This window comes from Eubalaena glacialis, chromosome 9, assembly GCF_028564815.1.
Source record: "Eubalaena glacialis isolate mEubGla1 chromosome 9, mEubGla1.1.hap2.+ XY, whole genome shotgun sequence".
NCBI lineage: Eukaryota > Metazoa > Chordata > Mammalia > Artiodactyla > Balaenidae > Eubalaena > Eubalaena glacialis.
This window is the reverse complement of record NC_083724.1, coordinates 1,820,735-1,886,824: the sequence shown is the minus strand read 5'-3', so window position 1 is coordinate 1,886,824 and position 66,090 is coordinate 1,820,735. Positions and strand designations below refer to the sequence as shown.

At 60.9% G+C, this 66,090-nt stretch overlaps 5 protein-coding genes, 1 long non-coding RNA gene, 2 other non-coding genes and 1 pseudogene across 11 annotated transcripts in view; 1 reads left to right on the top strand and 8 right to left on the bottom strand.

Moving 5' to 3' along the window:
* AGPAT2 (1-acylglycerol-3-phosphate O-acyltransferase 2) overlaps positions 1-3,397 on the bottom strand; it is a 12,976-nt gene extending 9,579 nt beyond the window's left edge. The window contains exon 1 of the mRNA XM_061200873.1: positions 3,130-3,397. Coding sequence (XP_061056856.1) covers positions 3,130-3,311 — 182 coding nt within the window. The 5' untranslated portion in view covers positions 3,312-3,397. The remainder of the gene's footprint in view (positions 1-3,129) is intronic.
* Positions 3,398-18,423: 15,026 nt separating this feature from the next.
* Positions 18,424-18,492, bottom strand: LOC133098458 (U4 spliceosomal RNA; annotated as a pseudogene).
* A 3,735-nt stretch (positions 18,493-22,227) lies between these two features.
* On the top strand, positions 22,228-30,340 carry DIPK1B (divergent protein kinase domain 1B). Of its 2 annotated transcripts, XM_061199597.1 has the most exons (5): positions 22,228-22,343; positions 25,806-25,940; positions 28,422-28,529; positions 28,633-28,809; positions 29,267-30,340. In XM_061199597.1, the coding sequence occupies exons 1-5, from the start codon at positions 22,281-22,283 to the stop codon at positions 30,077-30,079; spliced, it is 1,296 nt and encodes a 431-aa protein (XP_061055580.1). In that variant the 5' UTR covers positions 22,228-22,280; the 3' UTR covers positions 30,080-30,340. The 2 variants fall into 2 exon arrangements, with proteins under 2 accessions (XP_061055580.1, XP_061055579.1); XM_061199596.1 differs by lacking the exons at positions 22,228-22,343; positions 25,806-25,940 and adding an exon at positions 27,909-28,216.
* A 487-nt stretch (positions 30,341-30,827) lies between these two features.
* On the bottom strand, positions 30,828-35,886 carry LOC133097618 (uncharacterized). Of its 3 annotated transcripts, none has more exons than XR_009702036.1 (6): positions 35,558-35,886; positions 35,049-35,090; positions 34,602-34,689; positions 33,681-33,751; positions 32,517-32,607; positions 30,828-31,548 (listed from the first exon to the last, which is right to left on the bottom strand). It is a non-coding gene; the product is annotated as an uncharacterized LOC133097618 (long non-coding RNA). The 3 variants fall into 3 exon arrangements; XR_009702037.1 differs by having other exon boundaries at positions 30,828-31,534; XR_009702038.1 differs by lacking the exon at positions 30,828-31,548 and adding an exon at positions 31,571-31,634.
* On the bottom strand, positions 33,477-33,610 carry LOC133098455 (small nucleolar RNA SNORA43). Its single transcript, XR_009702159.1, has one exon. It is a non-coding gene; the product is annotated as a small nucleolar RNA SNORA43 (small nucleolar RNA).
* On the bottom strand, positions 34,770-34,900 carry LOC133098457 (small nucleolar RNA SNORA17). The gene has a single exon (XR_009702161.1). It is a non-coding gene; the product is annotated as a small nucleolar RNA SNORA17 (small nucleolar RNA).
* A 9,983-nt stretch (positions 35,887-45,869) lies between the features above and the next one.
* LCN6 (lipocalin 6) lies at positions 45,870-53,462 on the bottom strand. The gene is made up of 10 exons (XM_061200825.1): positions 53,373-53,462; positions 53,054-53,193; positions 48,610-48,680; positions 47,982-48,092; positions 47,530-47,631; positions 47,196-47,221; positions 46,554-46,683; positions 46,355-46,422; positions 45,996-46,143; positions 45,870-45,931 (listed from the first exon to the last, which is right to left on the bottom strand). The coding sequence occupies exons 1-10, from the start codon at positions 53,460-53,462 to the stop codon at positions 45,870-45,872; spliced, it is 948 nt and encodes a 315-aa protein (XP_061056808.1).
* Positions 53,463-58,406: 4,944 nt separating this feature from the next.
* On the bottom strand, positions 58,407-61,391 carry LOC133098125 (epididymal-specific lipocalin-5-like). The gene is made up of 7 exons (XM_061200824.1): positions 61,296-61,391; positions 60,944-61,077; positions 60,300-60,379; positions 59,692-59,796; positions 59,288-59,463; positions 58,981-59,213; positions 58,407-58,563 (listed from the first exon to the last, which is right to left on the bottom strand). Exons 1-7 carry the CDS (start codon positions 61,389-61,391, stop codon positions 58,407-58,409), a joined length of 981 nt encoding a protein of 326 aa, XP_061056807.1.
* A 1,342-nt stretch (positions 61,392-62,733) lies between these two features.
* On the bottom strand, positions 62,734-65,800 carry LCN8 (lipocalin 8). Its single transcript, XM_061200823.1, has 7 exons — positions 65,676-65,800; positions 64,542-64,672; positions 64,028-64,098; positions 63,590-63,694; positions 63,421-63,510; positions 63,282-63,323; positions 62,734-62,840 (listed from the first exon to the last, which is right to left on the bottom strand). Exons 1-7 carry the CDS (start codon positions 65,757-65,759, stop codon positions 62,734-62,736), a joined length of 630 nt encoding a protein of 209 aa, XP_061056806.1. The 5' UTR covers positions 65,760-65,800.
* Between the last annotated feature and the right edge of the window lie 290 nt (positions 65,801-66,090).

Genomic DNA, 66,090 nt, shown 5'->3' with positions numbered 1-66,090 from the left:
GTCCCCAGAGGTCCTGCCGTAACAGTGGCATGCTGGACGCCGAGAATGGGGGGGGCGACAGGCCAGAGGAGCCGGCAGCTTTCTGTGGCCCCAGGCTGCCCGCCCTGGTCGCCTGTGATGCATGAAAAAGTAAACTCTCCGGGTTAAGCCGCTGTTGTTAGGTTTCCTGATCCTGCAGGGAACCCAATTCTAACACACACCGCTTCCCTGGGCCTCGCTCTCTTCTCTGTCGAATGGGTGTAATAAGGGCATGTGCCCCTGGGACGAGGAAACAGGACCTGCTACTCCAGCCTCACCCTGAATGCGGGACCCTGCCACTCTGGGAGGGGTCTCTGGCCTCAGCCCACAGCCTGGTCAGAACACGGTCTGCCTCTGCTTCTCAGTTCCCAGCACCGCCCTGCACACTCAGAGCTCGCAACTAAATGGCAAAGGCCTCCTTGGGTGCTCACCCAGAGCCCCATCATGGGGAGGGGCGGCTGCTCACGGGGAACACGGGAAAGGGAGGGGGGTGGGCGGAGTGGGGCTGCCCCTCCTGGAACTCAGGGATTCCCCCGAGCCTGGTCTCCAGCCCCAAAGCAGCCATGGCGCTGCCCCCAGCCCCTAATGCTGTGAGAGACAGAGGAAAAATGAAAAGCGTGCACTTTGGAGTCACTCTCAGTGGGTCTGCAGCCCGGGGCCCCCATGTCCTAGCTCTGGGATCCCGCCAGCCATCTCCCCACTCCCCGCCTTGGAGGCCTGAGTTTCAAGCTGCTTCTCTGCAGACTCATCTGTAAAATGGAACACGTAATAATCCCTGTCTCCAAGCTTGAGGCATCCGCGGCGCATGGTGCGTGCTCAGGAGATGGAAGCAGAGGCTGGTGTCGAGGATGGTGGGCAGAGTCCTTCTGGAAGTTAAGGTGGGACCGGAGCGGGGAGCCAGCCAGGCACCCACGGTGCTCAGTGGTCCCAGCTCAGGAGGGGCCTGAAGCCTGTCCACACAGCACCCCAACCTCCACTTCCGTCCTCCTGGGCCCTGTCCCTGGACCGGCTACCTAGAGGTACAGGGCACCTCCTCATCCTCTGCATTTCTCAGTCCCCCACAGATGCACGCCTTGGGGAACTCGTGTTCACAAGGCACCCTGTCTCTACCCCCTCTCTTGGCCATCACTGGGGAGCCTTGGGGGTCATCACTGTGACCCACCCCGTGGGACCTGGGGGTGCAGGGGAAGGAGGCTGTGGGCTCCCGGACCCCCAGGCCCGCCCCTCTCTGGGGAGGACACAGCACCTCTGTTATGTCCTGGACTGGTCCCTCTGCAGAACCTGAGTCGGGGGCTGCCCTGGGGAGGGAAGGGCAGCAGGAAGCTCCCTCCATCGGGGCCTCCAGGGTCCTGAAGAGGATGCCCCAGTTGGCCAGAATCTTGGGGGAGGCTGGGGGCCAAGCCCGGCTCTGGGCTGAGGGGAGCGGGCCAGCAGAGGCTGGAGGGCCGGGCTGGGCAGGGTGGGGCCGGAGCGCCAAGTGCTGGTCAGGCTGGCCTGCCAATCCAGCCACTGCGTCACAAAGGGCAGCTGGTGACTTCTGATCTGACGCCAGGAAGCAGCTTTGAAGCCCAGGCCTGGAAGAGCGAGTTGGGCCTTTGAAAGACAAGGAAGCGCCTGTGAAGAGGCCACCTGATAATACGGAGCCAGGGAGGGGGAGGGTCACCTCCAGGAACGCCTGTCACCTGCTGAAAACCTGCTCCAGCCTTGCTTCCCACCCGAACCCAGGACAGCACCCCTCCAAGGAGCCCACCGGCCCTTGCTACCTGAAGCCACCCCCTCCCCCTGCCCCTCCAGGACGGTGCCCAGCAGGTGCTGAATGGAGACTCTGGCTGTGAGCCCACTGCCTGCAGGGGATCCTCAATCTCAGGTCAGGCCCTCAGAGATATATTTCTGGAAACAGGCCCTCCCCACCCCAGAGGGTTGGCTGCTTGAGAAGACAGCTGGAAGGGCAACAAGTGGGCCGCCCCTGGGATCTGGGCTCCCTGGGACGCTGGCCTGGGCCATTTTGGGGGGGTACTAGAGACCCATGGCCCACCCACCAGGCTCCCCCGCTCTTACTCCACACTCCCACTCCTGGTGCCACAGGAGCCACAAACCCCTGAAAACAGGGCCCGGAGGACCCACTGAGTGTGGGCCAGTCCCGGCAGGATCAGCCCGCCCAGATGAACAAGGACAGGGACGGCAGAAAGCCAGGAACCCTCACCCACTGCCCTGTAAGCACGTGGGTGGCGAGGGCCTCGGGGACCACAGTATGCCCACACCAGGCCACAGCCAAGGGCCATCATTGCAAAAGCCGGTGAGGAACGCCAGCAACAGCCTCTCCCAATCGGAAACTGGGGGAAAGGGCAAGGAGCCCCCTCTCAGGCCACCGTGCCCCCGCCCAGCCTCTGACCCAGAGAGGCCCCCCGACTCTTCTGCTCAGCCCAGCCTGACCCCTCACCCCAGCAACTCCAAGTTCCCCAGCTCTGGAGGGCGTCCCAGCCGCCACCCGTTCTTCCCGCCCAGAAGCCGGACCCCAAGGACTCCCCGCCCACCCTCCCCCACGGAGCCACCACACCTTCCTAAGCGGAAGGAAAGGGAAGGGGAACCGGCCTGGTGCGCGAGCACCGGTGCGCTCATCGCCCGCGGCAGGTGGGCGCGAGGGGGTGGCGGAGAGAAGACGAGGAACGCCCCAGGCCCCGAGCGGAGGCGGGTCCGGGCGGGGCGGGGCACGGCGGGCGGCCCACCCTCCCCGCGGGGAAGCAGGACCGAGCCTCTGCCCGCTTGGCCCGGCCGCGTTCCTCTCGGGGCCGCCCGCACCCCGCACTCCCTGCGCGGCGCCGAGGGCGAGACCTGTTTAAACCCCTCCGTGCCTGCCCCTGGCCGGGGCCCCGGGGCAAGGGCGCGGGGACACTGTGACGCCGGCTCCGGGGACCCCGGCCCACCCTCGGCCGCCTCCCCAGCCGCGCTCTCCGACCCGCTCTCCCCTCGGCCGCTCCGAGAGCCCGGGAGAGGCGCGGGCAGGGCAGGAAGGAGGGAAAGGACACGGGAAAGTTAGGGAAGCGGAAGCGGGCGGCGGCGCGGCGCTGCCCCCGCCTCGGTGTCTCTCCCCACCCCGCCCGGCCCCCTTGCCTCATGTTCTCCACCGTCCGGCCGCCGTGGCGCAGCAGGCAGACGACCACGGCCACCGCGGAGACCGTGAAGCAAAGCACGCAGTACAGGCCGATCTTGGCGTAGAACTTGGCGGAGCGGCTCAGCTGCAGCAGCAGCAGCGCCAGCAGCAGCGCCGCGGTCAGCCACGGCCAGAGCTCCATGGCCGCGCCCCGAGCCCCGACGGCGCGGGCCTCCGGCTCCCTGCCCGGGCTCCGGCCGCGTGCTGGCGGCGGCGGCCCCTCCCCCTCGCCCTGACCCGCCCGCGCCCCTTATTGCGAGGGCGGCGCGGGGGGGGGGCGAGGGGGCGGGGCGGCCGGGGTGGCGAGCGGAGCTCGAGCGAGGAAGAGGCTAGGTGCGCCCCGCCCGCGACGTCCACACCCGCCGCTCGGTCACCGGCCCGGCGCCGCTCCCGCCCCGCCCCGCCCCGCCCCACCCCGCGAAACTGCCCGTGCCCTGACGCCAGGCCTCCGGCCTCTGGCCCTGCGCCCCTCCCCAGTCCCCGCATCCCCGCAGCGAGTCGCCTGGGCCGTGGCACCCCGCAGGTCCCCACCGCCGGGCCGCCTTCCCCCCACTCGCGAGCACCGCCCCCGAGCCCTAGACCGCGGCTCCAAAGGCGGCCGAGGACGCGGCTGCCCTTGCCAGCCCGGTTGCCACACAAAGGGCCCTTGAACCGCGCCCGGTGACCGACGGGTAGCCTGCCGCTTCGGGTCCGCTCCAGCAATTGAGGGGAGACCCAGCCTTGTGCGGCCCAGTGGGCGCAAGGACTGAGGGGAGGGGGCTCTGAGTAGGCATGAGGCGTGTTTCTGGGCGGGGCTGGGAGCAACGGCTTTGGGTGCCAGGGCCCGCGTGTTACCTCCAGCGCTCCCGGTGCCAGGCCAGGGCCGGTATCAGGCGACTGTTCACCACATCAGCGGATGGGCCTGCGCTGGCCTTGGGGAGGAGCAGGGACCCTGCCCGGTGCTCCAGGTCACCCCCTGTGGGCGCAGCCAACAGGCCTCAGAGCAGATCGAGGCTGTAAAACCAAGTTTCCTTTCTGCGCAAGTGCCCTCCACCTGTGGCCTGGGTCCCGGGTTTGCTGCAATTCACCAATGGCCGCACGTGTGGAGCCCCAGGGGCCTTAAGAATGCTATTATTGGCCTCTTCCCTTTTTCAGATGCTGAGGTGATCTGTTACTGAAATACTTCACTGAAGTCTCCCCCCTCCCCAAACTGCTATTTTGGCTGACAAGTACAAAAGCTTCCATCATGGAGTGAATGGGGGTCTCAGGCCCAAAGGGAGGAGTGGTTTCCCTGCTGTGGGTGGAGTAGCCCATTCACAGGTGTTCTTAGCTTTTCACAAAAGTGGAGCGTCATTTCCTCTGCATTACACCTGTGGGCGATTTACAGTGAAACCTATGAGAGCATCTCTAGTTCAATCTTGCTCCAAATCCGTCTGGCCATCATTCTGCATCAGATAGAACAGCTTGTCTCTTTTTCCACTCTTGGAACAGGATACTGCTGCCCCCTCTAGAGGAGGCCTGAGAGCCCCCCGGGGAGGGGGTGCTCCTCCTCCCCCGGGGAGGGGGTGCTGTGCCAGGGCTGGCTGCAGGATTTGGGGCTCCCTAGACAGACCACAGCGAGACTCCAGAAAAGGCTCGTGGTTCAGGAGGGTGCACGACAGCCAGCAGTGCTGCAAGCAGCTGGGCATTGGGGCAGGAGGCCGGGTCCCAGGAGGGCTTCTCGGAGGGGGTGTAGAAATACACTGAGCTGGAGGCCCCAGAGGGTCCTTACAGAGGAGCGGAATCCCACGCTCACAAGCACCACGGGCAGACAGAGCTGCTTTACCCAAGGGCTCCTTCTGGTCCTTTAGCTCCCAGCCCACCACCCTTGCCAAGGCAGCCCCACCCACCGCTCACATCCCTTCCCGGGCTTCACTCTTCCGAGCGCTTCCCATGACTCAGTTACGCGTTCGTGGGTTTTCGTGTTCGTGGCCGTTCTCCCCCACCTCCCAGGGCTGCTCCACTGAGCCGTGCCTGCTCTGGCGTCTGACACCCAAGAGAATAATGCCTGACACACAGTAGGTGCTCCACAAATACTCCCTAGAGCAAACGCCTCCCCATTTTACAGAGGTGACGGGGAGAAGCCGGCCCCCGTCCCCGTATCCCACACCCACTGCCCCGGGAAGGCCGCTAGCGCCTGGTGCGCTGCCCTGTCTTCCTGCTCCCAGGGGCGGTGGTTCTGGACGCCGCTGTTTTGTCCTCAGACAAACAGAGAGGCTGTTGCTCAATGTTGCCTTCTTTCCCAGTTCCTTCCTCCTCTGGGGAAGTGTTGAAAGAAAACGTCCACTTTTCCCCTGACAGGGAGGGGGAGGAGGAGGGGCCTCAGACTCCGCTGGGTCTGAAACAAATATTCAATATTCTCCTGTAATGCCCCATTTGGAAGGCTAACAATAACTCTTTTTGTTTCTTGAAAGTGAATCACCAGAGAATCTTCTGGGTTGGTGGAGATACCGAGACATGAAATTTTCCTCTAAAATGAGTGATTCATGACGAAGCAGGGCCTGGCGTGGGCTCTCTCCGGGCTCCTCCCACGTGGAGAATGCTACTTTAACAGGCAGGGATGTACCGGCGTCCTGCCTGACCCTCTTGGGTGCCCCGAGTCCCCACAAGCACCCAGGGAAGGTGCTGGGTGAGATTGTTGCTAAGTGAGTCCCATCCCCTGCTGGACGACAGCTGAGAGCCCTCCTGGGCATTAGCTGGGACCTGCCCAGCCAGACAGCACCTGACACCAGGTGACACAATCGGGGCTGAACCGGCACCGCCTCCTGAGGCCGCAGGAGCCCGCAGCAGCCGAGGGGAGGGGCCCTGAGGTCCTTGTGTTTATCTGGGGTTGGGTGGGGTATCTGGAAGGAAGGGCCAAGCCTCTGCATTTCTGGAGGCCCTGATAAAGCACCCCTCCTCGCCATGTGGCTTTAGGGGCAGGGGCGGGATGCCCAGCCTTTGAACTCCAGAGAAATGGCTAAGCTCCAATATCCCCGAGCCTCGGTTTCCCTGTGGCCTGTTTCCAGGAGGCCAGCGGGAAGCAAGGCCACTCCCGACTTTGCCTCTGGCATCAGGAGGTGGATTCCTCTCCTTTCAAACCTGCCCAGGTAAAAGGCCAGGACACGAAAGCCAGGGAGGGGACAAAGTCTCAGCAGTCGCTGGAGATCAGGGACCATTTAGATGGAGAGCAGCCAGTTGCATAGCTGGTCGGGGGCGCAGGGAGGAGCCCCACTCCCTCTGGGGAGGCATCGCCAGGAGTCTCATCTCCTGGAGAGAAGCTCCCTGGGAGGAAGGAAGGTGGGGAGAGCAGAGCGGGGGCCCTGCAGAGGGAGGCACCTGGGCTGCCCCGGGGCACTCAGGTGAGCTTGCTGGGACCTGTGTTCTGGGACCTCTTGGTGGGTGTGCCACTAGGCACCAGTGCCATCCCACCACCAGTAAGTAAAGTAGCCTGTGAATCTTTCATGGACTTGTGCTTAAAAATAGATGAGGTGAGGCCTCTGGGCCTGATTCCCAGGTCTCTGCAGGGGGCGGTGCTGGGGCCACAAACTCCCCAGGGAGGGGGGAGAGGACTGTACGGCCGGGCTCCAGGGGTGCTGGCCAGGGCACAGGGAGCCAGGGACACGGAGCCCGGGCTCTGGGGTCAACAGGAAATCGCCATCTGGCTGTAATGTCAGGAGCTCCTGGGTCACAAGACCGGGGGGAGGGGCTGGGAGGGCAGAGCAGCTTCTCCTCCCAGAGAGGGTGTCTGGGCTGGGAGACAGAGGGCCGGAGGATCGCAGGGAGCGACGGGGGAGTGGGGCAGATGCCGCTGGACAGAGCAGGGGAGACAAAAGCCCCAAGAGGAGCCAGAGCTGAAGGCCCCGGGGTGAGGCCCTTTCCGCAGCAACCCCTCCCATCGCTGGAGAGCTGGGCCCCGCCCCGTCCCAGGTGGCGGCCCCCTCGCACAGCCCCTCATGGCCACGACACACGTGTCTGAGTGCCAGGCTTGGGTGGGAGGGGGAGCAGGGACAAGAGGGGCTGAAGGCAGAAAGCATCCAAGCAGAGGCCGAGCTGAGGCCCTGGAGCCAGCGCCCTAAGGGCCCCACCGGCCTCCCTGCCTCTGACATCAGCCGGTACCCCAGCTCTCCGATGGGTCCTCAGAGAGGACCTCACTCAGCCCCGCACTGGACAGACAGGGGCCCAGAAGGGCGAGAGGGCCCCCCCAGGGTCCCCGGCCAGCAAGATGGAGCAGGAGACAGGGTTTGGTGCCCAGGGTCGGACCCAGGCGTCCCTGTCCAGCCCCCTGGATAACCTCGGACCAGCCCTTCCTCTCTGGGCCTCAGTTTCCTCAGCTGTGTGTGGGGCCCTTGAGCTGAAGGGGGACAGGCTGTGTGGCGTGCCAGGCCTATCCTTGGGCAGCTGCCCTCAGCCGCCTCACCCTTGGCCCAGCTGGCATCAGACTCCGTCAGCTGCCCCGGCGCTCCGCAGGCCAGCCCGTGGTGCTGGACAGGTCTGGAGGCCAGGCAGGTGGCCCGCTGCCTTACGCCACCCAGTCTCGGCCTCGGCTGCTGCCCAAGGGGCTGCCTCTCGGGCCATGGGGCCTCGGAGGTGCCCTGGTCCCTTCTGTCCTGCCTCACCACCGCAGAGGGAGGAGGCCACAGATACTAGGGAAGCCCCCCGCCCCGGGGCGGGTGGGGGCGTCCTCTCCACCGTGAAGGGGGAGGGAGGGGAGGGGGAGGGGCCAGGGCTCTGCCCCGCTGACCAGGCCTCCTTCACCCCCCCCTGCATGTGCTGAATCGAAATCCCCAATCGGCCTGCTCCCCTCACGCCCGCCACCCTGAGCTGACTGAGGTCCGGTGGGACGTCTGTCTGGTCCATTATGTGGTCGGGAAGGGCCTTTGGTGGCAGCTCTGCAAACCCACCCCGGAGACTCAGACTCTCCAGTTCAGGGAGCGGCTCTTCACTCTTCCTCAGGCGGCCCCTTGACCAGAGGAGGCGGAAGGTGGGAGGCTGGGCGCTCCACTCTGCAGAGACCCGGGCCTGTGTTCCGCCCGCCATCGCTGGCCGGTGGCCTTCCCCTGTGTGGGCCATCGTCCCTCCTGGTCCAGTGGGAATAAGGGACCAGGGGAGGCAAGGCCCTCCCCGTGGGTTCCTTCTGCCACGTTTCCTCTCTGTCCCCGAGCTGCGCTGGGTGACCCATGGCTGCCACCCAGGGCCTCCAGGGAGACCCCAATCCCCCTGCAGCCAGGCCAGGCCTGGGCCGTGGGGTGCTGTGTGCATGGGAAGGAGCCGGTGTCCCTGGGTCCTGCTGGCCCTGGGGCTCCGTGGGCAGAGGTAGGCGGCTTCCTGCCCCACCTCGCCACCGCCCGTTGGCTCAGTCCCGCTGTCCGGCCCCTGAGACCTCTCCACGCAGCTCCCTGCTCCGTGGCCAGGGCCTGAACAGTTCACCGGTCAATGAATGAATGAGCGCGAGAGTGAGTGAGTGAAGGACTCCTCCCTTACAAGTCCAGAGAGGAGCACGCCTGCTGCCTGGAGCCTGCCAGCTCCCGGGCGGTCAGGGGACACTCGAGGCCCTGAACTGCTGAGCTGGGCCCACCGCCCACAGAAAGGGACCGAGGGACTCGATCATCGGGGAAAAGCCACTGGCGGGAACGGCTGGCTTGCTTCTGCGCCAGGGATGGCCCTCCGTTTAAGCAGGCACAGAAGGCACTGGTCATTGAAATGACCTGCACACAGGCCTCAGGTGCTGTTGCCGTTTCTGTCTGTCCTGCCCTCTCCGCCTTTCCCCGTGGAGACCCAGTCCCAGGGAGCGGGGTATCTGAGCTCCGGCTTCTGCCCTCTGCGGCACCCACACACACCCACTCAAGCGAGCCGTGGAGTGCTGGCCACGTGACACTGGGGCAGAGCAGCCCCAGGCGGATGGGAGAGTGAGTCAGAGCCCTTATCTCCGTTCATAAGCCCAGTGAAACTCCAGGTGAATTCATGACCTAAACATAACCAAGGGAACTCCTGTGGGAGCACAGGGACCGTGGTGGGAGCCGAAGCCTGGCAGGTGGAGATGAGGGAGAGCCCCTGGGTGAAGAGGGAAACAGAGGCACGGCCCAGGACCACCTGGCACAGTTACGCAGGTTGTGCACTGCACAAGTCTAGAGAGTTCCAACAACGTGAACTACAGCAGCCGTCCCTTTCAGAGTGAGCAGACCCAGTTCTCTGGCCTTTGACCCTCACCACACCCTTCACCATTCAGAGGCCTAGATAAATGAGTCCCGCGTCAAAGTCAATGGGTCCTGCTACCTCTGGGTAAGAGGTCAGAGGCAAGGTTCCAGAGCTCAGTCCAAGCCACCCCGCCCTGCCCTGCCCCGCCCAGCTCTGCCTGGATGTCAGCCAGCACCACTGCCAACATTCACCTGAGTCACCGTGCAGGGCAGGTGCGGCCTCCTGGTGACCCATCCGGACATCAGTCACTGAGCTGATGAACTTGGAGCCGGGGCTGCAGCCCCACCCTGGACTCCTTCACTGCACTTGCCTGTGCTGTCCCAGGAATGGTCAGCAGACCTAGCAAATAAAATAATAAAATACAGGGCACTCTGACTTCCCTGGTGGCACAGTGGTTAAGAATCTGCCTGCCAATGCAGGGGACATGGGTTCGAGCCCTGGTCCGAGAAGATCCCACATGCCACAGAGGAACTAAGCCCGCACACCATAACTATTTTTTTTTTTAATAAATTTATTTATTTATTTATTTTTGGCTGCTTTGGGTCTTCATTGCTGCGCACGGGTTTTCTCTGGTTGTGGTGAGCAGGGGCTACTCTTTGTTGCAGTGTGCAGGCTTCTCATTGCGGTGGCTTCTCTTGTTGCGGAGCACGGGCTCTAGGCATGCGGGCTTCAGTAGTTGCAACATACGGGCTCAGTAGTTGTGGCTCACAGGCTCTAGAGCGCAGGCTCAGTAGTTGTGGTGCACGGGCTTAGTTGCTCCACGGCATGTGGGATCTTCCCGGACCAGGGCTCAAACCCGTGTCCCCTGCATTGGCAGGCAGATTCTTAACCACTGCGCCACCAGGGAAGTCCCACCATAACTATTGAAGCCCCCGTGCCTAGAGCCCGTGCTCAGCAACAGGAGAAGCCACAGCAACGAGAAGCCTGCGCACCGCAACGAAGAGTAGCCCCCGCTCGCCACAGCTAGGGAGAAAGCTCGTGTGAGGAACGAAGACCCAATGAAGCCAAAAACTAAATAAATAAAGTAAAATTACTTTAACAAAATAAATATCAGTAATAAAATATTTTTTAAAAATACAGGGCACTGGGCTTCCCTGGTGGCTCAGTGTTCAGGAATCCGCCTGCCAGTGCAGGGGACACGGGTTCGATCCCTGGTCTGGGAGGATCCCACATGCCGCGGAGCAGCTAGGCCCGTGCGCCACAACTACCGAAGGCTGCGTGCCTAGAACCCATGCTCCGCAACAAGAGAAGCCACTGCAATGAGAGGCCCGCATGCAGCAACGAAGAGTGACCCCCGCTCGCCGCAACTAGAGAAAGCCCGCACACAGCAACAAAGACCCAACGCAGCCAAAAATAAATAATAAAAAAATAAAAATACAGGGCACTGGGTAAGATCTGAATGGCAGATAAACAAGGAATACTTTTTTAGGACACGTATGTCCCATACTAAAAAATGTCATTCGTTGTTTATCTGAAATGGAAATCTCACCAGGTGTCCTGTATTTTATCCGGTGACCCCTTCCCCAGAGTAGGGCCCCATCCTGTACCCCAGCCCCAATTCTCATTCTCGGCTGCACCTGCCAAGCCGGCCCGGCCTCCGCCGACGGCTGAGCAGCACTGCCTTCTAGTGGAAGCAGCCCTGGCCGCAAGGGGAGGAACGGAGGGAGGAGCTCCGGATTCCCGGGCCCGCCCCCCCAACCCCGCTCCCCCTTCCCGGGCCCCTCCACTTCCCAGCGGGGCACAACCCCCTGAGAGTCAACCTGGCCCAGGGCTGGCTGCCCCGGCGATGCACACAGTGGTTGGCCCTGGACGGCCGGCACTCTCTAGCTCTTGTTGGTGCCCACCCTATGGCCGAAATGGTGTCGGGGGTTGTGCAGGGTTTGGGGGGACTTCTCTCCTCCCACCCGCTGGAGCTCCGTTTGAGCTCCGTTCCCTTCCTCCGAACCCCGCCCATCTGTGCACCCGGCACAGGGTCGGAGCCCGGCGCAGGCCGTCTTTCCCTGTCCCCTCGGTGCGCACAGAGCGGGAGTAGCAGCGCTGGCCCACGCGCCCCTGGAGGCTGGGGTCAGCAGAGCTTGCCACCCGCCACCAAGGCTGTGGGCTCCCAGCTCTGGCTCCGTGACTGTCCTCCCCCATCTCTCCCTCCCTCTCCTTCCCTCTCTCTCCCTAACCCTTCTCACCTTCGCCTCCCTGCTTTCCTCCCTAGCTCTGCACTGACAGGCCTCCGTCTCCGGTCCAGCGCCCCTGGTCCTCCCCGCTGGGGCCGGGGTGGGTCCTCGACCCTTGGCCTCCGTGGGCTCCTTCCTCTGTGAAAACATTGAAGATTTATTTTATGCCTGTGTTGGTATAAAAGGAACCCTAGGAGTTCATTTTTTTCCTTCTGTTTCCTTTCTGATCTGAAAAAAGGTGAAAGCACTTCTGTGGGCCCCTAAAAGCCCGTGGGCCCAGGGTCCTGAGCTATGGGCCTGGCGGACAATGGCCCTGCTCGGGCTCCGTGTAGGGGTCCTGGGGGGTCACAGCAGCCATGAGCAGATGTGTGCGGCCCCGGACGTCCTGCAGCCTCTCCGCGCCCTGGGCTGTCCTAGCCTGCAGGCGGCTTTTCCTAGTTACCCTTGGGGGTCCTGACCCATAGGAGACCCCGGGCCTGGTCACCAGCTCTGCTTCCAGGTGGACCCAGCAATGCGGCAGCCACGACCCCTACGCGGACGGGCACCGTGAGGGGGCAGGTGCTCCCGGGCAGATCCGCTCACCTCTGCCTGGCCCTGGGCCCCCCCACACCTGCCTCAGCCCCCAAAATCCCTCTAAGGCCAGCATCGGGGAGGCCCCGCCTGCTCTGTTGGGGCTGATGGCCCTGCCATCTAAATAGAATCCCCACTGAAGGCAGTGGCCGCTGTGGAGTGCTGGCTGGCTCGCTCCTGGCGCCACGGGCTCCCGGTGCACGGGCCGCGTGGGGTCAGTGGGGCACTGCCGCCCCAGACGGGAGGGATGTGTGCGGGGTCCACCCTGGCCAGGGCCTCCCCAGGGCACACGCGGAGTCCTCCCACCGCACTGCGCTGCCAGACGCAGCCAAGCCCAGCCGGTGCGGGGCCAGATCCTGGGCTCTGTCTGACCCCGAGTGTCCATGAGAGCTCGGTCCCTGCCCCGCGGCAGCCCAGGCAGCACTGAAGGTGGATCTGTTTTCACACCACCCTCTTAATGCCTGGGCAGAAGCTCAGGCCCGCCCAGGGAAAATGGCCTGGCTGGCGAGACAGAGCGTGAAGAGGCCTGGCAGGCGTTCAGCGCCTGGCCCAGTGAGACCACAGCATCACAGGAGCCCGTCTTGAAGGCCACAGGGGTCCCGCAGGGTGCTGCCCACATGCAGCACCCCTCTGAGGAGGACCTGCCTTCAGAAGACTGAGCCCCGCAGGGCAGCCTCGAGGGAGAGGCCTCGCCCCCCAGGGCATGGCTTGTGGGTTCTGATCTGCTGTGGTCGTCCCGCAGAGCTGCCTCTAGGTAAACTCTTCCCTTCCTGTGCCCACCGGGCCCTGTCCCACAGAGAAAAAGCTGGGCAAGCTTCCCCTCCATGTTTCTCTTAGAGGAGCACTGCACAAAGCGAGGCCAAGATGCCCGCACCGGGAGTCCACCCCAGCCCTCTTTGCCCTTTGGAGACCGGATCGAGCTGGCGTCCCACGGCGGGCCTGGCTGACGCCTTCTCCAGACCCTCAACGTGCGTGAACAGTCCCTGTATGTTTGCACACACACCTACACACGTGCACAGCTCCCCTTTCTTAGGGCCATGACATTTGTCCTTCTGCGACTGGAGTGGCACTGCGGGGTGTCTTCAAGTGTTGTAGACGTGAAAGAGCCCAGAGTGGAACACGAGCCGTTTTCATGATCTGTGTTGATGACAGTCCTAACTTTACCTCTTGCAGATCCTGACTGTCAGGTGAGCTGAAGCCCCAAAGCAGGTGGGGGTGGAGGAGAAAGGGAAGCAGGACGGGAGAGGGGAAGGAATTGGGAGAGAAAGCGGGGAAATGGCCCCTGCGGCTGACTCATTCCTTCTCACGGAAGGTCTTAGACGATCTCTGTAAAAGATACAGGGAAATGTGCACGCACCGATGAATGTACGTTTCTGTTCATGAACGCAATAATAGTCCATTGTACGTGGTTCATCCATACAATGGGATACTGTTCAGCCATGAGCAGGAATGAAGTTCTGACACATGCTACCGCACAGATGAACATCAAAAGGTAATTTTAAGTGAAAGAAGCCAGACACAGAAAGGCATATATGGTACGATTCCACTTATATGAAATATCCAGAATAGAAAAATCTTTAGAGGCAGAACTCAGATTGGTGGGTGCCAGGGGCTGGAGGGAGGGAGGATGGGGAGTGACTGCTTATGAGGTCCGGGGATTTCCTTCTGGGGGGATGAAAATGTTCTGGGATTAGATAGAGATGCTGATAGCACGACAGTGTGAATGTGCTAAATGCCGCTGAACTCTGCAATTTAAAATGGCTAATTTTATGTTGTGTGAATTTCACCTCAGTAAAAAAGATACAGGTGGGCAAGAATAAACAAACGTCACCTGTAACCTCAACATCTAACCAGTGTTATCACTGTAGCATCGAAGTGTGTGGCTTTCCAGATTTTAGGATTTTTTATTATACGCACCCATCAATATACCCCTGCATACCTGTGTGTAGTTCCCACAAATGGGGTCACACTCCCCCGACTTTTCTTTGCTCTGCTTTTCTCAGCAGAATTAGAGTCCTCAGCTATATTCTTGGGGATCCACAAATTCCAAGTGAAGTTTTTAAATGTTGTTTTTTCATTTGGATGACACGTAAAAGAACTTGTCTAAACGTCATCATAAAAATAAGCTTCCTTTTGGCATCAGAAAGACTTGTTTCTCCCCCAGATCGTGGACTTTTGAAGGCATCGAAGCCGGCTGTGGCCTCCCTGTGGGTGTGGGGCAGGCCCCCGGGCCCTGGAGAACGTGCATCTCTTGAGAAGCGCCCAGCGTTTGAGGGCCCAGGGCTGTAGCTCTGTTTTAAGGTTTGCACGATACTTTGTTGCCTGAACAGACCTCCATTTACATAACCAGTCACCTCGACGGGGGCGTTTAGGGTGTTCTGAACTTTCTCTTAGCAAGGCTGGTTGAGTGACCGGTGAAATCTGTGCCCCTTCCTTAATGATTAACTTAGGATGGGTTCCAGCAGGTGACATTTCTGGGTCAAAGGCTTTTAACCTGCTGCTTTCCACGGTAACACTGCATGGACCCCCCCACCCCGGGGTGGCTGAGGAAGAGTCTCCGCCGTCCCCTGTCCCCGGGCCGCTGATGGGGGAGGGGGCAGGCCCTGGGCAGCGCTAGCTAACCGTGAGAACGCAGGGCCGCATTCCGGGGGGATTCAGCCTCCTACCTGCTTCCCTCGCTCCCTTCCGGGCAGCAGACTGTCCTTCCCGGTGATCCCACCCTCAGCACCCCCTCCCATTCTTCTTTCAGCCCCCGGAATGCGTCTGCTCCTTCCTGCCTCAGAGCCTTTTCCAATGCTGTTCCCTCTGCTGGGAGTTCCACCCATGCCACCTCCCCTCCACAGCAGGCCCCTTTGGGTGGGTCCCAGCCCAAACGACCCTCTCACAGAGGCCCTCCTGATCTGCCGGTCACTCAGGCCCCCTTAATGCTGGGCTTCCCCGTGGGACCCCCCTTCCATTCGCCCGGCAGTGTCAGGTTCTCCACTGACCCTGAGGCCCCCGCAGCCGGGGCCGAGTCTGTCTCTGTCCGGCCCCAATCACTGGAGGATTCCTCATCCCAGCCCAGGGCTGGGCGTGCAGGCACCTGTGAGCCTGCACGCGCACACGCACACACACACACACACACGCACACTCATACACACACAAACACACACACTCATACACACACACACATAAACACACACACTCATACACATACACTCATACACACACACACACACACAGACTCATACACACACACAGCAGGGCCCGGCCCAGGGCTGGCTGACAGACGCGTGGCCCTGGGAACGCTCGTCAGGTGGGTGCAGGCTCGGGCCACTGAACCTGCGGCCCTTGCGCTGCCGAGTCCACGGTGCCCTCTGTCTCCCCGAGGCCGGCTGGACCTTGGCCTGGACCAAGACCTTGAAGGACAGTGACCTCTGCCTCCCTCCAGAAACAGCAAGGGGGTCAGGGTGGGGATGGAGGAGGTGGGGGGAGGGGGCATAGAGGGAGGGAGCGACAGAGAGGGGAGAGAGGACACAGGAGGGAGGGCGAGGGGACCACACAATCTGAGTAAGGGCGTCAGGGGGCCTCACCCGGACAACAGGCCTGTGGCACTAGGCCAAGACAGCAGGGGTGTCGGGGGGGAGGGGAAGGCTGAGCCAGAATCAGCGGATGGGATCCAATCCTGGCCCCATCACCGCAGTGCCTGGCTTTGAGGGGCTGCTCATCTTCTCGACCCAGCTTGGCCATCTGTAGGGTGTGGAGGAACAGTCCTCCGTCTCAGGGCTCCTGTGAGAACCCTCTGGGAAATATACTGCATTGTTTGGTGTCACGCTAAGAAAGTTCTGCGCTGGGTCTAACCTCAGGGTCTCCTGCTGTGGCTTAATCCCCTTGTAGCCTCCCTGTAGACCTGACTTGTCCTTGGGGATGTGTAGTGCAGGCCCCCAGGAAACCCCAGGGACCCTCACTCCCGGCATAGGGGGGAGTGCTGGTGTGCAACTTCCAGGGACCGCAGCTCTGGCCTGGAGCTCAGATCGCTGGCCACCACGTTGTGAGGATGCTCAAGCAGCCCCGCTGAGAGGTCAGCATGGCCGGGAACTGACCTCCAGCCAGCACCAACCTGCCAGCATGTGGTCCTCCAGTCCCACTTAAGCCTTCAAAGGACCGAGAGGCCCGGCTGACGTTTTGACATCGGTGTCATAGAGATCCTGGGCCAAAATCGCATGGCTGAGCCGCTCCGGGATTCCTGACACACAGCACTGCTCGCTGTTCTGAGCTGCTGGGTTTGCGGTGCTTTTTTATACCGCAGTGGATCACTGATACAGGATGCTTTTGCAACTGCATGCGTGGAAAAGAATCCAAAAAAAAAAAAAAAGAAAGAAAGAATCCATAGGGAGAATATTCTGGGAAGAAGAAGAGCAAGGAGGAGTCCAAAAGGCATTTTGAAAAGAATCCCTGAGCGTCTGGAAAATAAGATCAGTCCAGACTCCGGGGCAGGAGCTGGAAGCCTCGCAGCACCAGGCCCACCAGCCCCATCTGTTCAGGGCCCCTGCTGCAAGCCACATTCCAGACAAGGAACTTTCTGGTTCTTGAAAGCACCGCCCGTAACAAATTACCACGAAGGGTGACTTAAAATGACAGAAATTTAGTCTCCCAGTTCTGGAGCCCAGAAGTCCAAAATCCCGGTGTGGAGGGCTGCACTTCCTCGGGAGGCTCCAGGGGAGGGCCCTTCCCTCTCCCAGCTCCTGCTGGCCAGCTGTTCCTCAGCTTGGGCAGCACGGCTCCTGCCTCTGCCCCATCTTTTCCCCTGTGTCTGTCTCTCCTCTGTGAGTCTCCGATAAGGACACTGGTCATTGGATTTGCCCCCCACCCCCAAGGGTGGTCTCCTCTTCTCAAGATCTTAACTTAATGACATCTGCAAAGATCCTTTTTCCAAATAAGGCCCCATTCACAGGGTCCAGGGGTGAGGATGTGAACACATCTCTTTTGGGGGCAACTATTCAGCTCACTGCAGGCAGTGCACTAGACACCCAAGGGACCCTCCCACTGCAAAAAAAAAAAAACTTGGATTCTGGGATCTGAGAAGCGGAAGTCTCCCAAGACCTCTGACCTCTGTGGAGCAGGTGAGCGGTGAGCGGGCAGGAAGACCCCGGCCCCGAGGGCAGATGCCCACAGCTGTGCCCTGAGCCCTGCACCTCCAGCTCTGCGGGGCCCCCACCCGCACAGGCGCAATCCCTCCCAGCACCCCGGATTTAGAGCTACGGGATTCCCATGGGTTAAGGTCAAGCAAACATGAGTTCAAGATCAGACTGACAAGCACGTGGTGGAGATGCAGCGCGAGTGAGAGAACGGGGCAACACACGTCGGATTGAGACCCCCAGGACCCTCAGACACCCGACTAGTCAGAACAGCAAAGTGTAAGTACAGAGAGAGGCACGAGGGACTCACAGCCCCGCTGCTGCCTCACCTGAATGTGCCAACATCCATCGTGCAAAGTGCAGGTTCCATGTCTGCCCAGGGTCCACTGCCTCTGGGCCTCTGCAGGTTCTGTCCCTCTGCCTGGACTGCATCCTCCCCTTCCCTCCCCCTGCCCCCATCCTTTGGGTCTTAATGCAGACATCACATTCCCCAGGCCTGGGCTGGGCCTGAAGGCATCCACACCTCCCAAAACACCTGTCTGAAGGGAACTGCGTGACCCCTGACCTCAGTCCTAGGTCATCGGGGCCTGCGGCAGTGGGATGAGCTATGTCTGGAAGGGCAATGTGCCCAGGGCCCAAGTCTCCATTTCTCCATTTTCCCCGTGACATACTTGTGCCTGAGGCTGAGGGGTACCAGAAAAACCTGGAGTTTAGTTGAACACGTGGCTGCCCAGGAAAAAAAAAGACTACGTTTCCCTGCATGCTTTGCAGCAAGAACGGTCATATGACTAATCTCTGGCCAATGGGATGTGAGCAGAAGAGGTATGCTTTTCTAGGTCTTGTCTTTAAAGGGAAAGTCATGCTCTTCACGTCCCTTTTGCTCTTCCTCCTTGCTGGAGTGTGGAGGTGATGTTTGGAGCTGGAGCAGCCATTCTGGACTGCCAGACAGAAACCAGGTGTTGAGGAAGTCCCTGAGAAAGTGCAGTCTCCATATCAGCCCTTGGACGCTTATACTCAAGAGTGCTACATGAAAGAGAAATACACTTCTCTCCTGATTAAGCCATTTCTATTTTGGGGTCCCTTGATAAGACGTGTTATATTTTCACTGACTCTTGGGCCATTTCCAATGATGTATCTGTTTGGTCTGTGTATTGGGTTGGATAGTGGCCCCCCCCCCCCCCGCCCCGGGTTCATGGTCACCCAGAACTTCAATTAGCAATAATCGCGCCTCGGATAAACCTCACTGGCTACGATACTGCCACTGCGCAAAGCTACACCCAGAACTTCAGAATGTGGCCTATTTGGAAATAGGGTCTCTGAAGGTCATGTGAGGACACAAAGACAGAGAAGGCACGACATGGCTCTGAGCAGTGTCTGTGTTTGGCTTCATTTGCAGCCTGATATGGTGCTTCTTCATCACAAAAGCCGCCCCACAGTGGGCTGGCAGTCAAGGTGCCAGAGGCCCTTCCCCGCTTCCCAGTGCCCACAGCCGCTGGTGTCACAGAGCATTGGAATGGCCTCTCCAAAGTTCGCTTAGGAGATTTCTGACTCTACCTCCATCCCCTCCTCCTGGCCCACACACCTTAGCCAGGCAGCTTGGTCACTGAATGTGGCTGTCCCCAGAGAGGAGCACCTCTGTTTGGTCACCTTGGCAATGACCAGCATGAAAGGGTGGGGGTGGGGCTATGCAGATCCTTTGGAGATAATCAGGATTCTACCCCAACCCCCCTGAGCAGATGCTTCTCCCTTCTCCTAAGGGGACCCTTTGGCCAGCCTGGATGGTCCACAAGGGGATCGAGGGGATGCAAACTTAATTCTGGTCCAGCCACCTGGACTCTCTTATGGGACCATCCTGGTCATCAATCCGAGTATAACGATCATTTGGTTGAGGACATTGGGTGCCCGCGGGTGGGCCACGTGGTCCAAAGTGTGGGGTGTAGTAGGTCTCCATAAGTTTTATAAAAATGTCCATGTCAGGAATCCCTGGTAGTCCAGTGGTTAGGACTCTGCGCTTTCACTGCCGAGGGCCCGGGTTCAAGCCCTGGTTGGGGAACTAGGATCCCGCAAGCCGTGTGGTGTGGCAAAAAAAATAAATAAAAATAAAAATGCCCATGTCCCTTTTGCACCGGATCTGTGTCAGCTGGGGTCCCATCAGGAGACAGAAGGCACATGGCAATCTCAACCGGGAAAGTTTGCTACAAGAATTACTAACTGTAACGGAGGATTGGAGTGAAGAACAGACACAAGAAGTAACCTGTAGGGAATTCCCTGGTGGTCCAGTGGTTAGGACTCCACGCTTTCACTGCCGAGGGCCCGGGTTGGATCCCTGGTCAGGGAATTAAGATCCCACAAGCCGCGCAGCACAGCCAAAAAAAGAAGTAACCTGTAGGGCTGAGCTGGAACCCCTGCACCCAGGCTGAGATCTTGTTGGCAGAGCTCAGCTGTGGCTCTCGGGACAGCAGAGAAGTCACTGTGGTGTTGGCAGAATTGCAGGAAATCTGCCCTCCGGAACTTGCTGGAAAACCACTATCTGGGAGCTGGGGAAGCTGCTTGCAGGGCAGTGTCTTGTTGGAGGCACTCCGCTACAAAACCATCCCAGGGCTCATCTTTTCAACAAATGTGCTGGAACGATTGGATATCCATGCAAAAACCCCCACAAACAAAAAACCCCAAACCCCAAACCAAAACACTGCCTTGGCCCATACCTTGCACCATGTACAAAAATTAGCTCAAATTGAATCACTGACCCAAATGTAAAACCTAATACTGTAAAACTTCTAGAAGAAAAACACAGAAGGAAATCTTTGTGCCCCTGGGTTGGGTTAAGCAAAGATAAGATTTCTTAGACTTGACACGTGCAAACGAATAAAAGGAAAAAATGGACAAATTGGACCTCATCAAAATTAAGAACTTGTGCTCTTTGAAAAGCACTGTTAAGAAAAGACAACCCGCAGACTGGGAGAAAATCTTTGCGAATCACATATTTGATAATGTACTGGTTTCCAGAAGATATAATAGAATTCTCAAAACTCAACAGCAAGGAAACAATACAAAAAAAAAAAAAAAAAAGATGCGCAAAATTTTTGAATAGACTCTTTGCCAAAGATTATATACAGGTCGCAACTAAGTACATAAAAAATATTCAACATCATTAGTTGTTAAGGAAATGCAAATAATAACCACAAAGAAACACCATTGCACACTCAGTGGAATGGCCAGAATTTTTTTTTTTTTTGATATGGACCGTTTTTAAAGTCTTTATTGAACTTGTTACAATATTGCTTCTGTTTTATGCTTTGGTTTTTTTTTTTTTTTTTTTAATTTTATTTTATTTATTTATTTATTTATGGCTACATTGGGTCTTCGTGTGGCTTTCTCTAGTTGCGGCGTGTGGTCTTCTCATTGCGGTGGCTTCTCTTGTTGTGGAGCACGGGCTCTAGGCGCACGGGCTTTAGTAGTTGTGGCTCTCAGGCTCAGTAGTTGTGGTTCGTGGGCTCTAGAGCGCAGGCTCAGTAATTGTGGCACACGGGCTTAGTTGCTCCGCGGCATGTGGGATCTTCCTGGACCAGGGCTTGAACCCGTGTCCCCTGCATTGGCAGGCGGATTCTTAACCACTGCGCCACCAGGGAAGCCCTATGCTTTGGTTTTTTGACTGCGAGGCACGTGGGATTTTATCTCCCCGACGAGGGATCAAACCCGCACCCCCTACATTGGGAGGCGAAGTCTTAACCACAGGACCACCAGGGAAGTCCCAAATGGCCAGAATTTAAAAACGGACAATACCAAGTGCTACTGAGGATGTGGAGCAACCCGAACTCCCATACCCTGCGGTGGGATGTAAACGTGCAGCCAGAAAGCGTCCTGGCAACTCTGGAGGAAGTTAAACCTACCCTGACCACACCACTCAGCACCCCTGCTCCGTATCACCCCAGTGAAAATGAATTTCCTTCACACAGAAACTCGAATGCAGACTTGATGGCAGCTCTGCTCCTGATCCCCCAAAGCCAGAACCAACTCCGAGGGCCTTCAGGTGGTGACTGGCTGATCAAGCTGGTGCCTGGTGCCGGGAGTCCCCCTGGCAAAGAGGGGGTGCTGAATTTCCAGGGCCCTCTGCCTAATGACAGAGGCCAGACCTGAAGGCTGTGGCTGCTTTATTCCATTTATGTGACGTGCAGGGGAAGAGCCCGAGCTCCCCAGGGCTGGGCCACGGGAGGGCTGGAAGGAAGAGGGGCCCCGGGGTCTTTCGGGAGTGGAAATGTTCTGTAGCCTGAAAGCGGTGGTGCCCACGGGGCTGTCTGTGTAAACACCGGCAGAGATGCACAGTGAAAGGGCGCATTTTCCTGTATTTCTTTAAACAGTGGGAGAAAGAGGCAAACGCTGCCGCAGTGTCCACGGCCCCTCCAGGCCGGGTGGTTGGCGCGGGACCCTACTAGGGACCTAGCCGCGACACGCCCCGGTCCCTGGGCTCACCGCCCCTCCCGCGCCCCGCGCGCCCGACCCTGCCCCTTGGGACCTCCTCTGGCCGCCCGGCTCCACCACCTGTCTCTTCTCTGCAGGGGCGCGCGCGACAGCCCCGCCCGTGACAGTCCCCTCCCGTGACGGCCCCGCCTGTGACGGCCCCGCCGCTCTAAGGTGCGGGCTGGGGGCGCGGGTGGGCGGGGCCTCGGCGCCCTCCCCTTTCTCTCCAGGGCGGGGCGCGGGGAGGGGGGCGGTGGGGTGGAGGCGGGGCCGCGGGCACCTCCCACCAGCACCGCGGCCCGCCGCCGCGCCCCCGGCCCTCCCTCCCCCCTCCCCTCCCCCCCTCACCGCCGCGCGCCCCCGCACCGCCCCCTCGCGGCCACGCGCCCTCTCCCGCCTTCTGCTCCCCGCCCCCACCCCGCGCGCGTCCCCGCCGCGCCCCCTCCCCGCGCCTCCCCTCCGCGCGCGCCCGCCCGGCCGTCAGAGGCGAGCGCTCCGGCGCGGACGCGGGGCGGGGAGGAGGCGCGGCGGCCGTTGCGGGCCGGCCCGCGGGGCTGAGGCCGAGCCGAGCCGAGCCGGGCCGGTGCACGGCCCGCGCCCACCATGCGGCGGCTGCGGCGCCTGGCGCACCTGGTGCTCTTCTGCCCCTTCTCCAAGGGCCTGCAGGTAGGCGCGCCCCCGCCCCGGCCCCGGCCGGCTCCCGCCCCCGCCCCGCCCGCCGTGGGGCCCGGGCCTCGGCGGGGGCGCACGGCGTCCAGCCTGGGGCCCGGGGCGGGTTCGGGACTCAAGGCCGATGAGCGCTGCGGTGCGTGGCCCCCGGGGAGGCTGGGGGCAGGGAGGGCACTGGAGACTGGGGTGAGGGTTGTCCATGCGGTGAGCGGAGCGGCCGGGCCCCGCGGATGCTGCAGGGTGGCACCCCTGCCTCTGGGGCTGAAGGAGGCCCCACCCCGCCGCGGGCTGGACCTGCTCCCGCAGGCCCAGAAGCCACACCAAGTCCGCTCCGCTTCCCTCTACTTAAAAGACCAGGTTTGTTTTTCTGTGATGGAAAACTTGGGACACATAGAACCACCCTAAGAAGGACATACCCTCCCCCCGGCCCATCCCCCAGCCAGCCCGAGATTAGGAGTGTGCCCTGACCCCACAGTGACCTTGGACGAATCACTGCCCCTCTCAGGACCCTGCCATCTGCAGGGGAGGCCCAGGCTGCCTCAGGTGCCAGCTGTCAGGAACCCTGTCACCTCTGCTTTGGGTGATCTGAGCCAGGCCCACATCAGAGTCTCAGATCATCCAGGCCACACCTACGACCTCAGTGCCCTCCAGGACCCCAACCCCTGGGCGGAAGGAGACAGCCCTGATCAGAGCCCAGGCCATGGTGTTCCCCTCTGGGGAGAAGGGTGGGAGCCAGGTAACCTGGTGCTTGTCTGTGCCAGAAGCCCTCCCTGCCCGCCTGGGGCCTTGGGTTCGTGGTGGTCCCCACCCAGCGCTGGGCAAGGTGGGAGCTGAGGGTCTGTGTCCACCCCCATGCTGGGAGGCAGGGGGTGCAGCAGCTCCCGTCCTGAGGGAAAGGCCTTGACCGAGCTGCCGCAGGGGAGGCCAGAGTCGCGGGTCCCGGACCCTGGGTGTCAGGCCTCTGAGCTCAGCCCGGGAACGGCAGATGGGCATGGACAGGAGAGGGGTTCTGGTGGGTTCCCAGTGGCTTGAGCCCAGGACCCCCCTTAATGTCAGGACACACCCTGAGCCTCAGTTTCCCTGCCTGTGAAGCACACTTCTGGGTTGGTAGTGAGGATTGGAGGTCGTGGCGCATGTGGGTCCCTGGCCCCAAGTGATTCCCCCCCCAAGCGGCTCCACGAGGAGCCGGGCAGGCCCCAGTGGGGGAGCAGCTACACAGGACCCACTGAGGAGCAAGGGCCTCCCTGTCCTGGGGGCGCACTCGCCCATGGGTGACAGGACCTACGGGGCCAGGGCAGGGACTACTTCTGGAGGAGGTGCCCGCCTAAGATAAGGGCCCGGGGCTCGGTCACAGCTAGCCAAGTGCGGACGGTGTCCTGGGAGGGGGCTGCCACGCGAAGGCCGGAGCTGGAGGGCGTCTGGCGGGACAGTGGGCAGTATCCAGGGTGGGCCCTGCAGTCAGTCTGGGAAGCTTGGGTCCGGCCCAGGGCAGCCCCTGGGTCCAGTGCAGGCTACAGCCTGCCCTCCTCCTGGCCATCCCCCCAGGACTCCCAGCGCTGGCCCCCCAGAGGCCCTGCCCACCTCCGCCTCGGGGCGTGGTTCACCAGCGGCTGGAAGTCCTCTGACCTCGTCCTGCCAGACAACAGCCCCAGCTCCCCGGCCCCCCACCCACTGTTCCTCTGCTTTCCTGTTTTTCCCTTTGAACAAAACTGGAGGAAACAGATGCAGTGGCAGGGACCAGTGGGCCTGAGAGCCAACCCTCTCCCTCTGCCCCAGGGCCACCCCGGGCCTCTGAGGCTCCGAGCCTGCCCCTGGAGCTCTCAGAGGTCCTCCTGCCTGCAGCCCCTCCCCGGCTGGCCAGCCGCGTGAGTCGGTGCTAGGGAAGCAGGAGGTGAGGACCCCGCCTCTCCTGGAAGAACCGTAAAAATGAGCACAGATGCCTGGGCTGGGCCTGCAGGCCCCTGCCCTGTCCTCAGTGGGGACCCGTTGGCCCCATTTCTGGGCCCCAGCCCCCAGGTGACTAGGACCCAGGACTAACCAGGACTGGAGCCGCTCCCTGGCCCGCGGGTGGCAGGGTGCGTGACCAGTGCTGGCAATGGTTCTCCTCTGGGGCAGGCTGGCCTGAAGCCCCAGGCCCTCCTGCCCTCCTGCCCTCCTGGTCCCTGGGCCCGGGCCCTGTTCTCTGGGGCTCAGCTGCCTGGTCAAGGTGTCTGAGCTCTTGCACGGGACAGCGCCTGGTAACCCCATCCCATCAGCTGGCCGCCCCTGGACAGCAGCCAGTGAGGCCTGTGATTTACCAGGGTAGGGGTAGGGAAGGAAGTTGATGCCCCTGCAATCCCGGCTTGGGGGCTGGATGGGAGACAGTGCCCCCAGCTCCTGCAGGGCTCTGGGACCCTCCCACCCTGTGATTCTACCCGTCAGCTGGGGAAACCTGGCAGAGGGGCTGAGCCCTCCATAGAAGCGGTTCCCGGCCCACCCCAGACTTCTGGGACAGAGCCTCTGGCAGCAGGGCCAGGGGCTGCATGTCTTAGTTATCTATTCTTTATGGTGGTAAATTATACATCACATAAATTTAGCGTCTGAACCATTTTGAAGTGCACGGTTCAGGGGCATAAGCATATTCGCATTGTTGTGCAGCCGTCACCATCCGTCTCTAGAACCCGTCTCACCTTCCCAAAGTCAAACTCCGTCCCCTTGAAACACTCACTCCCCATCCTCCCCAGCCCCTGGCCCCCCCAACCCTTCCTGTCTCTGTGGATCTGACTCCTCGAGGCCCTCGCCTGGCTGGAATCACAGGATCTGTCTCGTGTCTGGCTCATTTCACTGGACACGATGTCCTCCAGAGTCACACATGCTGTAGCCTGGGTCGGGATTCTCTGCCTTTTCGTGGCTGAATAATATTCCATCGTGTGGATGGGACCACATTTGGTTTATCCACTCATCTGTCAATAGACAAGCGGGCTGTATCTACCCTTTGGCTTCTGTGATCGTGGGTGGGTGAGGCCGTGTCTCTTAAAGGCTCACAGGGTGACCGTGCCTCCAACCCCACGCCGCGTGCTGGCCCGGGTCCAGCCCGAAATCTCCACCAGCCAGGGGGACAGTGCGCGGGGGTGTGGGTGCTTCTCCCACCTGGCCTTGTGCAGAGGTTACATGTCACTATGAAATGCGGGCAGGACAGGAGGAAAAATTGTTCAAAATCTCTTTATTCAGCAAAATAAAGAGCGTCTACCCCCTATCTCCCTCATTTTGGAATTTATTTTTACCTGCCTGTGAGATTTAAAGGTCTGGGAGACACCAGGCCCCGGGCCCACCCACAGTGGGTAGGCGGAGGGGGAGGGAGACGTTGGGCTGGGCGGGTGCCGGCCCCCGGAGGGGGGGCACCCCTCGGGAAGGCTGGGGTCCGGGACGTGGGGTCAGCACCCCAAATGCGGCGCTTCCTCATGGCCCCCTCCCCCGCAGGGCCGGCTCCCGGGCCTCAGGGTCAAGTACGTCTTCCTGGTCTGGCTGGGCATCTTCGCGGGCAGCTGGCTGGCCTACGTGCACTACTCGTCCTACGCTGAGCTCTGCCGCGGGCACATCTGCCAGGGGGTCATCGTAAGTGTCACCTCGGGCCAGGCCTGTGGGCTCCTGGGCCAGTGCTCCTGCCGTGGCAGCTTAGAGATGTGGCTCAGAGGCGCCGGCTCAGCGGGTTTTAAGACACATCTGACCGTGCCGACTGCAGAGCTGCCCCCGGTGGGCCATGGGGGAGGCCAGAGAGGAATGCGGAGGCCAAGGGGAGGCCGCACAGATGCGGGCGGCCGGGGATGGACAGATGGACGGAGCCAGCTGTAGAGGTGTCTAGGAGGGAGACATTTTAGCCCAGACGGGGACAGGCAGGCACTGGTGGCCTTGAGGGCCCCTCCTGGGGCCAGGAGTCCAGCAGAGGAGGCTGCGGGGCACGGTCTTCGGGGCGTCAGACGGGAGACAGCGCTAAGCCGCCGCCGTGGCCTCTACAGCAAGGCCGTGCACGTGCACGTGAGGGCGCGTGAGCCTGCGTGTGCTTGTCCACGCGAGTGCTTGTGTGCCCACGAGCGTGCACACGGGGTGGCTCACTGTTCCTGCTGATGCCCTGTGACTGGCTGGAGGGCGAGGTGACGCCAGCCGAAGGGGCCCTGGCAAACCTCAGACTCTGATCCCCCCGGCCGCCCTGCCTGGCCTCCCCGGGCAGGTTGGAGCCCTTGGCGAGCCGACCAGGGTTCTGAGGCCTCCATGCCACTTGGGGACGGACCTGGGAGGACCTACCCTGCCCCAGCAGAGCTCCTGGGGTCTCGAAGGGGGAGCCGTGGGAGACGCCCGGCCTTGAACCTGTCTCCATTTGCCTCGCACCAGCGGGGGGGCCTGGAGTTTCTCCTCCTCTGCAGGATGAGGGCATTCCTCCTGGGGGTCTGTGTGGCACCCCGGAAGGGCTCAGCAGGCCTGTTCTGGGCAAGGTCCCAGGGGGGCCACACTTGGGAAAGTCCAGAGGTGGCGGTGGGAGGGGCACGGGGGTCCAGAGCGGGAGAGCCCATGTGTCGGGACTTGTAAGGGGCCCGTTGATGGTTGGCTCAGGCCTCCTGGGGGCGGGGCTGCCACCAGGCACCGAGGGCACAGTCCCAGCTCAGAGGAGAAGGCCTCGGGCCTCCGGGCCATTCTCAGGCAAGCTCGTTTATTCCAGAAAGGCTCACTGGGGCCCTCCAGGGGCCGGCCCGAGCTGGGGACATGGCTCTGCCTTCATAGTACGGGGGGGGGGGGGGGGCTGGGGAGACCCAGGGGCAGGCATGTGTGGGGATGGAGCCCGTCCTCTGGGTGGGGGCGGGGAAAGGCCCTGCTCTGGGGACCCCTCGGGGGTCCGCCTGGTGCTGGCAGTGGGTGGAGGGGCCTTTGCGGGCAGCAAGACCTGGGAGGAGGCATGAGATGGGGTCTGGCCAGTGGCATGCAGTGAGCAGACGCTCAGAGCTGGCGGGTGTCTTCTGAGTACCTCCTGTGTGCCCCCAGCAGCCCCCCAACATGCAGAGGACTGGGGGACCCTGGGGGAGCAGAGGAGGAACCTGCCCCTCCCAGCCAGAGAAGCTGCAGCTTCCGTTTTCCCAGAGTGCCCTGGCTGCTGGGCCCCGCTCTCCTGAGGCCCGTCCCTGGGGCCGTGGGGACACCCTCTCCTTTCCAGAGGAGACCTGCCCGCCTCATGGGGGTACCAGCCGTCTCCGAGATATTCCACAGCTTGTCCAAGGCCACCCAGTGTGTGTGTGGGGAAGGCAGGACCAGGGGCCGCGGACCCGGTGCCCATGGACCTCTGGGTGCTCGGCCGGGTCCCCACCACCGCCCAGTCTGCACACAGGAAACAGGCTGGGAGGGGAGATGCCTGATGGGTCGCAGGAGCCCTGAGGCTGATGGACACACTGCCCACCTCAGCTTCCGTGGAAGCCCCTCCCCACACGGGTGGGCAGTGTGGCCGACAGGTCCCTTCCCCCGCCCTGGCCCAGCCCTGCCGCCCACGCTCCCTGGCAGACCACCCCACAAAGGCCCTGTGGCCCTGGGGCTTTTGGGGGGTCAGAACAGACCCCTGTGGTGGAGGGCCTCCCTCCAAGGTGGCAGAATGACAGTGTGTGGTCTCTTGGTTTTCCTCTTGAATGGCTGTCGTGGCCTCCTCCCTGGTTCCCATAGGTGAGTCCAGGGCCTCTGGTGCCTCCCGCCCCTCAGCACACTCTGTGCACCGCCCTTCCCTCTCCTTCCTCCAGGCCCTCTCCACCAAGGGCCTGGGCACCATGGCAACGGTGATGCACATCCAGGAATTCACCCCACACTCGCTCCACACTCCACGACTCCCCCCACCCTGGCCTCACCTTCCTGCTCAGGTCAGCCCAGAACCCCAGGACTCAGGGGGCTGCAAGGCCTCGTCTAGAGCCGAGAAGGGGCCAGCGGGGGCGGCAGCTACTCCAGAGCCTGACCTAATTACTGCAGAAAGCTTCTCCCTGTGCATCTGGCTAAAGAAGGGGCCGGCGGGCGGGCAGGACGAGCCCCCGCCTCCCCAGGCCACTTCCTGCGTCTTCCTCTCCTCAGTGTGACCAGTACCGCAAGGGCATCATCTCAGGCTCCATCTGCCAGGACCTGTGCAACCTGCACCAGGTGGAGTGGAGGACCTGCCTCTCCTCTGTCCCGGGCCAGCAGGTAAGCCCAGCAGGGTCGGGCCAGGGTCAGCCCCAGGGCTCAGACGCCCTCGGTGCAGCCAGAGGGGGACATCTGCACGGAGGGTCCCTGTGGTCCTGTGCAGGTGTACAGCGGGCTCTGGCAGGGCAAGGAGGTGACCATCAAGTGTGGCATTGAGGAGAGCCTGGACTCGAAGGCTGGGGCAGACATGGCCCCCCGGCGGGAGCTGGTGCTGTTTGACAAGCCCACCCGGGGCACCTCGATTAAGGAGTTCCAGGAGATGACCCTCAGCTTTCTCAAGGTCAGTTGGCCCTCCTGGGGGCCAGTCAAGTTCATGCCCAGGGACGTGTGACAGGGCAGGAGGCAGGCTGGTGGAGGTCACACGGGCCAGCCAGGTGCCTGGCTAGCCCCCCAGCTCCAAGCAGACCCTCCCTCAGGGAGCACCCACAGGCTTGAGGCCCCGCCCCAGGGGCATCTTTGGGGAGAGCAGGAGGAGGAGGAGAGGCAGATGAGAGGTGAGTGGGCCCCACCCAGTACTACCACCTCTGTGCCGAGGGCCCCAGGCTCCGAAGAGCGCTGGGGGAGAGACGACGCAGGTGGGCTTCCAGGAGTGGCGAGGGGGCCTCGCAGGTCCCTGGTTGTCCCCTCCATCCTGTTGGCTGGAGGCGGGGCTCCCCCTGCCTGGCGGATGCGCGGGGTCCGGAGCGCAGCCTGCTGTCCGACGCCCTGGCCTCCTCTCTCCTGCTCCCAAACCTCAGGCAAACCTGGGAGACCTGCCCTCCCTGCCCGCACTGGTCGGACAGGTCCTGCTCATGGCCGACTTCAACAAGGACCATAGGGTGTCCCTGGCCGAGGCCAAGTCAGTGTGGGCCCTGCTGCAGCGGAACGAGTTCCTGCTGCTGCTGTCCCTGCAGGAGAAGGAGCACACCTCCCGGCTGCTGGGCTACTGCGGGGACCTGTACATCACCGAGGGGGTCCCGCACAGCTCCTGGCCCGGGGCTGCGCTCCCGCCCCTGCTGCGCCCGCTGCTGCCACCCGCCCTGCACGGGGCCCTGCAGCAGTGGCTGGGGCCCGCGTGGCCCTGGCGCGCCAAGATTGCCATCGGCCTGCTGGAGTTCGTGGAGGAGCTCTTCCACGGCGCCTACGGGACCTTCTACATGTGCGAGACCACGCTCGCCAACGTGGGCTACACAGCCAAGTACGACTTCAGGATGGCTGACCTGCAGCAGGTGGCGCCCGAGGCCGCCGTGCGCCGCTTCCTGCGGGGCCGCCACTGCGAGCACAGCGCGGACTGCACCTACGGGCGCGACTGCAGGGCGCCCTGCGACACGCTCCTGCGGCAGTGCAAGGGCGACCTGGTGCAGCCCAACCTGGCCAAGGTGTGCGAGCTGCTGCGGGACTACCTGCTGCCCGGCGCCCCTGGCGGCCTGCGCGCGGAGCTGGGCAAGCAGCTGCGCACGTGCGCCACGCTGAGCGGGCTGGCCAGCCAGGTGGAGGCACACCACTCGCTGGTGCTGAGCCACCTCAAGACCCTGCTCTGGAGGGAGATCTCCAACACCAAGTACGCCTGATGGCCGGCCAGGCGCCCCCGCTCTGCCCCCTCCCCGCCACCAAGGGACGGCGCTGCTCCAGGGCCCAGAGCCTACGGGCAGCCGTGGGGTTCCTGCCCCTACCCCCGCCACCGCCAGGGTTTTCTAGGCTCCCAGACAGGACTGTTCAGCTGGAACAGGAGGGGAAGGACCTAGAGCCTGAGCACCAAGGGCTGGCCGAGGGACCTGCCTAGACCAAGGTTTTGTTACTTTGGAGAACATGTGTGTAAATAAATAGATTTTCCGTGAGCACCCCGAGTCCCCACAGCCCACTCCAGACCCCAGCCTGACGGTCTGCGGGAGGGCGAGGGCAGGGTGGGGGGCAGCTACATCCTGGCAGTTGGTTGGCTGGGGTTACGACTGGAGCCAAGGGCAAGGGTGCTGCAAGCTGAGCCCCCAACCCGGATCCGGTGTGGTTCAGATGGGGATGTAAGGGTGGGCTGACAAGTTTCTTCTCCAGTTTTTCTCTCGTAAGAGCTTCTACACTAACTTCTCCCCGTACTGCTTGCTGCACAGAACAGTGCGGCCCAGCCTAGGAAGGCTTCTCCACGGATGCCAATGAGCCACTAGGTGTAACATCCACTGTCCGGGAAAAAGTCAAGGGTCCCCTTTTCCCTGTGCCTTCCTCCCCCCAAAACAGAAGCTGTGAGCCCAGGAGCCTGACCCTCTCACACCCTCAACTCCTGCTGGGGCCTCAGCTGATCAGACAGAGAAACGCAAGTCAAGACAGTTTATTCAAGACCCATTTATTCTCTAGTTCTGCCCACATGGAGACACCCTCCTTGAAAAGGGGTTGAATCCTTCCGTTCACTTTAACACCCTGTGCTGAAAACATGTCTTCCGAGGTTTCAACTCCGAGATCCACAGTCTTAAAGCACTGATGCTTAAACCTCATCTAGATTTCTCCCCTTGGATGGCGGGAGATGACCCAAACACAGAGAAGAACAGCTCAGGACTGTGGACTCTGCTCGCCCATTAGACCTTGCAGCTCCCTGACCAGCCGGCTGGAGCCAGGATTAGAGCCCTGAGACGAGGGGCCCCTGCTGGGCTGCCGCCCCCGCCCCTAACTCCCGTCCTCTTCACTAGGCTGGCTGTCACCTTTAGTTTCCCTGGAGTCTGGGGCTTCCAGACGGTCTCTGCTCACACTTCTGTATCCCGCTTGCTGCCTCAGCACTGCTAATTCACACCAGGGGGGAAAAGCACACAGAACTGCTTTTCAGCACACCAACGTTCCACACCAACGTTATCTGATAAGCCTGCAGGTTCTTTTTCATCACAGGACACTCCCAAGGCCATGACTTCCTCCGGCTGCCCACTGCCCTTGCCAGCAGACTGGATGTGCGTGGCCACCGTGCTGAGTCGGGCACACCCCCTGGCTCCCCTCCGGCGCGCTCTCCTGGAGAACTGAGGGCGGTGCCCTGGGCGCATCAGCAGGATCTGCAGACAGAAAACTGAGATGACCCGACCCACTAGCCGCGCCTCCCGGTGCTGGATGGACCGGACCACAGTCAAGCCTCCTCAGCAGACCAACTGGCTTCTGGAATTCAAGGTCACAGCTGCTTAAGCCTCTTCAGCCTCTCCTGCCAGACACGCCAAGCCCTGCTCCCCTCGTCTGAACATTCCACCCAGTTTCTAGGGGAATTCAGCCAGGGAGGTTCTACCAAGTAGGATGGGACAGGAAACCCAGCTGCTGCCGGGCTCAAAGGTGGACCTACCGGAGGTACCGCCACCTGCCACCCTCTCTGCTCATCAAGTCTGCTTGCTTCCGGCAATTACACTGTCACCCCAACCCCACTCCAGTTGACAAGCCACAGCGCACGATACGAGGAAGTGGGCAAAAACTCTGGTAGCTGCTTAGTAGCAGCCAAGAGTAGCCAAATGTTCAAGATTCTCAAAAAAACAAAAAACAACAAAATAAAAAGCACACTCCCAAAACTTGGTTTAAGAACCAACCAGACACATGCCGTGCAGGCAGCTCCCGCCTACCCTATGGTCCCTCCCAAGGGCATCAGCATCAGGGCTGGCTCTGAGGCTGGGTCACACTAGCTCCGGAGGAAGCCACCTGTCATGTCATGAGGAGCGTCGGGCCCCTGCTAGCAGCCAGAGCATGCCATCTTGGAAGTGCTTCTTTCTGGCCCAATCAAGCCTTCAGATGCTACAGCCAGAGCCACCCAGCCAGGCCGCCCTGAGCCACAGACCTGGCAATTTGCTGCCAACACACTGTCTAACGGGGGAGGTGGCCGAGGTCAGGCCACTGTCCTGCCTCACCACCAGTTCTGCCCGCAGTGGCTTTCACTATCAGCTACTTGGACATTCTCACCTCTCCTCAAAGCACACCCACAATTGATACCATGTGCTTGTAGTAAAGGGTCCAAAAGTTCTGTCAGACCCCCAGCCAGGCACCCCGCTCCCAACTTACCTGTCCTGAAGCCAGTCCTAGAGTGACAAGAGCCACACCTGCAGGTCTATTCCACTGACCAGACGCACAGGACCGAGCTGGGCCCACGGACCTGAGAAATGGAATCCAATCCGTGAATCCCTCCCAAATTATTTTCTATAACAGGGTTTGTCAACCTCGACCCTATCAGCATTTGGGACCCTGTAGCTTTACTGTGGGGCCGTCCTGGGCACCACAGGACATGTAGCCACAGCCCTGGCCCCCACCAACTAGATGCCAGCAGCACCCCATCCCTTTCCTGCCCTGCAAGTTGCCACGTGCCCTGGGAGGGGGACAAACTGCCCCTAGTCGAGAGCCACTAACCTACAGCTTTTGTTCAACCCTCCAACTTAAACATTTCAGGAAACAGCAAAATGCACTCTCCACCTGCAAGGAGACCAAGACACCCCTGGTTTGGATGATCATTTTTTATAGGGTTACGGTCGGCCCGTCGAGGGGCTCCACAAAGGGGCCCGACTTCTGCCTCACCAACAGGACAAAAGCCAGGAGCGAACCTCTGGCCTTCCTTCCAGAGTGACTCGTCTCGAGGTCCTCAGAGTACGAGCGCTCGTGGACCAGTGGCTCTGGGCCCCCCCTCATCCCCACCTAGGGTCCTACTCTGAACAGGGCCTGGAAGCCCCACAGGGCCTTGATACTAGCTCAGCAGCCCTCAGCCAGGGATGCAGGTCAAACTTGCCCAAGGATTCCTAAAAACTCCTCGCCAGACAGACCAACAGAACAATCATTTCCAGTAAGGAGACACTCTCCTGGTCAATCCCATTATGCCCAAAGCTTGCCATATGCCTATACACATATCTCATTTAATTCTCACAACGAGCTTTATTTTATAAAGAAAAAGAATATCAGTGTCTTCAAGGGCCTGCGCACAGCTCCCACCGCAAGCGCACATGGAAACAAGGTGCTCCCTCACGCAGCTTTTGGGGATGTCCGGCTACAAACCATTCTTAGTGCCCACTGTTCTGAGCACTGAGCGTAGAAATAGCCGCTTCCTCTCCGCCCCAACGTCACAGGTGCAGCAGGGCAGCTGCACCCGTGGTGCCGGCAAGTCCGGCATCTGCAGGGCAGTGTCCCTCGCGCCCGCCCAGCAGGCCTCCAGGAGGAGCTCAGAAAAGCACTGCCTCTCACCTTGGTCTGGACTGTGTTGGCTGGTCATTCTTGCCTAGGTTCACAGGCCAACAGCCGCTGTCCTTCCTGTACTGAACAAAAGTGGTTGGCCCAGAATCAGAGTGCAAGAAAAGCTGGCTGCCGTTATTACTGTTGCCAGTATTTAAAACTAGGGAAGGCTGGGCTTCCCTGGTGGCGCAGTGGTTAAGAATCCGCCTGCCAATGCAGGGGACACGGGTTCGAGCCCTGGTCCGGGAAGATCCCACATGCTGCGGAGCAACTAAGCCCATGTGCCACAACTACTGAGCCTGCGCTCTAGAGCCCGTGAGCCACAACTACTGAAGCCCGTGCGCCTAGAGCCTGTGCTCCAGTGAAGCGGAGCCCCCGCTCGCCGCACCTAGAGAAAGCCCATGTGCAGCAACGAAGACCCAACGCAGCCAAAAATAAATAAAATAAATAAACTTATATAAAAGGGCTGCCTATGCTGGCACCTGGCAGTAGGATGGTGTGTGACGAACCCAAGGGATCATAGTGCAGCCAGGAGGGCCCTCCTTAGAAATCTCTGCACCCTCTCCCAGGGAGCTACTAGTGAGGTCCTAGATAGATCAACGGATCAAAGAACACTAAACAAGGCAACACAGGAAACAGTTCTCTAGAATTTAGAAAAACCTCACGTAAGGTAGCACAGCTGGCCTTCGGAATTGTCTCTGTAACGTTTAAACCTGGCAACTTTATTTCTAGAGTTTCTGGCTGCACAACCCATCATAAAATTTCTTTTAAGAGACAGTAACTACCCATGGATCCACCTAAAATAAGTCAAATTATTTCAGATTGTTAGGCGGTATTATTGAGCTCACACTGGAAATGAAAATTCTAGTGCCACCCTTTTTTAATCCAATGTGACAAATCTTCAGCAAGTCAGCCTTACTGAAACCCACTCACCTTTCTTGCTCATCACTGCACCAGCGGGTCACTCCTACCTGCTGCCGTCACACACCTGGCAACCTCGTGTTCCGGGGCCAGCCAAGAACTAGGAGGGAATTAAAGTGCTTTTACACGATAGGCTTCAGGCCGCCAGTAAACACCCCCCCCCCAGTCAGCACACCGTCAAGTGTCAGGCTATCAATCATCCAGATGTCCACGGGCCAGAACTCTGGGCATAGTCAAGCCTCTCTTCTCTCCGCCACCTAATGACACAAATGTGGCACAGTAGCCACATCTGCAACGCCTCTAGGAGCAGTGCCTACAGAAAATTAAATAACTCAAGTTTTTATTCCCTGACCACATGGATGCCTTGGCCCCGTGCTTAGGATGTAACAAAAAAGGCATTCCACTAGCACAAAAATTATTCTTCAGCGCAAACCTGTCCCAGCACACGTGTCAACTCACCTGAGACCCCAGCAGGCCCCTAGTTCCCAGCAGTCAAACTCCCTAGAGAAAAAAAGAAACCCACGCTTTATAACAACCTTACAAGCCCACAAAAAGGCCCTTCACCCAGGCTTTGTTTTGCTGCATTTGACCTCCAGGCCTACACATGTCTACACACCAAACCCGGGTACCCTCCGTGTTTTACTCCCTGTTTAATTTGGGGGTGTGTGGAAATTGGAGATTACAGTACAGTGGTGCAGACCGCAGGTGATCAAGGGACCAGGCTATGAATGCAGCCACCCCTTCCACAAGGCGGCCACCGCATTCACACCCACTGTACTACACACACACACTGTAATTCGGAAATCGCCTCACTCTTGAGCCCAGTAAGCAATGACAACCAGTCTGTTTAAAGACAAAACAACACATGGCTAGGAGTATATAAAGTGACTTCCTCAAGGTCGCAAGCAGGGAAAGCAGTGGCGCTGAAGGAGGGGTGGGCAATTTCTGAATGAAACGTCCCGACTCACCCATTAAACTACTGCTGCCTAGCCGTGTTCTCGAGGCTTCAGAGCCGGGAAAGTGCGCAGAGAATAGCAATCCGCGGCGCCCACAGCCCCAGACCCACGATGCTCCGCGGAGGCGCCAGAACCTCGCCGCACCCACCCGCGCCAATACAAGGAACCTCTGCGCCCGCCTGTCCCGCAGACCCGGACGCACATCCGACCACTGCGACCCACGATGGAGACGCGCGGGGCGGAGCTCGGCCGGCGGCGGGCGCTGGGGCGGGCGGGTATCCGGGCTCCGGCCCCGAGGCCGCGCGAACCCAGCACACCGCCCGCCCTCCCTCCCCTCCCGCCGCCGGAAAGAACGCGCGACCGCGCGCCGCGCCTTTTATAGCGCGGACGGCGGCCCGCGAGGCCCAACCCGCGCCCGCCCCGAGTTCGCCGCCGCAGCAGCGCCCTCTAGCGGACCCTCCAGGCTGCACCGCGCACGTGGCGCCTCCGGACCTCGGCCGAGCTCCCCGGCCGGGCCTCCTAGGCTCACCTATCGCGTCCACGGGCCCTACCCGAGCCAGACGCTCCCAGCTATCAGAAAGTCCCGCCTTCCCGCCCGCGCGTACGGCCCGGACCCGTGGCCGGCGGGACAGCACCAGTCAGCTTCTGCGAAGCACTTAGAACAGGGCCAGGCACAGAGGCACTTGATAACGTCTCCCATAGTTACTGCCCCGACCCCACGAGCGTCCCTGAAGCTGGGGCCACCTCTTTGTTCCCTGCAGAAGGGCTTCCCGCTTTCTGGGGAGGCTTGGCTGAGCTGCTGTCCCTGCCGCAGCCCCCCTGGAGCCCCTGCCCCTCAGGCTGGGTCTGAGGCCCTGCTAAAGCCTTCACCTTTCCTACAGCGTAGGGAACTCTGCCTTCGCTCTCTCAGGAGGGGTCTCCTGGGTCCCACCTCTGATACGGGGTAGGGGCTGCCAGGGGGCGCTGGGGAGCGACACTTTGCCCCCTTTGACAGGGAGACCTCTGAGGTGGGGTCAGGAAGGACCCGCCATGAATTCATTAGTCCCCTGAGATTTCTCACACGCTAACAAGTTATTGCTGACTTGGGCTACCCCCCAGTGTAAGGTGTTGCCAACGAGGCAACAATCCTACAGGATTCTCTGTGGTTAGCAGCTCCTGTCCTCGGAGCAGAGTGGGGAACCCCAGACCTGCCCCTCTGGGCAGCCCCTTTGGCCCCTTAGCCAAGAGCATTCCCAGCAGCCCCCTGTCCCTGGGCAGGTGGGGTGCCCTCCCCTTGAAGCACCGTGCAGACAGAAGGAGCATGGGGCGTGGTTTTGCGGGCACAGGCTGAGCTGGTTTGGGGAAGGAAGGACCCTTCCCCTCCCACCCACCCACCCACCCACCCACCCAACAGCCTGGAGGAAGCTAAGTCCCAGCCAGAGGAACCAGCTGGCAAGCCAGAGACCCAATTCTCCAAGAAGTTTCCAAAACTGGAGAGGGATTTCCCCTGCCCCTCTCACAGCATCCCCCGGCCACCCCCGGATCGAGTGCTCCACCACCCTGGCCCTGGCGCGGGCCGTCACGCTCCGGTCCCCGAGGCAGGTGGTGATGACGCAGTTGGCCACGCTGTTGAACTGGGCGATGGCGAGCACGGACGGTGGGAGCCAGGTGCTCCTTGCCCCTCTCGTCCCGCTGGGACCAGATGGAGCCCAGGCAGTGGTAGGGCACCACCTTCTTGAACAGCTCCTGGGGCAGGGGAAGGTCACCCGGCTCTGCCGCACCCCAGCTCAACGCCCACAGTCCCCCCCACAGGCCCAGGCAGGGTCACTGGTCGGAGCTGGAGCTCTGGAAGCTGGGGACGTAGGGGGCGACCATCTTTGCTCCCGGTCCAACCTCAGCCTCTGGGGACTGCTCCCTGTGTGTCCAGCACAAACCTTGTCTCATACGCTCACGCCCACCCCCCACACAGCCCCGCCTCTGCCGCCCTCCTGGGGGTCTTAGCCCCAGAGTGTGGACCCCTGCTTTCCCAAACAAGGCTCAGAGTGGTCAGGGAGATCTCAGATGTTGGAAACTGTGACCAACGTTAAAATCATGTTTGCATTAGACCGAGTCTCTCCACTTCCACGGATCTGTTCTAAACAAATGAAGATGTATGGACGCAGATGTTCCCTTCAGCACAGTGATGGGGGAGAAGAATAGGAAATGGACCCAACATCCACAGTAGGGGCTCTTCGGAAATTCTGATTCAGGGCCCCAGAAAATGCAAAAGAGGAAGAGGATGGACTGACCAGTGTCCACCAGGGGAAACCGAGTTCTGGAAGAGCACATGCCCCAGAATCCTCCCTGCCCGATTCCCGCAAAGGCACAGGCACACACAGAGGGGGAGGGCGGGAAATGGGGCACCACCTGCTAGAGTGGGAGGACTTTGTTCTTTACTTAATTCTTAAATTCTTTAGAATTCATTATTTAACATTTATTGTCCTTGGAGTAAAAACCTTTAAAAAATAAAAATGAAATAATGTACTTTACTCCATAGATGAGTGCTAGATAACATACAACACTCCAGGTCCTCCCGTCCTGTCTCACATCGGCCTGTGGGTGGGCCGCCCCACGACGGCTCCCAGCCTCCCTGCCTCTGCCACACATGCCTGTGTCGTCCCTCCCCTCAGGGTGGATGGGCTTTGGGACTGGGTTCAAACGAATAGAATTGGGCAAAAGGGATGGGTGGTTGTTTCCAAGACTGGTTTATGAAAGGTCTGTGAGTTTCTGCCTGGTTCCCTCCCTCCTGTGTTCATTCTCTCTCCCTGTCTCTGTCTCTCTGTCTCTGGTCCAATGTTCTAGAGAAGCAAGATCAGGTATTAACGAGCTGCCCTAAGAGGCTCCAGTGCAAAGAACCGACACTGGGTCCCGGCCCACAGACAGGAAAGACCCGAGCCCCCGTCCAAACTGAATCCCGCCAATAACCCGAGAATGATCTCAGAGACAGACCCCACCCTGACTGAGCCTCAGCTGAGACCACAGCCCAGCCTCCTGGGGGACCTCGAGGCAGAGGCTCCCAGCTGAGCTGAGCCTGCCTCCTGGTCACAGACACTGAGAGGGTCAGTGTTTGTCCTTGTAAGCGCTAAGTTAGGGGATGCTGTCGCGTGGCACAGACACCAGGACGTCCTTCCAGCCCCGGGTCTGGCCCTGCCTCCCCCATCCCCCCACCTCCGCTCCTCCCCGCTCTCTCCAGCCACGCTGGCTCCTGTCTCACCTGCTCTCCGGCCAAATTCTCTTCTGCCTCCGAGTCTCTGCACCTTGGAGCTCCCCCCCAGCTCACTGCCCACAGAGTGTGCAGGGCTGGCTGCTCTTGTCTTTCTGGTCCTGGCATCAGTGTCACCAGGGAGCCTTTTAGACCCCCAGGGGCTCCCGGCCCTTCCTCCGGGGCCCTGACTCATTCCCTAGAGCACTTGCTCTTCTCTCTCATGTGGATTCCATCTGCCCCTCCAGGCTGTGAGCTCCTGCAGGGCGGGGACCACCTGTCGTGTCAGCACCGCCCCCGGGCCTAACACAGCCCCTGCTCAGGGTGAGTGCAGGGGGGACAGTAGCTGAATGGTCTATAGGGGGTCTCAGAGCCCCCTCCCGCCTCCGAGCAGCTCCCACTGTGTGTGGGCCTGGAGGCTAACAATAAAAGGTGCATGTTGGATCCGCGGCAGGGGGACGCCCAGAATGACCCCGGGTGTCCCTTCCCCGCTCCAGTTGCTCCGTCCAGCAGAGTGAGCACAGCCCGCCCCCTGGTGGTCAGCCCCGGAACTGCAGCCCCAGGCAGGAGACCAGAAAACTAACCACAGAACTTGTTGGGGGTCCTCAAGGCAGTGGTTCCACCAGGGCCGAGGGGGCAAAGGAGCAGGACCTGTCGGCTCCTGGGGGACGAGAGGGACCTCAGAGCCTCTCTTGCTCCCCTCCTTCCCTCCACTGTCCTGGTGTCCAGTTCACTCCGGAGGCCTCCTCACCCCAACCAGGGCAGTGACTCCACCCACTTCCAAATGAGGACCCCCAGGCGCCAACAAGGAGGGTCTTGTCCCTGGTCCCCGATGAGTGGTCCAGTCTCTGCCGCCTTCTGCACCCCAGGTCCCCAGTCCCCCAAGTCCCCAGGCTGCCCCCTGCTCAGAAGGGCCTCAGGGGGTAGAAAGCACTGTCCAAGGACTCAGAGCACAGTGGGTCAGGGACGGAGAACCAAGGCCAGCAGACTCCTCTGCGAGCCTATGGGACCTTAGGGGTCACCCCGTCTGTGCACCCACTTTACAGAGAAGTAAGCTGAGGCCTCCTCTCCTGTAGCCCCTCCACAGGAGGGAGGGGGTCTCATCCTAGTGCCCGGTGCCCAGAGTAGTGGACACAGGGCCCAGACCCTGTCTTCTCCAGGCAGCTCTAGGGGTGGCCCAGGCCAGGCAACCCCCTGGGCACCCCTTCCATCAGCCTGGCATCTCTCGCCTCCCTATGCTAGGGCCGGGATGTTGCTAGGGGGTCATTATCCCTGCCCCGTGGCAGAGCTGCCCCCAACCTCCTTCTCACCCCTCTCACCTCCCCCATATGCACTCCCCTCTGACCCCCAGCAGGGCAGTCCGTGTGTGAGTGTGTGTGTGTGTGTGTGTGTGTGTGTGCACCTGTGCCCTTGTGGGGAGGCCCAGAGGGATGGGCTCCGCATGGGAAGGGTGGGCAGGGGTCCTCCAGGATCTGAGGGACTCTCATCTCAGAGTAAACCTCATGGGAGGGTTGAGGTTGGCCGGGGATCAAATCTAGGACATGGCTGTTAAAGTGCAGACAGGCAACAAAACTCAATCCCGGCGCCGCAGTGAGACACGTCCTCAGGGTACAGACCAAATCAAGATTGGGGTGCGATGTTTTTGTTGGACCTCTGGAAGAATTAAGGTGCCAGGGAGGTCCTCGAGGTGCACACAAGGGCCTCTAGGATGCTCGAGGCTGAGGGCCCCCAAATTCTAATCATCAAACCTGGAGAAAGAGGCATGTTTCCTAAGGGACCCTGGGTGTGGCCCTGAGCGCCTGGAGTACACTGGAGTCAAATGCACAGAAAACCCTCCAAGTGTCGGAAGCCCCGCGTGGCTGAGATGGGAGTGCGGCTGCCGCAGGGCGACTTCTCCAGGCAGGAGACGGGCTGAGCGCCTTGCACACATGGCGTGTGTCCCGACGCCTCCTTCAGACGTGGCCGGAGCAAGTGAACACGTGAAACGGAAGCGTCTCAGAGGACAGAGCCAAGAGGACAACACACCGGAGCCGCAGAGCCAGTGCTTCAGGGACACCCACCCCCAGAGAGGGCCACCCCTCCTCCTTCCTGGATGGGAGCTCCCAGGCCGCCATCCGCTCTTGGTCCACTGGGGATGCTGACCCCTGGGCTGGGGCCACTTCTCGTTTAGCTGGAAGGTGTGTGATGTAGCGGAGCCCCTGCCAGACGCAGACCACAAGGGTCCACGTTCCAGCGCCCCGGTTACAGGAGACTCGGGGGACCTGAGACGCAAGGTGGGATGAAGACCCCTGACGTGAGCTGTTGTGGCTGAGAATGAGGACCAGGCAGTGACTCAGAGGATGAGGCAAAGTGACGCTGTGCCCGTTCTGAGCCTTCAAAGGGCCCCTGTTCCTTCCCGGCCTGTGTGCCTTCGTCACGGCCACGAGACGAGCACCATAGCTGAAGCACAAGGGGAGCAGAGCCGGCCCAAATCAACCCACCTCCCGCCGACCCAAAACTGCCAGAACAAATGCAACTGAGCTCCACAGCTGAGCCCAGCCTACATCAGCCAATCCCAAGCTGAGCCCCAGGCAGGGAAGCTAAATGCATTTGTATGGGGGAATTCCCTGGTGGTCCAGTGGTTAGGACTCGGCACTTTCACTGCCCAGGTGGTTAGGACCAGTGGTTAGGACTTGGCACTTTCACTGCCCAGGTGAATCCCGGCTTCAATCCCTGGTTGGGGAACTAAGAGCCCACAGGCCACGCGGCATGGCCAAAAAAATAAAATAAAATAAAAATAAAAATAAAAATACATTTGTGTGGTTGTTTGTAAGCAGCAGGAGCTGACTGATTCAATCCTGTTGTTTTCTCCTTAGGTGATCTCATCCATGTGCAACCTCCATCACCAAATAAATATCAGTCACTCCAAAATATCTGTCTCCCACCTTGACCTCTGCTCTAGACTCCCACTCCCTCAGGACACCTGCATCTGGGCATCCCCGAGCTGCTCCAAGCTCAACCCCGGCCCTGCACCCACGCCCTCCCCTCCATCTCCACCACTCTGAGCTTTTTCAGACTGTTTCCTCTTCCAAGGAGGGCCTGCTCCCTCCCAGCCTCACCATAACTTTCTCAACCCACACCGTCTTTCATTTCTCAGCTCAAACGTCACTTCCTCCAAGAAGCTCTCCCTGACCCCTCCTCCCGACCTGGAATGAGCCAGGCCTGCCGTGATGCGCACTTGGCACCTCTGGACATATTCCTGAGGGTCTGTGACTGTGCGCTTGGGTGACTGAGTCCGCGTCCGCCTCTCCTAAAGAGAGAACCATGGCTGCCTGTGTGCCCGCTGCTCTCTCCCCAGCAGCCAGCACGATGCCCGTGACATGCATGTGGTGCGTATAAGCGCACGGCTTCCTGAGACAGTGTAGGGTGTCACGGGACGCGGAGGACGGTGGCAGAGACTCACTGCAGAGAAAGCATGTGGCACATTACACGGGACCCGTGGTCTATTTTGCAGCAGAAAAGGCCCAGCCGCATCTTTTTGCCGCGTAATCCAGAGGACACAGGCCGAAGGGGCCTGGCTTCGCATCCCCCACCCGGTCAGCATGTGCCCCTCACCCCATCCCTCAGTGATCGTAAAGGACCCTGCTGGGCTACAGCCACGGGCCCCGGGTTCCACACCATCAGGCCTGGGGTCCCCAAACCCCTCTCAACAACCAGTTGGATGTGAAGGCCTGCAATTTGGAACAACACTCCTGCGGTCTAGGTGGACCACAAGTCGAGCCTCAGAGGGAAGAGCAGGTGGGTGGCAGCTCACTCTCACGGCAGGATGGTGTGTGCACAGGAAGCTGCGGGAGAGGAAAGAGGCAGTGAGGGGGTGGGGGGCTGGCTCTCCCGGGGGCCTCGGGCACCGCAGAGGGCAAAGCCGTGCAGCCCCGGCCCCCAGCCACACGGCAGAGACCTGGCCAAGGCAGCATTTGTGCTCTGGGTGCCGCGGGCTCACACGCGTGGCCGTGCCTTCACGGTGGCTTCAGATCTTTAACAAGTGCCCTTGTCACTGCTCTACCTCTCCGTCCCCCACGGGAGTCAGCGCCCCAGCGGGACGGGCATGGGGCCGGGAGCAGTGCTGCCTGAGCCCGAGCGCTTGCGGCCGCACTTTACCATCTTTCGGGAGAACTGTCACACTGCGGGTGAGCTCCAAAGCCTCGCACACGTCTATGAACTTTCGCATACGCAGGAAGCTGGCCGTGCTCTGTCTGCCTGCGGTGGGGAAGCAGAGTCGCGGCATCAGCCGTTCGAGGTTGCACCTGCCCCCCAGCACGGGAGCGCCCCCAGGCTTCGGGACAGGCAAGCAAGGTGCGTGCGCTCAGGGGCAGGCGGCTACTGGTGGGTGACAGGAAGCGTCGGCCAGGGCGGGTCCCCAGAGAGCCTTGGGAGGTGGGGTCACCACACAGGGTCACCACGCAGGGCCCTCTAGTTCCTTCTGGCCAGTCTGGCCGCTGCCCCTCTCGCTGCATCCCTGGACGGGCCCACCCCGACGGAAACGCCCCAGGACCCCCTCCCACCCTCTGTGCACCACCCACCCAACCCGGGGCAGAACCTCTTCCTGGTTCACCTCCTGCCCCCCAATCCTGCTGTCAGCCTGGGGGCCTCTGCATCCACATGGACAGCCCGCCCCCTCCCGGCCTCTGGCTTTCTGACCCCCCCTCTGCAATGGCCTCCCCACTTGCCCCTGGGGGTACCTCCCAGACCCTCCCGCATGGTCTCCACGCAAAGGGTCCCGCGCTCTGCCCACCCGCCCTCCCTCCCTCCCCCTGCTCACATCGTCGGCCAGCCCTACCTCCCCACTTCACCCCTCCTGCCAGGCTGCACCCCACGGGCCGTGACCGACCACTGTGGGCTACGTGTGTGTGTCCCCCAAATTCACGTGTTGAGTCCCCAACGGGGTGGTCATAGGAGGCCTTGGGAGGTGATCGGGGTAGCTGAGGTCGTGAGCGTGGGGCCCTCATGAAGGAATTGGTGCCCTTACGAGAAGAGGACGAGACCAGAGCACCACCTCAACCCCTGTGCGAGGACACAGCGAGAAGGCGGCTGTCTGCAAACCACCAGACCCCACAGGCTGGCACCCTGGACTGAGGGGTGAGTGCCCATCGTGTGGCCGCTGGTCTGGGTGTCCGTCACGACGCCCACTCGGCCCCCACTCTCTGCCCCACACGCCAGGCCGCTGGACTCACCGAGGAGCAGCAGGGTGTTGGTGGTCTGGCCCGCCCGGCCCAGGCGCAGGTAGACCACGCTGTCGTTGTAGTCAGTGGTCAGCACGTGGAAGCCCGCCACCCCCTTCACTGGACGGGAAGAGAAGCACAGAGTCGCCTGCTCGCGCCTGCACGGTGGGCCCCGACCCCCTGACCCCTTCCGCCTGCACGGCGGGGGTGTCTGGAAGGGCCGCAGAGTCCCCTCCACCCAGGCCCCTGGGCACACGCCAGCCACGTCGGTTCTGGGCCTCGGTGGCCTGACTGCGTGTCCTGGGCATTCATCCCCACCGGCCCATGTTCTCGGGGGAGGACAGCTGGGGCCAGTGCGGTCAGTAGCCCAACCCTGGTTCCCGGTGGCCAGGAAGCCCTGGACACCCCTCCCCCTGCTCTCCCGAGGGCCCAGCGGTTACGTACAGGTGTTCCTGAACACAGCCCTCTTCCTGTCTTTCCGCAGGATCAGCGAGTGTGCCTGGCACCCCTGTGACCTGGGGGGAGGTGGGCTGTGAGCTCGGGGCCAGGGAGCCCCTTCTGGGCTCTGCTGCCCTGGGACTTTCCAGCGTGGACCCGGGCCGGTCCCACAGCTCAGGGGAAATACTCCAAACACCCTCTGCCCGCTGAGCCCCTGGTGGACTGTGGGAGCCTCTCCCAAAAGCAGCCGTTTGAGTTTTAGGGGCAGAGAGTGATGGGTATTGGGGTTTCGGGGACAGTCCTTGTGGGATTTCCAGACTGACCCACGGGCCTGGTCCCCGCCCCCACCCCCCGGCTCCCTTTCCCCTCCCTGGGCTCAGGGGTCTGCAAAGGATGTGCTGGGACCCCTGCCCTGGTCCACTCACAGGTTAAAGACGAGGACTACCTTCAGCTGGCCCATTTTGTGAACCTTCACTACAGACGCCCCCAGCTTCCTCTTGTCTCTGCTCGGCAACAACCCCTGGGTGTCAGAGGCGATGGCAAGGATGTACCAGAACCCTGAAAACTGCGGAGAGGGTGCTGGGGGCACGGGGTCTGGGCTGCCACACGGGTTCGGCCCCCACCCCAGGTCCCAGAGAACCCACAGGACAGGTGACCCTAGCCTGAGGCCCAGGGCACGTCCAGCACCCACAGGCTGGCACGGCCCCTGCCTCGGGGCCCCCGCTGCCACCCCAGGCTGAGGATGCGGATGCCCGGCTGCTCTAGGGCCCGAGGCGGCACCAGGCAGGGCCCTGGGCACCGGCTGTCAGAGCTTCCTGCCCACGTGGGCCTCGTGGGGGCCCCTTCCCTCCCAGCTGGCCCCTGCACCCCGTCCCAGTGCTCTCCTTGCAGCAAAGCCCCTCCCAGACGCCCCCCAGTCTGCTCAGCCTGTGCCCATGGCCGCCCCCACAGGAACCTTCCACCCAGCCAGCGGCCTCATTATTCCAGGACGTGTCCTGCTCGTGCTGCCTCCCCTCTGCCCACCTGGCACCTCCGGGCCACCTCAGGCCACGCCTGTCTGGGGGCCTCTGCTACGGCCCCTCCTCGGGGCTCCTGGCATGTGGCCCACGGCCGTCAGCTGAGTTTTGAAGCCCCAGCCTGTCCCCAAAAGAGGCCGTCGGCTGCCCCACGGGGCCAACAGAAACCTGTGCCAGAGCCCCCTGAAAGCCCGTCCAGCGGATTCCGGTGGCTCTGCGAAGATTTCCAGGGACCCCTCTTCCTGCTGCCCTTGCCCACCCTGGCCCCGGCGCCCGGCCAGTGGGCTGGGGGCACGAGACTCACCTTGCCCCAGTTGAGGTTTTGAGACTCCCTGGGGAGCTGCTTCTGTGCCGGGGACCCCCCAGGCAGCTCCGGCACCAGGACCAACACGGGCAACAGCCAGCCTGGCCCCATCCTGGCCCTCCCCCCAGCCACTCGCCGGACGCCGCGCTTAAATGTCCCAGGCCACCAGCCCTGCGTGGGTGTCCGGCCAGCCTGCAGCCGCGAGCCAGCCTGGTGGGCCAATGGGGGAAGGGGGCTTGGGGCCCTCCCTCCCCGCACGGAGGGCCAGCCCTACCCTCGGCCCTCGGAGCGGCACAGCTGCTGCCCTGGGATGCCCCAAAGATGGAGACCATGATGATCCCGAGGTCACCTCCTGGGCCTCCGGTCACCACATGTCCCCTGGAGCCATTGCACCTGACAGGGAGGCTCCTGGGCCTCCTGTCCTAGCCCCCCGGGGAGAGAGGCAAAGGTCGGAACGTGTCATTGAGTCACTTCTCAGGGACGAAAGTGAAGGACGTGAAGACGGGGCTCAGATGGTGCCGGCGCTGACGCGGGGGCTGCCTTCTCGATGCCCTTAGAAGGTACTGACGCGTTTGCATATGTGCACGTGCGTGTGTGTGAAAAGCGTGGCAGCCTGTGTGCACCTAACCTCACCTCAAGTGAGAGGCAGTCCCCACCCTGCTCCCAGCCCACCTCCCCTGATGGCTTGTGCTCTGCCGGGACTTCAGGACACAGGAGGACCGACAGGCTCGAGCCCTCTGGGGTCCCTGCCCCCCCCACCCCATCCGAGAGCTCCAGCCAGGAAAAGCCAATCTTTCACACCGTGGGCATCCCAGCCCAGCGCCCTGCCCACACTTCATCCAGATCACAGGGTCTTCCTCCAAATTGAGCGGACCAGCCTCCTGCCTGCCCGGGGCCGTCGTGAGCCCTGCGGGAGGAGCAGCTGCCTCCAGCCCAGCTCCCACCTCCGGGCCAGAGGGACTCTGGGGAGGGACGGGGCGGCAGGCCGGCACTCTCGTCCGCAGGCTGGCTCTGTGCTCTGTGCTCAGCCCTTGACAAGCCCACCCCGCCCATCCTCCTCTCCCTGCAGCCCCCCGGCCCCGAGGAGGCAGCTCCCTGTCGGCTCTTCTGTCTGCTCTCAGCCCAGGGCCCTGCTTGGACACAGGAGAGAGGCATGGCACAGGTTTGTGGAACCGCTTTATTTGAATCTGCATCGAGAGCCCCTGGAAGCAGCCGGCCCAAAGCCCAGCACCTGGGAGGCTGAGCAGGGAGGGTAGCGTCTGGCCAGCTTCCTCCGGTCCCCTGGGGGCTGCAGCATTCACTGGAAACCAAGAGGAACATTGGGGGACCCCGGGCTCGCTCGGAGAGGCATCAGCTCCCCCAAGCCCCCAGCCCTGCACGGTGGCGGTAGAGCCCCTGGGATGGAGGGGCCCCCAGGGCCCCCAGACTCCTCCCACCACACAGGAGCTCAGGGACGCTCGGGAAGGCCGCTTACCTGGAAGACCTTGTGTGCACAGGTGACTGGGGGGGGAAGCGAGACGGTGGTGAGGATGGGGCGGGGCTCCCTGCCCAGCCGGGCGGCTGGGACAGACTGTGGCCGCAGAGCACCCGGGGCCCTGCCGGCCCCTGCACACAGCCCCCCACCCCCCAGACGGGGGCCGTCCCCACAGGTCTGACTTTGGGCGGGGACTAGGTGACTCCTTGAAGACCCCCGAGCCCTGCCTGACTCCCTGAGGCCTGGAGGGTCCCCCAGCGCAGCTGAAGCCAGCCAGTGGCCCCACGGCCCGTGCCCCTCAGCGCACGGTGGCGTCAGGCACGGCGACACTCACGGTCCTCCTGCAGCTTGGCCTGCTGCTGGGACCGGAAGCCCAGGCTCCTGCTCCACTTGGTGAAGAGGCCCACGGCCTCCTGGCTGGCCAGCTCCGTCCGGCCTGCAGGGGAGGTGCCCCCGAGAGCCGGGCTGGGGGACGGGGGCGGGCAGGGGGTCCGCAGCAGGAATCAGACAGACGCCTGGGACCCTGGCTCTTCTGACCCCAAGGCCCTTTACCACGTGCAGCTCCCACCCCGTCCCTCCCTCCAGGCAGGGTCACGTCTCCCACAGAGGACAAGTGCGGGGAGGGGGCGACAGGGAAGGAAGGCTCGGGGCCCGGTGGGGATTTCATGCAGGGATGAGTGAGGAGCAGGGCGGCCGCCAGCCCGCTGGGCTCTTTCAAGGCCGGGACCCTGGGAGGACGGAGGCCCAGCACGGCAGGGAGGCCACCACGCCCACGGCCGCACTCACTGTACAGCTCCACGGTGCTGAAGGCCTCGTCCTGGAGCTCCAGCTGCGTGAGCACTATGGCGTAGTCCCTGAAGTTGGTGCCCAGCACCCGGTACTCCAGCACACCCAGGGCTAGGAGACAGGTGCCGCCGGGGTGGGGTCAGACCTCGTGGGGGGCCCCCCAGCAGTCTGAGAGCCGCCCAGCTCTGTCCCCCTGATCCCTGACCCGCACCTGGCTCCGGCACACAGAGGCTTGCGGTGGCTGATGGACAGCAGGTGAGTCCCAGCTCATCCTGGGGCGCCCTCCCACGATCCTGTCCCCACGGGGTAAGAGTGCCAGCCGCCCCACCCCCGCACACTACAGTGGGAGGCCTGGGGTCCCAGCTGAGCCTGCCTGACACAGTCGAGTCCTCTGTCCTCAGGACTGGCACCAAACCTCTGACAAAATGAGGACCTTTCACTTCCCAGGGGAGAACGCCACTGAAGCCTGGGGTGGAGTCGCCCCCTCCCCTTCCCTTCCTGCGTGCTGACCCTGCCTGCAGGGGCAGGCGGCCGAGGGCTGCCAGGGGCAGAACCCGGCCCCGATGACGGTCAGGGAAATGGAGCCGCCCACACTGCCCAGAAGGACCACCGTGGCCGTCATCCTTACAGGGATTCCCGAACACCCATCTGGAATTTTGTTTCACCAGTTCCACAGCATGCAGGTGGCACCTCTCCAGCCTGGAAAAGAAAAGGATCTGTCATCACCCAGGGTCTGTATGCAGGGCAAGGGGCCGGCGTGGCTGCAGAGGGGATTCTGCCTCCCCCTCGGTGGCCCAAGTTACCCAGAAACCCTGCTCTTGACCAAAGCGAACCCGTCAGGGAAACGGGCCGGCTCGGGACCTGCAGAATGTGAACCTGCTCCGTCACCTCCCCAGAGACCCGCTCTGCCAGATCCGCACGGAGAAAACTTAGAAGTTTTGTATCGCTGCTGAGGGCACAAAAGGAGCATGAGCTAAACAGGGGGTCTGCAGTTTTGTTTTGTTTTGTTTTGTTTTTGTTGTTGTTGTTGTTAATTAATTAATTTATTTTTTAAATTTTTGGCTGCGTTGGGTCTATCGTTGCTGCGCGTGGGTTTTCTCTAGTTGCGGCAAGCGGGGGCTACTCTTCGTTGCGGTGCGCGGGCTTCTCATTGCGGTGGCTTCTCTTGTTGCGGAGCACAGGCTCTAGGCGTGCAGGCTTCAGTAGTTGTGGCACATGGGCTCCGTAGTTGTGGCTCGCGGGCTCTAGAGCGCAGGCTCAGTAGTTGTGGCGCACGGGCTTAGTTGCTCCGCGGCATGTGGGCTCTTCCCGGACCAGGGCTCGAACCCGTGTCCCCTGCATTGGCAGGCGGATTCTTAACTACTGCGCCACCAGGGAAGCCCCAGGTCTGCAGTTTTGGATGAAGAGACTCAACACCAAAAGGGGCCAAATCCCCTAAGTCGCCAGTCCGTAGAATGAGCAGACCCACTTCTGTAAGTGCAGCAAGACCAGCTCACGGCCCAGTTCCGTGCAAGACACAGGAATAGCGAGGAAAAGCCTAAAAGGAAGTGTAACCAGCAAAAACAAGCCAGTAAACTGACAAGGCGTACTGTGGGGCCCCGAGAGGGAAAACAGTGGGACTTGGCACAGAAATAGACAAATCAAAGGAACAGAATAGAAAGCCCGAAAATAAAGCAAAACGCAGAGGAGGTTAGCGCGAGACAAAGTAGCATCTCAGTCAGTGGAGGAAGAGGGACCACTGGGTGAGTGGAGCTGGGCAATTGGGCCCTCCAGCGAGGGTCACAGCTCGCACATCCCCAGGCTCAGCCCCGAGCAGGTCAGAGGTCAGAGGCCCTGTCAGCTCCAGGGAGACAGAAAGGCTTCTGAACACAAAACCCAGAAGCCCTGAAAGAAGCCAGGTGTTTACACCTGCACAAAAACTAAAAGAGCCCTTCCTATCAACAACTCCTCGGTGGTATAAGAAAAATGACAAACTGGGAAATATATTTGCATCTAACTTTATCGCAGACAGTGGCTAAAATCCCTAATACTTAAGGGTTCTTGCAAGTCAATAATAACCCACCCGAGGGAAAAATATGCAAAAGATATGAACAGACGTTGGGCTGGGAAGGAAACACAAAAGGAACAGGTACCGAGATGTCTCACTCCCTCGTGATCAGAGGAAGAAGCAAAAACTAACGTGGGGCATTTTGTCGCCTATCAGAGCACAGAGGGGGCAAACACCCACTGCTGGCACCAGCTCGGGGGACCCGCCTCGTGTGACATGGAGCAACCTCTCCAGAAGCACAGACGCACTTCGGCTCCTAGGGACTTATCCCTCTGAGGCCAGTTCACCAGGGTCCACGCCCCAAAGTGTGTTTCCAGTTGCAAAAGACTGGAGACCACTGTCTGCCCATCAGCAGAGCCCTGGAAGACAGCCCGGTAGAGTATTACCCAGCTATAAAAAAATAGTGCCTCAAAAAATGTCACATAGAGTCACCATATGACCCAACAATCCCACACCTGGGTGTGTCCCCAAAAGAGTTGAAAGCAGGATCTCAAAGAGATATTTGCACACCCGTGTTCACACTGTGTTAGTCACAATAGCCAAAAGCTGGAAGCAGCCCAAGCGTCCACTGACAGATGAATAGGAACAAGATGTGGTCCATCCATACGACAGAATATTACTCAGCCTTAAAAAAGAACGAAATCCCGACACAGGCTGCAAACTGGATGAACCTGGAGTCCGTTATGTTTCATGAAATAAGTCAGATGCAAGACAAATGTAGGACTCCCCCCAGGTGAGGCCCTAGAGAAGTCAAATCCACAGGAAGTAGGTGGTAGGGCCTGGGCCTGGGGGAAGGGAGGAGGAGTGAGTATTTAGTGGGGACAGAGCTTCAGTTTAGGAAGATGAGAAGGTCCTGGAGGGACTTCCCTGGTGGCCCACTGGTTAAGAATCTACCTCCCAATGCAGGGGACGCAGGTTCGATCCCTGGTCGGGGAACTAAGATCCCACATGCTGCAGGGCAACTAAGCCCACATGCCTCAACGAAAAGTCCCGCGTGCTGCAACAAAGACCTGACGCAGCCAAAAATAAATTAATTAATTAAAAAAAAAAAAAAAAAAGAAAGTCCTGGAGATGGATATGGTGATGGTTGCACAACGATGTGAATGGACTTAATGCCCCTGAACTGTACACTTAAAATGGTAAATTTTATGTTATGTTTATTTTACCACAGTCTTTTAAAACTTTAATAAAGACAAGAGAGAATAAAATTTTAAATGTTTCGAAAGAGGGCAGATTCCCTGGTGGCGCAGTGGTTAAGAATCCGCCTGCCAAGGCAGGGGACACGGGTTTGAGCCCTGATCCAGGAAGATCCCACATGCCGCGGAGCAACTAAGCCCGCGAGCCACAACGACGAAGCCCGCCAGCCACAACGACGGAGCCCGCGAACCACAAGTACTGAAGCCCGCGCGACTAGAGCCCATGCTCTGCAACAAGAGAAGCCACCACAATGAGAAGTCCGCGCACTGCAACGAAGACCCAACACAGCCAAAAATAAAATAAGTGAAATAAATAAATTTATTAAAAAAAAAAAAAAAGAGGGCAGAGACCCCGGGGACTGACACGGAACGGCATTCGGCCCTCGTGTTTAAATGACGTGCGTGGGTCTGCACGTCCCTGAGGAGCTGCAGCAGATCAAAACCGTGGACCACCTGTGGGGAGGGGCCACTGGCTGAGGTGGGGGAGGAAGGACCCCGGCTTTCCACCCCTGGGGATTCTGATTTTTCTTCTGGCTGTGCCACGTGGCTTACAAAATCTTAGTTCCCCAACCAGGGATCGAACCCATGCCCTCGGCAGTGAAAGCGCCGAGTGCCAACCACTGGGCCGCCAGGGAATTCCCAGGGCACTCTGATTTTTTTTTGAAACACGCAAATGTGTTTCCTGTTCAAAGTCCGGCAAATGAAGTTCACGTTAAATAACAAAATGAAACGGCTGCTTGCCTGTCCTGTAAGCCCTGGTCTGAGTGTGAGTCCTGCAGACTGTCTGGCCGAGGTCCTCAGACAGAGGCACCTTGACAGGGCTCAGAGCAAGGCCACTCGCCAACCACAACCGCAAGCAGATGCCAGAAAGAGTGTCGGAGACCCCCCTCCCCCGCGATCGCCGTGGTCCTCTCCCCGTCCACGGCTGTTCCACAGCGCCCAGGGCTCTCCAGAGGCCAAGTTTCCATATTCGGATTGTTTTCCCACCAGCCTCATCAGGACTCACCGAGCCATGTGGCTTTGGGGCTGCCACCCACGCCACGTGTGACCCCGTGTCCACCCAACACAGAGGGGCCCCCACCCCAGCACAGACCTCCTCTGTCCTTGCTCATCCTCGGCCAGGCCGGCCCAGGTGGACAGCAGCCCCGCCATCTCCTGAAGGGCGTGAGGGCACCTCGGGGAGCAGGGGAGAGAGTTCTCCTCTCAGGGTGGAAATGCCCGTGGTGCACCACCAGCGGGTGACTGCCTGGCCTTCCCCACGTGAAAGGTAGGGACGCTAGAACGACACCTCCCCCAGCACGCCATGCCCCCCGCCCCCTGCCTGGCTCCCCCCAGGTGTCCCAGGCAGCAAGGTCCCCCAGCAGCACGACCCCTCCTTCCAGCATCCCTTCCCCCAAGGTGTGCGTGGGGTCTGCTCCACTGGCCAAAATCAGCCAAGGCTCAGCCTGACACCACAAGTCCTGTCTGATAAATGACCTCAGTGACCACGTCTTCTGGGGGATTCATTTTCCGAGAGAACCAGGGGCTCGAAGCCACAGATGCACGGACCCACCTTAAGTAGCAGCTCAGAAGGGCCTTAAGCAAAGAAGAGGCCTCTCCCGCTGACCAGAGGCCCTGCCAAGCTAACCAAGGGCCTGGAACAGCAGGCGGGGCGGTCAGAAGCTGTGCCCGGCCCCGGTGGAGAAGGCTGAGTCCCACCCAGGGGCGCCCCAGCCGGGAGTCCAGGGATGCAGACCCCAGACGCCAGGCAGAGGGTGGCGCTCAGAGCAGAGCCCAGCGCGGAGGGAGGTGAGGGCGGGGCCCGCCGTCCAGACCCCAGCCCCACGCACCTGTGCCGGGAGGACAGCATCTTCAGGGTGTTCTCTGGCGTGAGGGTCACCACGACCCCCTCGATGTTCTTTGTGGCCTTCTCCACCACAAAGTCCTTCTCCCCCGAGGCCACGGCGAGAATGTACCAGGACCCCAGGAGCTGACGGAGGAGGAGCGGGTGAGGGGGCCTGTCCCTCCAGCCCTGGCCCGTCCTCTTGATCTGGGGGCCCTGACGCAGGTCAGCCCATCCACCCACAGCCCCCGTGGTCTGGGCTGGCACTGGGGGAGCCCAGAGCCTGTGCGGCCCCAAGGCATGTGTTGGCACAAGAGGGCTGTCACCTTCCGAGGGTCCAGCCTCCCCAGCCACGCGGCCCGGGCCCTGGGCACCAAGACCAAAGCCAGAAGGGCGGCCAGCAGCACACCCCTCATCCTCGCAGAGCTCTGCACACCAGCACACCTGCACGGGGGCCCAAGGGTGAGCGAGCCCTCCAGCCCCTGGAAGCCTGTTTATATGGCTCTGAATGCACTGCTGTGGGCGGCCGCTAACCGCCGGGGCACCATCCTGGCCTCTCCTCTAGCAAGGTGGCAAAAGTACTGGGTGGTGGGGGGGGCGGGGGAATTAATCCTCCAGACGCGCCGGAGAGTGGGCAGTGGGCCGTGGGGAGCGTGTGCGAAGCCCCTCCTACCTAGACACCTTCGCGCCATCCCTGCTTCTCTCACTTGGAAGGTTCCAGAAGGAGCATCCAGCCCTCAGCGGCACCATCCCCTCCCCCCCCCCCCTCCCGGGAGCCAACAGTCTCTGGCTCAGTCTGGGCGGGCCAGGGACCCTGCCCTTGAACCCAGGCCAAGGTCATGTCTGAGAAGAGGGGCAAGAACAAGCAGCCCCTCCAGACGCTGCAGCTTTGCAAATCTTTTGTTTTCATCCTTAAAAGTACGAAAAGTCCCCGCGCAGTTTTTTGGAAAGTTCCCACCTCCTCCCAGCCCAGCAACCCTCCTGCTCTGCGGGCGCGGGCTCCTGCCCCATCATGGCAACACCCAGCGGAATGCCCTGTTCCTTCCGCCTGCCGCCCACCCATCCGGACCTGCCCACTCTCTGGGCAGCCTCACCCTGCTGCCTCCTGCCCCTACTCACCATGACCCTGGCCAGGCCCCCAAGGCCGCATGGGAGCTCTCCCTGGGCCTGGGCTGCCTGCCCTGGGTCATCGGAGACCCTGCCTGGGAGTGAAGGGCAGGGGGCTCGGCAGGATCTGTCTGAGGCCCCGAAACCCAGGCGGAAGTAACTGGGAAGATGCCTTGCCGGGGTGGGGGACCCTGCACGCCACAGCTCCCAGACCCCTCTGCTGGTTGGCTTCCAGGGGTGCTGTGGACACAGGACAGGCAGGGTTTGGAAGGTGAGGACAGATGAAGCCATCTGTCCTGCCGGGCCTTCCCAGGCGAAGAAAGCCACTCTGACTGCAAAACTCCGATGGACACGGAGCAGCCGCCAGGACAGGACCATAGGGCAGCACCAGGCTCAGGAAGAAGCTTCAGAAAAGCGTCACTTCTGGGAGGGAGGAGCGTTAGAAAGGGCAAGGGTGCCTTTCCTCACTGGGTAGCAGGAGTTAAAAAAATTCCTGTAAACATAAGACCCTTCAAGGACTTCCCTGGTGGCACAGTGGTTAAGAATCCGCCTGCCAATGCAGGGGACACAGGTTCGGGCCCTGGTCCAGGAAGATACCACATGCCATGGAGCAACTAAGCCCGTGCACCACAACTACTGAGCCTGCATGCCACAACTCTAGAGCTCTAGAGCCCACGAGCCATAACTACTGAGCCTGCATGCCACAACTACTGGAGCCCGTGCTCCGCAACCAGAGAAGCCACCGCAATGAGAAGCCCGCGCACCAGGACGAAGGGTAGCCCCCGCTCGCCGCAACTAGAGGAAGCCCGCGTGCAGCAACGAAGACCCAATGCAGCCATAAATAAATAAATAAATAAAATTTAAACAAACAAACAAACATAAGACCCTTCAAGACAAAAGAGAACCAAACTTCACACACACACACACAACCCAGTACCCAAAATGCCATCCATTAAAGAGAATTTTCTGCACTCACGTTAGCAGATGCGTATGAATTAGGAAGCTTGTTAGTTGCCCAACCGCCAGCCCCACGCAGGAAATGAATAGACCTCAGTGGTCTTTATACTTTGCTCCTAGAAGAAGAAATCAAAATAAGAATGAAAACACTTCCTCTAATGGAAATCCCACCGAGGGGAAAGAGGGGTGCGTGGAAAGCAGAATAAGACTGTAACATAACGTTCCAAACTGAATTAAATATGCTGAAGCTTTGAAGGGCATTAAAGGAACCTCTTGAATGAAGAATTTCTTTAATTAACTGAGAGCAGAAATGAGCGAAAACAGGAAAGAATTAAGTAAGAGCTAATTGTGTTCAGGAAACAATTTGACTATTAGACTTTACTGATAAAGAAAAATTCTTCAGGGTCTCCAGGCAAAATGATCAAATTACTTTCAAGGGTGAGAGACATAAGCTGGCATCAAACTTCCAAGAGCAAACTACCAGGCAAGGCAAACAGAATTACACTCACAGCAGGAGATGTGCACACACCACTTCAACAAAGGTAGGGCTAATAGACCCACTGCAGGTGAGGATAAAGAAGCCCTAAAAAATCTAAGACAGGTCTTGAGGGTTTAATATATAATTGTACTCTTGATAAAAGAGAGTAAAACATGCACAAAATTGATTGGTCACAAAGAAAGCATCGATGAGTTCCACAAAGTAGAAATATTACAAACAACGTTCTCTGACCAAAATACAATAAAACTGGGACTTCCCTGGCAGTCCCGGGGTTAAGACTCTGTGCTTCCAATGCAGGGCATGTGGGTTTGATCCCTGGTCGGGGAACTAAGATCCCACATGCTGTGCAGCACGGCCAAAAAAAACCCAAAAACATAACGAAATACAATAAAACTAGATTTTTTTTAACTTTCTATTTTAACAAATACTATTGGATGAAAGGAAAAATACAAACTGAAATTACAGGATTTATTTAAAATAAATATAATAAAAATACCATGTAATTCAGGGTCAGAGGAAACGTCATAACCTAAAACACACCATTAAAAATAAAAGAATGAAACTAAATGCATTAAATTCCCAACTCTAAGAGCTAGACAAAGAACAAGATAAACCGTAGGATGTCACGAGGAAGGAAATAATAATGATAAAAGTGGGAAATAATAAATAGAGTATAGAGAACAGCAGATATAATTAATGAACCAAAGTCCTCATCCTTGGAAAAATGAACAGAATTTTTCTGTTAATTTGCAGAATTATTAACAAAATCATTAGTATTCTTTTTAAAAATAACAGAATTAACTAACATGAATAAGAAAAAATGGAGAGACCATAAATACATGAAGTAAGAAGTGACAAGAGGGTGGGAAATGACCTTTGGGACAGAAGAAAAAAGTGTTGCATCAACAGAAAGTACTTTGCTGACCTCTAAGCAAATCACTTTGAAGTCCTCAATGAGATGGATAATTTTACAGGAAAATTCAGTTTGCCAAAATTTACCCTATTAGACAAAGAGATAGATCTATAGATAGATAGTAGATAGATGATAGGTAGATAGATAGATAAATAGATAGATAAATAGATAGATAGATAGATATAGATAGATAGATAAAAGAGAAGCTATGAGGAAGGACTAGACAAACGGATGGCAGAATGGTACCCACGCGTGAATAGACGGGACAGTGGAGCAGAGTAAAAGTTCAGAATGTAAAGGCTGCTTTAGACCTTCATCTTCCAAATCCAACTCTGGCTCTTCTCAGGATCACTTTTTATTAACTTCTTTTTTTTTTAACCATAGGTCGTATTTTCCTGTTTCTTTGTATGTGTAGTAACTTCTGTGCTAGACGTTACTGATGATGCACGGTAGAAGCCCTGGTCTCCATTATCACCCTCTGATTTGTGTCCACCCCCCCAAGTTCCTGTGCTAAAGCCCTCATGGCCCGATGTGGCCAAATTTGGCGTTAGGGCCTTTTAGGGGGTGATAAGCTTAAGTGAGGTCATAAGGGTAGGACCCTGATCCAGTAGGGCTAGCGCCCTCAGAAGAGGGAAGGGCACCAAAGATCTATCTCCGCGTGTGTGCGGCGAAGAGGCCAGCGGGGGATGCAGCGGGAAGGCCACCGTCCACAAGCCAACAAGGGGTTCTCACCAGACACCAGCCCTCTCAGCACCCTGATCTCAGGCTTCCAGCCTCCAGAAACCTGAGAAAGTAAACTCCTGTTGTTTCTGCACCACACCCAGCAGGGTTCTGTGTTATAGAACCAAGCAGCCCAAGCCCAAGCAGACATCCTAGAACCTTCTATGGGGAAGTCCAACTGAGGCAGACGACCTTGCTCCCTCGACCTCTGGCCTGACAGATCTGGGGAAAATTGCAAGTGTTCCCCAAGCACCTCAAATGTGTCAGAATTCGGTCTCCAAACATCTGCCCTGTGGGTCTGTTGGGACTCGGTTCAGGATTTGCTAAGGCGAGTCCCAGGTAGGTCCTCCCTCAGGGCTGGTCCTTACTCCTGCAGGGCTTACTGGTGGCTGGCTGAACACCTGAGGGTCAGCAGGGTCTCTCCTCTCTCGCTGGACCAGCACCCCAGCCCCCCAGCCGTGCTTGGAACCCGGTCACGTTGCTCTGCACGTGGGGGCTGACACCCGCCCACATTCTCTACCCTGCCCCAGCCGATGGAAGGAGGGGGGGATCACACATCACAGTGCAGGTCCTGGGGTGAGAGAATGCAGGGTGCCCCCAGGCACTGACGAAGGCTGGGCTGACCTGCGGATGCGAGCCAGTGGGGGGCCGGAGGGCAGCCATGGCCGAGGGCCTTGGACCCAATGCCCAGGGATTTGAGTTCAGGGCAGTAGGGAGCCATGGGCGAAGGTAGACAGGCGCCGGCTGTGGTCACCTTTCATTTGAGAGGAACTCTGCTCAGGGAGCCCAGCCTGGGGCTGCCTCTGGCTCTCAGGGACCAGAGAAGACCCTAGGAGTGTGGCAGACGGCGCCCCGTCCCCCTACCCCCTCACCGCCCCCAGGGCAGCCTGGCCTGCGGGCTCTGAGCAGTGCACGTCTGGGCGGAAAGGGAAGGTAGCAGGTAATGGAGAGGGAGCAGCCTGGCCTGCGGCTGACTCAGCCCCCTGCAGCAGGAGGTCCAGCCAGGGGTGGGACAGACATGGTCACAGTAAACCCAGACCACCTGAGAGTTGGGTTTGCTGTCCTTTTTAGGGCAGTCACAGAAAACACACCCCAACCACTCCCACCTGTCACCCCTGGGCCCCAGGAAAGACTCGGGGCAGCGGGTTTGGTAGTAGAGTTTATTCAGAGCAGGTACAGGCGGGCCCCCCAGGGCTGGGCGGTCAGGGGAGGCTGGGTGGGCGGGGCTCCGAGCATCCGGGATGGGGGCGGGGGCTCCTCTAGATCAGCTCCTGTGACACAGAAGGCCAGGGCCTCAGGGCGCCGCCCGGCCTCCAAGGACCTCGGGGGGCAGCGGTTGGAGCCACGGCCAGGAGTGGGTGTCCTAGCTGTGTGGCCTGGGCCTCAGTTTCTCTACCTGCAAAGTGGGGTAATAGTCCCAACCTCTCGGGGCCGTTGAGACAGAGGGGGTCGTGTAGCTGACATGTTAGCACAGTGGGGGACCCGGGGAGCCCGAGAAGGGGCCCACAGGGCCTGTGCCCAACCCCCCTCCCCGCGGCAGGACCCTGCTGGATGGAAACGGGGGACGAGGGCCAGCCTCCTCCCCTCCCCCGCCCAGCCCTGCCCTCCCCACCCCCAGCCTCCAGGGTCCCCTCCTGGCAGCCTGATGTCACCACCCCAGAGGCCCAGGAACTAGAGCGAGCCGGGGCTCGCCTCAGGCCGGGACTCGGGTGGGGCTCAGACCAGGGCAAAGGCTTACCTCCCGGTAGGACGGGACAGCGTGAGGGGCTGCAGGACAGGTGCCCGGACCGCACTCTCAGCCCAGCCTCTGTGACCAGTGGAGGAGCTGGCCCAGAACAGACAGCTGATGGCCTCGACCCTCAGGCAGCCCCTCACGGCTCGGCCCACGGTCTGGACCTCGGCTCTGTCTGCCCCAGACAGCCCCACCGCCCCTCGGACCCCAGACTCCTCTTCCAGGCGTGATGGGAAGGCCTGGTGGATGGAGGCCCAGCCTCAGAGTGGGGGCAGGACCTCACCACCTAGGGCAGCAAGTTCACGCAGGTCACTGTGGAGACGAGAAGACGGTGACGTGGGGAGATGGGTGCCGGGAGAGAGGCCTGCCCGGGGCCCGGACACTCATGGTCCTTGGAGAGCAGCTGCACGTCCACTGCTGACAGCCCGTGCTCCAGGGCCTTTACGAGGAACCTGTCCATGGCTTTTTCGTTGTGTTCCACCATCTGGCCTGCGGGGAAGGGTTGCCGCTGGCTGGGGGGGCACAGGCGGAGACTGGAGCCACAGACACCCTCCCTGCCCTGTCCTGTGCCCCTTCCTGCCCTACCCCGTCCCCCTCCCTGTCCTGTCCCTTTCCCTGCCTGTCCCGCCCATCCCATCCACCTCCGAGCCCTCTCCTGCCCCCTCTCTGGGCTGGGACAGGGCAGAGGTAGAGTAGAGACTCCCCCCATGGGCTCACTATAAAGTTTCAGGACACTGTGGGCCTTCCCTCCTTTGCTGAAGACAACGTTCATGATGGCATACGTCTTGCAGTCCGTGGCCACCACAGTGACCTCTTTGCCTCCTGGGAAATGAACCAAACACAGGCCTGCCAGGCTCTGGGTGGGGACCTCCCACGGGCTACGCCCCTGGGCCCACCCCCGCCTCGTGGAGGACACACACACACGGTGGGCAGGGAACCCCGCTGACCAGGACAGGGAGACGTCCAATCAACATTGTCAAGGATTTCAGAGAGGAGGTCCTGGCAGCTGAGGCCAGAGGCTGGGAGCTGGGGACGGCGGCTGGGGGGCTTCCATGCAGGCTTTGCACTGAGCCTCACACCGAGGGCTCTGGGCCGGGTGACCAGGAGCGCCCCACGGAGGCCGGGTCCCCACGGGAAGACCCTCGGTGCCCGGTGTGGCTGAGCAAGGGCCGCATGTGGCGGGACACAGCGTCCCCACCCGGTCCAGTCCACAGGGAAGGCACGGCTGGAGGACCCCAGCCTGCTGGGCACCACGTTGACCTCCAGGCTGAGCGGAGTGCAGGGCAGGGAGTGAGGACAGGGCCCCCGCAGGCAGCTCGCCTTACCAGACTCCATAGGAAGCTTGAACTTCCCAGGGGCGTCCCACTTCACAGCCTGGCTCTTCTCCTTCACACAGCGGCTCACGCTGCAAAGAGCAGACACCTGCCAGCCCAGCAGCCTCCAGCCCCGCCACGCCATTGCTCTGGGCCAGGGGCAGCCCCGAGGCCACCCGGGAACCGCCAGCCACCCGGCCGGGCAGGAGGAGACTGCCCTCTGGGAACAAACTTCTCCTGCAGTGAAAGTGTGCCCACCTCTGAGGCTCAGACTAGGGGTCGTCGGAGGGGCCAGAGACACCTCCCCAGCCCGTACACGTTCTAGGGGAGGTGGCCAGGCCGGGGGCGTGCGAGCCTGCAGACAGCATGGGCTCGTCCACAGTGCCTGGGCTGCGGCAGCCTCGCGGGGAGGCCCCGACACCCGGCAGGGAGGGGTCCCGGGCGGTGGGGCTAGAGGCCGAGCCCCAGCCCGCACTGGCCCTGAGGCTGCAGGTCACCTCATCAACCGTCTTAGAGAATGACGGCCCCGGCACTCCTGCTCTGCTCTGCGGACCCCTCGTCTGGGAAGGGTTGTACCCCCAGTGTCCTTCTACCCAAAACCCACCCTCATCCCAGCAGGGTGACCGCGTGGCACAGGGGAGGGAGGCGCCACTCACTGGTCAGACACGGAGGTAAGGGCCAGGTGGGACCCCTCCTGCTCCACCATTACGGCCCCCATCTTCTTCGTCCGGGGCGAGCCCTGGGGCTCCAGGTTGGGAGCGAAGGCAATCTCGTACCAGATACCTGAAAACTGGGGGGACGGAGAGGTGGAGGGGGGCTGCCCCGGGGGAGCCGCAGCCAGGATCAAGGGCCACCCCCTGACCACAGAGCAGGACAGTGGTCTGGGAAATTCCAGGGCCCCGCACGCTGTGGAGCTGGCAGGGGCTCCAGAGGCAGCAGGTCCTGCAGGGTCTCCCAGGCACGCCGGGGCGGGCCTGTCCCCCACGGCAGGCGCCCTGATCCGGCCACCTGGGCAAAGTCGAAGTCCTTCAGGCTCAAGTCCTCCACACCGGCCGCCAGCGCCACGAACAGCCCTAGCAGGGCTGCGAGCACCTCGCTCCTCATGTCTGGGAGGCGGGGGCTGGGGCCAGCTCCCCAAAGCCGCAGGACACGGGCCTCGGCACCAGTCCAGGCTTATACCCTTCCCTGTGGGCGTCGGGGAAGGCACAGGCTGGCTGCAGTCTGGCAGCTCGCGGCTGGACCCGCCCACGGGGCGCGGGTGTCGCCCAGGCTCCCTCCTGTGTTCATTCGCCTGATCCGCTCGCCTGCAGGCTGGGCCCCAGGCCGCCCAGGTGCTCAGACCACGTCCCGTGGCCAGAGGGGCCTCCAGGGCCCCCAGGCTCCAGGGTGAGGGGATGGGGACATGAAAGGGCACGAGGTGCTCTGGGAAGCACTTTGGGAATGTGTGCTGAGGGAGTTCGGCGGGCAGGGCCCCTCACAGCACCAGGACCCAGCAGCTGCCCAGAAGGCTCCAGCAGGAGCCCTCAGCAGCACCCAGGTGGCTGGCTTGGGGCCCAGTACACGGCCCACCTGGGAGCCCCAGGCATGCTCAGGACGTGGGCGCGTGCCCCCCAGGGCCTGCCAGCTGAGCAGGCACAGGCCCGGTCAGCGGGGCAGGACCAAGGACATGGGTGCCCACGCGACGCTGACTCTGTGTAGCCCAGCCCACCCCGGGCTGCGGGCAGCGAGGAGTGGGCCAGGACGTCCTGACGCCTCCAGCCCTGCTGGCCCACTGAGTCCTTTGAAGAAGCCACACGCTCAGCGATTGGCCAATCAGCAGCAACCTGCCGACCAGACAGCGGCCAAAGGCAGCCCCACCTGCTGGTACTCGCCTTTCACCCACAGGATCGTTCCCCCAGGCGGGGACAGCGTCTCCCCATCTTACGGGTAAACAGCTTCACGAGCAGAGGGCGGAAGGCACTCGCCCGAGTCCACGCAGCAGACACACGGCGGCTCTTGTAATCCCAGCTGCCCTCTTTGCCCTTGACCCCACCCCACCTCCAAGTGCCACAGCCGTCCTCACAGGCAGACAGGCCGGGTGAGGGCTTCCCAGCACACAGCAGACAGTAGCCAAGTCAGAGGGGTGGGGGAGAGACAGAGGAACAGAGACAGAGAGAGAGAGAGACACAGAGAGGCAGAGACAGACCGAGAGAGAATACGAGGGGGGCAGGGTGGGAGAGATGCACGCGGAATGCGGAAATGACTGCTGAGGTCCCTGCTCCAAGGAGGGCTGAGCGGTTGTGCCCCTGCAGATGCAGCAGGGCCTCACGGTGCTCGACTCACCCCACCTCCTCATGGCAGAAGCTCCAGGGCAGCTGGTTTCACCTCTGTTGACCCCGCCACCTCCACCTGTCACCCCTCGGCCCCAGGAAAGACTCGGGGCAGCGGGTTTGGTAGTAGAGTTTATTCAGAGCAGGTGCAGGCGGGCCCCCCAGGGCTGGGCGGCCAGGGGAGGCCGGATGGGCGGGGCTCCGAGCATCCTGGATGGGGGCGGGGGCTCCTCTAGATCAGCTCCTGTGACACAGAAGACCAGGGCCTCAGGGCGCCGCCCGGCCTCCGAGGACCCCGAGGGGCAGCGGTTGGAGCCACGGCCAGGAGTGGGTGTCCTAGCTGGTGGCCCTGGGCCTCAGTTTCTCTACCTGCAAAGTGGGGTAATAGTCCCAACCTCTCGGGGCCGTTGAGACAGAGGGGGTCGTGCAGCTGACGTGTTAGCACAGTGGGGGACCCGGGGAGCCCGAGAAGGGGCCCACAGGGCCTGCACCTACCCCACCCACCCCCGGCAGGACCCTGCTGGATGGAAACGGGGGACGAGGGCCAGCCTCCTCCCCTCCCCGGCCCAGCCCTGCTCTCCCCCACCCCCAGCCTCCAGGGTCCCCTCCTGGCAGCCTGGTGTCAACACCCTGGAGGCCCAGGGGCTCCCCTCAGGCCGGGACTCGGGCGGGGCTCAGCGCAGACCGGGGCAAAGGCTCGCCTCCTTCAGGAGCTTGGCACACCTCCCTGTGGGACGGGACAGTGTGAGGGGCTGCGGGACAGGTGCCCGGACCCCACCCGGGGGTGCCCTAGCCCAGCACCCACCCCAAAGTCTGGGGCTCACCGTGCCGGGCCACCAGGTACAGCCCTGTGTCTGCGGTCAACTCCCGGAACTTCCAGAAGCCTGGTTCATACTCGCCCTCAAGGCTCCGAGCTGTGGGAGCACAGGGGCTTGGGCTGGGCGGTCCCCAGGAGGACCACAGCGGCCCCGCCCCCCCCCAGGGGCAGCTTACTGAAATACTTGAGCACTTGGAACTCCTTGTCCCGCCAGTGGAGGGACACCCTCAGGATGGCGAACTGTTCGTAGTCTGTGTCTATCACCTGGATCTCCCTGTGGCCTGTGCAAGCAAGTGGGAGAGACAGGCCTGGGCGGACCGGGCACCCTCGGGGTGGGCGGACCTCAGAGGCCAGGGTCGGCAGGGCCGGACTCCATCCTCTCCCCACCCAGCCGGGACCCTCTCCCCACCCAGCCGGGACCCTCTCGGGATGCCAGGGTGGGGTAGGGGAGGACTAGAGCGGCCCTGGCAGGATAACCAGTCTCTTGATGGGAGAACGGGCGTCTGGGGCACGAGGAGGAGGGCAGGGAACAGCATGAGGAACAGCATGGCCAAGCATAGCTGGTGCGCAGGGCCAGAGGGCTGTGAGCGCCGCAACAAGGAAACGACTCTTACCAGGAAAAACAAATCTCCCCGAAACATTTACTTCTGAGCTCACTATTTGTTCAGTCTCACAACTTCCTGAGCTGAGAGGCAGGAAAGTGCTCATTAGGAAAACGCCAGCCTGCATTCCTTCTGCTGGGCACACTTCCAGGGCGGGGGGTGTTGGGGGGGGGTGGGTGCGTGTCTTCAGGAAGGGCTCTGGCAGTGTGTCCGTCCCCAGGAGAGCCTGGAGCAGGACAAGGAGGGCAGAGGCACAGGATAGGACCGTGCCAGCCTCTCATCCAAGGATTCTGTGACCTCCAGAGAGCCACCTACCCCTAAGTGCATTTTCCTTTCTTGTAAACTGATGGGGCTTCATTAAGACCCCGTGCTTTTATTTGGGAGAAGATGCAGCTCTAGGAGCCTGGGGGTCTGGTCTCAGGGGACGGTCAAGATAGACACAGGGAGGCCTGGTCCACCCAAGTGACAATAAAGTCCGCATCCACAGCTGCAGCCGGTACAGCAGGGCTATGCCCAGGCCCCTTACCTATTATATGCAGCCTTCACGGTCAGCTCCTCCCCACTCAAGGTCAGGAACAAGGCCTCCAGCCTCTTTGGGGTCTGCAGTGCCAGGTTTTGGCTGGAGGCCACCCCAACTTCCCGCCAGAACCCTACAATCTAGAGAAAGGGGCCGGAGCCAAGCCCGTCTCGGGCAGACGGACAGAGACCCCACCCCTGGGCCCCAGGAGGAAGACCCCTCTCCCCGGACCTCCCAGGCAGGGATCTGGCAGGCTCTGAAGCAGCAAGTCATCAGCCTTCTGAGGGGTCCCTTCGGGGGCGACAGGGCGAGCCCCTCCCCGCACAGGCCTGCCTGCAGTTGCCACAGGGCTGGATCTCAGTCTCCAAGGGGAACCAGCCTTGCTGCCGCCTGTCCTCAGGGACGGGACGCCAGGGGCACTGGTGGTTAGAGCCTGAGAGAGGGGGGCTGGAGAGGGCCAGCCGAATGTGACAGCCGCCGGGGAGCGCTGGCCAGCAGCCCTGCCCCCGTGGAAGAGGCCCGGCTCTGCCCGACCAGGCTGGGGGACCGAGCGCCTGCCGCAGAAACGGCCACCCGGAGCCCAGACCTTCCATCTGAAACTTTTGAAAACTGATAATTTTTGCAAGAGAAACGAATCCGTGTCCGACATTTGTCATTTCTGAGCCTGCTGATGTGCTCCTGGCCCAGCAGCCGACACAGGGCCGGCGAAGAAGGAACTCGGGCAAAGAAGCATCGGGTTGGAAACCAAAGCCTGCAGCCGAGGTCTCCGCACCAGGAAAGCCTCTTCTGGCTCCTACAGTGTGCGGGTCAGAGGGTACAGGGGGGACCCCACACCCTGGAGACCCCAGAGGACCAGCCGGCCGGGCTGAGGACACAGGCCTGCCCACAGGAGGCCCTGAGGGAGGGCGCCGCCCCTGCCCGGCTCTGGGCACTTGCCTCACACCCACTCGCTAGGAGAGGGGAGACCAGGCGGGGCTGAGCTCAGACACTCCGCCACCTGCCCTCACGGGGCTGGCCTGGGTGAGTCCTGGGGCCCCGACGCAGCTGCCCAGCATCAGCTGGGGCGGAGGTGGGGCCTGGAGTAGCTGCACACGCGGGCCCCTCCCCGCCCCACCTCCTCCCGGGGCCCAGAAAGAAAGCCACCTTCTGCAGGTCCAGGTCCTGCGCGGTCATATCCACCTGCACCAGGATGATGCCCAGGACGGCGCTCAGCAGCCCGGCCTCCATCGAGGGTCTGTGCTCCCCGCTCCTGTGCCCTCGGCACCCGGGTTTATATCGGGAGGGAGAGCTGGCGGGTGGCGCAGTCACCCAAGAGTGTCCTCGGTGAACTTGGCCTCCAAATGCTCAGGGGGCGTGCATCCGGCCCCGTGACACCCACAGCCCCGGGGAGGGGCGGGGTGGGGAGGTGGCCTGGACTAGAGCAGCCGGCGCCACCCCCTGCCTGGCCTGGGGCTGATGGTGGACACCGCGGCGGGGCCCGCCTGGGGGCCTGAGAGCAGGACGAGGCCCCCCCCACCTGCACCGGGGCGACCCAGGACCACATCTCCCACCCCGGGGG

What these genes read in the sequence shown, in the direction of transcription:
- DIPK1B (XM_061199596.1), top strand. Translation starts at nt 27,992, where the DNA reads ATGGCTGTCGTGGCCTCCTCCCTGGTTCCCATAGGTGAGTCCAGGGCC. An exon ending in GGCCTCACCTTCCTGCTCAG is followed by an intron (nt 28,217 to 28,421) that starts GTCAGCCCAGAA and finishes TCCTCTCCTCAG; the next exon opens with TGTGACCAGTACCGCAAGGG. An exon ending in CCTCTGTCCCGGGCCAGCAG is followed by an intron (nt 28,530 to 28,632) that starts GTAAGCCCAGCA and finishes GGTCCTGTGCAG; the next exon opens with GTGTACAGCGGGCTCTGGCA.
- LCN6 (XM_061200825.1), bottom strand. Translation starts at nt 53,462, where the DNA reads ATGAGGGGTGTGCTGCTGGCCGCCCTTCTGGCTTTGGTCTTGGTGCCC. An exon ending in GGAGGCTGGACCCTCGGAAG is followed by an intron (nt 53,194 to 53,372) that starts GTGACAGCCCTC and finishes CTCCTCCGTCAG; the next exon opens with CTCCTGGGGTCCTGGTACAT. An exon ending in ATGGGTGTTCGGGAATCCCT is followed by an intron (nt 48,093 to 48,609) that starts GTAAGGATGACG and finishes CCTGTCTCCTAG; the next exon opens with CCCTGGGTGTGCTGGAGTAC.
- LOC133098125 (XM_061200824.1), bottom strand. Translation starts at nt 61,391, where the DNA reads ATGAGGAGCGAGGTGCTCGCAGCCCTGCTAGGGCTGTTCGTGGCGCTG. An exon ending in AGGACTTCGACTTTGCCCAG is followed by an intron (nt 61,078 to 61,295) that starts GTGGCCGGATCA and finishes CCGTCCCCCCAG; the next exon opens with TTTTCAGGTATCTGGTACGA. An exon ending in CAAGCTTCCTATGGAGTCTG is followed by an intron (nt 59,797 to 60,299) that starts GTAAGGCGAGCT and finishes TTCATTTCCCAG; the next exon opens with GAGGCAAAGAGGTCACTGTG.
- LCN8 (XM_061200823.1), bottom strand. Translation starts at nt 65,759, where the DNA reads ATGGAGGCCGGGCTGCTGAGCGCCGTCCTGGGCATCATCCTGGTGCAG. An exon ending in GTGAAGGCTGCATATAATAG is followed by an intron (nt 64,099 to 64,541) that starts GTAAGGGGCCTG and finishes CCTGCCTCTCAG; the next exon opens with CTCAGGAAGTTGTGAGACTG. An exon ending in GTACCTGGTGGCCCGGCACG is followed by an intron (nt 63,324 to 63,420) that starts GTGAGCCCCAGA and finishes CCCGTCCCACAG; the next exon opens with GGAGGTGTGCCAAGCTCCTG.